We start from the raw sequence: 72,089 nt of genomic DNA on the forward strand, positions 1-72,089 counted from the left end.
ACGCTTCGTGCTACGCGCTAACAAAAGTAGCTACTTGGACATAAATGATGGACATTACCCGAACAAAACAAACATTTCTTGTGGGAGTCCTGGGAGTGCATTCCGATGAAGATCAGCAAAGGTAAGTGAAGATTTATAATGCTTTTTATGAGTTTTGCTGACTGCACAATTTGGCAGATAATTTGCAAAAATATTGCAATATCCCTTTAAGTACATAACCTACTGTATAGCTGGGGGTACTGGAGGAGAGTGTCACATTGTTATAAAGGAGACAGGAATGCGTAATAGGGTTTTTTTATTTTCCCAAATTACAGTGTGCCATGTAAAGGCACGGGGACAAAGACCAAGCAAACACATATACAAAACACAGGGCTGAAACCCATTCAAAGAGCGAGGAGTACCTCGAATAAATACACAGGAGGAGACCCGAAAACACAAGCACACAATGATACAACACGGGACGAGAGCCCTAATCATCTATGCACAATACAAGTGGCACGAAAGCCAAAACAACAAGGCACAGGTACTCACCGACCAACGGACATTGGAACATGGATGCTTCCCAAATGGCTTCTTATCCCCTATGTAGTGCACTACTTTGGACCAGGACCCACAGTGAACTAAATAGAGAATAGCTCATGGCCACAAAGGTAATATGGACCCTTGTCTAAAGTAGCTCACTACGTAGGGAATGGGAAGTCAGTTGGGACATAGACATGTATTAGATGAACAGATGTTGAAATCTCACCTTCTGAAGTCTTCAGTTGTAGCTTCACTTCTTCAAAGGTCTTCACTGAGTCTCTCTCTGTCCTGCCTGTGAGTTGAGTTCTACCTCTCTCTCAACTCCTTTTTAAGGACTTGTCCAGTCAGACCCCTCCCTCTATTTTGTCAAAATTTCTCTCCCTCTCTCTCTACCTCTCTCTCTCTTTCTCTCTACCTCTCTCTCTCTCTCTTTCTACCTCTCTCTACCTCTCGCTCTCTCTCTACCTCTCGCTAGCTCTCTCTCTACCTCTAGTCTCTCTACCTCTCTCTCTATACTCTCTCTCTACCTCTCCCTCTCTCTACCTCTCTACCTCTCGCTCTCTCTCTCTCTCGCTCTCTCTCTCTCTACCCTGTCTCCCTACCTCTCGCTCTCGCTCTCTCTCTAGACCTCTCTCTCGCTCTCTCTCTACCTTTTTTGTCTACCTCTCTCTCGCTCTCTCTCTCTACCTCTCTCCCGCTCTCTCTCTACCGCTCTCTCACTCTCTCTACCGCTCTCTCTCGCTCTCTCTCTACCGCTCTCTCTCGCTCTCTCTCTCTCTCTCTACCTCTCTACCACTCTCTCTCTCTCTCTACCTCTCTCTCTACCTCTCTCTCTACCTCTCTCTCTCTCGCTCTCTCTCTACCTCTCTCTCTCTCTCTCTCTCTCTCCCTCTCTCTACCGCTCTCTCTCTCTCTCTCTCTCTCTCTCATCCTTCAATTCTCCATACTTTTCCAGCCCAAACCCTGCTGGACCTGTCTGACATCTACCTATTTGACAGGGTTGGGGTCAATTCAAAGTGAAGGTATTCATCTTTTGTAACACATTCATGTGTTACAGAGGTCACAATATTGTTATGAAGAGACTTAATTCTACCTCATTGAAGCTGATGAAGATGTAGTCTGAAGTGCATTACAATGTCTTGGAAACACAATGCTATTTCAGAAGGAGATAAATAATGAGCTGGCAAACCTTTTGTCCTCATTGTGATGTCACCAGATAGACTTTAGATGCAGCATCAATTTAACTATAAGTTCTGGAATGTTAAATTCATTTGAATTAACTGCTGTCTGTCTAATTGATCTTTTGCCCCAGAATGTTGGGCAACTGATCGTAGCAACTGACGTAGCAACTGTCGTCAAGTCCAACACCTTGGACAAGCTCATGAAACATGAAATCCATTGAGAGGATTACATAAAAGGTAGAGTTTTCATTGAAAAACTAATAGTTTAAATTGCTAAATATTTTAAATATTTTTACAGTGCACCAGGGATACTTGCTACTGTGATTCCTGTGATTCCTCATTTTGTTATATTGCTTGCTGGCTCAGCTGGTTAGCGAGCTCTGTCTCATTGACATCCCAATGTTACTAATGGCCAGCTATCTATCCTGTTAATATAACTTGTTTTGTTAGCTAGGTAATGTTAGCTAGGTATGTTAGAAATGTTATGATCACAACTCTCATCTGTTGTCGACATAAGAATTCCATTTGGGAGCACTAGCTAGTTAGCTATGGTAATGTTAGCCATGTTATGAGCACCAGCTAGTTAAGCTAGGTAATGTTAGTCATGTTATGAGCCCAGCTAGTTAGTTAGGTAATGTTAGCCATGTTATGAGCACCAGCTAGTTAGCTAGGTAATGTTAGCCATGTTATGAGCACCAGCTAGTTAGCTAGGTAATGTTATCCATGTTATGAGCCCAGCTAGTTAGTTAGGTAATGTTAGCCATGTTATGAGCACCAGCTCGTTAGCTAGGTAATGTTAGCCATGTTATGACCACCAGCTAGTTAGCTAGGTAATGTTAGCCATGTTATGAGCACCAGCTAGTTAGCTAGGTAATGTTAGCCATGTTATGAGCACAAGCTTGTTAGCCAGGCAATGTTAGCCATGTTATGAGCACCAGCTAGTTAGCTAGGTAATAGCTAGGTATGTTAGCCATGTTATGAGCACCAGCTAGTTAGCTAGGTAATGTTAGCTAGGTATGTTAGCCATGTTATGAGCACCAGCTCAGCTAGGTAATGTTAGCTAGGTATGTTAGCCATGTTATGAGCACCAGCTCGTTAGCTAGGCAATGTTAGCCATGTTATGAGCACCATCTAGTTAGCTAGGTAATGTTAGCTAGGTATGTTAGCCATGTTATGAGCACCAGCTAGTTAGCTAGGTAATGTTAGCCATGTTATGAGCACCAGCTAGTTAGCCAGGTAATGTTAGCTAGGTATGTTAGCCATGTTATGAGCACCAACTCGTTAGCTAGGTAATGTTAGCTAGGTATGTTAGCCATGTTATGAGCACCAGCTCGTTAGCTAGGCAATGTTAGCCATGTTATGAGCACCAGCTAGTTAGCTCCAAAAGTGGTTGGTAACGTTTGGCTGCATGCCAGAGCCATTCATTTAAATAATCTACTTTCCTGGTCTTTGCATTAACAAGCTATTCATTTCCAGCATCTTTCAGACCATTGAAAATGCAAAAAAGAGGAGGACAGGCACAGCCTGCCCCACCGCTACCAATGATTCTCAGCTAGCGGCGGCCAGTGTTAGCAGAAGTTTGTAGTGGGTTTTACATAATCGTAGTGCAAAAGTATTGCACAAAAAATATCATAAACCACATCATCTCAGTGTGATTCAATTTAAAACAGGACAATGGAATAGATGGATGAGCTATGTCCCAAATAGAACCCTATTACTTACATAGTGGACTAGTTGTGACCCTATAGGCCCTGGTCAAAAGCAGTGTACTATGTTGGGAATGTCTTGAAATAGTTTTGTGTAAGATGGTTGTTATGGTACCCCTGTAGGAAAATATGTTGTCTTAAAAAGTTTATTTAACCCTCCCGTGGTCCTGGGGTCAGGGTGACCCAGGTCCTGTCCTCCCCTTTCTGTGCTCTGTGCTCGCGGGTCAGAGCGACCCAGGCCCTGTGTATCCAGGGCTCCCGCTCTGCGCTGGCGGGGTCAGAGTGACCGTGCCAGCCACTGGCGAGGTGTGTGCCTTTGAGCGTAGTAGAGTCTGCGAGTGTGGCGGCGTGTGCCCGGCTCCACGCTCTGCACTCTGGGCTCGCAGCTCTGCGCTCTTCGCTCTGCGCTCAGAGCGACCCTGTCAGCCACTGGCGAGGCGTGTGCCGCGGAGCGTAGTAGAGAGTCTGCGACTGTGGCGAGTGTGGCGAGTGTGACAAGGCTGTGCCCAGCTCCCCACTCTGCGCTCTGGGCTCGCAGCTCTGCGCTCTTGGGTCAGAGCACAGGTCCGGACGTGCCTCGCTGTGTGCTAGAGAGCAGCCGAGTGTTCTTGTTGTGCTCTGCGCTCGTGGTTCAGTGCGACCGAGTCCCTGTGTTTCCAGGGCTCTGCGCTCTGTGCTCGTGGGTCAGTGCAACCCAGGCCCTGTGTTTCCAGGGCTCTGAGCTCTGCGCTCGTGGGTCAGTGAAACCCAGGCCCTGTGTTTCAGGGCTCGCGCTCTGCGCTCGTGGGTCAGTGCGACCTATACCTCTCCTCTCTCCTATACCTCTCCTCTCTCATATACCTCTCTCCCCTCCTCCTCTCCTTTCTCCTATACCTCTCTCCCCTCCTCCTCTCCTCTCTCCTATACCTCTCTCCCCTCCTTCTCTCCTCTCCTATACCTCTCTCCCCTCCTTCTCTCCTCTCTCCTATACCTCTCTCCCGTATACCTCTCTCCCCTCCTCCTCTCCTCTCTCCCATACCTCTCCTCTCTCCCCTCCACCTCTCCTCTCTCCTATACCTCTCTCCCCTCCTCCTCTCCTCTCGCCTATACCTCTCGCCCCTCCTCCGCTCCTCTCGCCTATACCTCTCTCCCCTTCTCCTCTCCTCTCTCAGATACCTCTCCTCTCTCCTATACCTCTCTCCCCTAACCTCTCCTCTCTCCCCTCCTCCACTCCTCCCTCTTATACCCCTCTTCCCTACCCCTCTCCTCCCTAACCTCTCGACTCTCCCCTCCTCCTCTCCTCCCCTAACCTCTCCCCTAACCTCTCCTCTCTCCCTTCTCCCTCCTCCCTCCTATACCCCTCTTCCCTACCCCTCTCCTCCCCTAATCTCTCCCCTCCTCCTCTCGTCCCCTAACCTCTCCCCTCCTCTCATTTCTCCCATACCTCTCTCTCCTCCTCTTGTCCTAACACAAACCCTCTCCTCCTGACCTTCAGCTTTAATACAGTAACTATGTACCCATTAACTTGATTTTTTTGTTGTTGTCTCCATATAGAAAGTCTGCATAGGAAATAGATGTAACAATTGTCTGTTCCAGTGAGATTCCGTTGAACTGTTGTGTGTCGGTCAAAAACAACTGGACGTAAAAAAACTTTACCCTCAAAAAAAACTAACGTACTGCCATGGTATGCACCAAGGTATCATCATGGTCTGCACCAAAGGTATTATAATGGTTTGCACCAAGGTATCACCATGGTCTGCACCAAGGTATCACCGTGGTCTGCACCAAGGTATCATCATGGTCTGCACCAAGGTATCACCATGGTATGCACCAAGGTATCATCATGGTCTGCACCAAGGTATCACCATGGTCTGCACCAAGGTATCACCATGGTCTGCACCAAGGTATCACCATGGTCTGCACCAAGGTATCATCATGGTCTGCACCAAGGTATCACTGTGGTCTGCACCAAGGTATCACCATGGTCTGCACCAAGGTATCACCGTGGTCTGCACCAAGGTATCAGCATGGTCTGCACCAAGGTATCACCATGGTCTGCACCAAGGTATCACCATGGTCCGTGCCATGGTGGAACTGCATTGTATGTCTGAAATAATTGTGTAATAATCAGTGGGCATAATTGAACTCCCAATTACGTTCTGGACACGCCCCTTTCCTGCTAACTCACCACACCTGAACTCACTCTGCTCATCACCAATTCCTCTTCCATTCTTCTGGTATATAAGCAGCTTGTTCTACTTGGTTTGTTCAGCATTTGTGGTGTCCCAGTTCCTTTATTGTTCCTGTTGTTGATTGGCTAAAGTAAGTTCCTGCTATTGTAACTTTTCTAGGGTTTTAACTTCCTACATTGGGGTGTAATATCCTGTTCATCATGTGTATTGTTATGGTGCAGCTGGCCCAGTATTAGACCTTTAATTTAACTGTAAGGGAAGTGTTACAGCTAGTGAGATGAGACATGGTATAATGATGGTTCCTGCCTGCAGGATGTGTCTTACATCTATTAGACTGTTCTGATTGGTTACCTGTTGCACTGTGTCTCAGTGAACAAGAAACTATGAAATGGAGGAAACATGGATGTGCAAAGCCAGAACAAAACATTGGCAGCCATATTTAGCTGGGTAGTGTCTAAACATTGGCAGCCATATTTAGCTGGGTAGTGTCTAAACATTGGCAGCCATATTTAGCTGGGTAGTGTCTAAACATTGGCAGCCATATTTAGCTGGGTAGCGTCTAAACATTGGCAGCCATATTTAGCTGGGTAGCGTCTAAACATTGGCAGCCATATTTAGCTGGGTAGCGTCTAAACATTGGCAGCCATATTTAGCTGGGTAGCGTCTAAACATTGGCAGCCATATTTAGCTGGGTAGCGTCTAAACATTGGCAGCCATATTTAGCTGGGTAGCGTCTAAACATTGGCAGCCATATTTAGCTGGGTAGCGTCTAAACATTGGCAGCCATATTTAGCTGGGTAGCGTCTAAACATTGGCAGCCATATTTAGCTGGGTAGCGTCTAAACATTGGCAGCCATATTTAGCTGGGTAGCGTCTAAACATTGGCAGCCATATTTAGCTGGGTAGCGTCTAAACATTGGCAGCCATATTTAGCTGGGTAGCGTCTAAACATTGGCAGCCATATTTAGCTGGGTAGCGTCTAAACATTGGCAGCCATATATAGCTGGGTAGTGTCTAAACATTGGCAGCCATATTTAGCTGGGTAGTGTCAACTAGATTGTATTTACACTGAGGTTCTCACTGAATCTGGTTTTGATGGCTTCACTCTTTGTTTCTCTCAGACTCCATGACCATGTTGACCAGTCTTCTGCTTCTCAGTGCTGCCTTTGCTCTGGGAGATGCACGTAAGAGTCCACTTTTCTTGACTCGTTCTGTATTTTTCTCGTAGCAGACATGACTGATTGACCTACAAATAATATTGTAGCTGTGATTTGTAGCTCTCTCTCCACTAGCCTAAAGCCACATGTAACTCCTTACAGATTCACTTGTATAAGAAGACTTGTGTCCTTCCTGTTGGACCAAATATGGATCACGCTGTTTAATGTTTGTAAAGACTATGCGGAGCTGGCCTGAAGCAGAGTTATCATCCTTACATCTACTGTGAATTTGAAGGGGAAGTGTAGTTGTAATTAGCTCTTTGACATTACCTTAAAGGTGATACTTTCTTAAATGGCAACACATGACTGATGTGAAATACTAAACTTCCCTTTAAGATGGGAATTTTCTCAACATATTGAATTTGTTGTGCTTCCTGTATACTGGAACCCACAGGACATAGCTTAAGACTGAGAAACGAGTATCTTTAAGATAATGTTTTAAAAAGGAATTAGTTGTGACGGTCAATTTGGGTGAGAGTCCAGAAGACACATTCTCAGCAAGGCTGACTGACTAATACATGAAATGTCTTTGTTCCCATCTACTGCTTGGCTGTCATTGTAGATAAGAAAATCATTAACTGACTTGCCTTGTTAAATAAATACTTTCTTCTCTAGCGGTACTGTGTGTCCCTTGGTGATCAACCGGTGTCTGTACCCAACGTTGTGAAGTACCTTGGCGCAAACCTGGCATCTGTGCACAGCTCCGAGGAGGACCAGTTTCTACAGGCGTTGGTTTTGGTCAAGACTGTTGGTTTCCCTCCTACCTGGATTGGTGGATTTTATTCTGTTAAGGTGGGACCATTAACCCTACAGTGATATATAGAGCCATTATTGCAAGGAACTCCGTTCCATCTCATCTTGCTCAAGTGAACAGCAAACCTGGTTAAAAAAATAGTGTATTGTGGCATTTAATTTTCAACTTCCGTAGGATGCTTTTATACATATGTAAAATGGTTCTAGTTAAGTATAGATGTAATCTATTCCATACAGTCTGCTTGTAAACATGTGTATGGGGTTTCTAGCATCAAGTTGTAGACTAATTATGGTCTTTGACGTGTATTGGATGATTGCAAATGTGAGGAGTAGGCTTCATGTTCTTTACACAAGCAATAGTCCCAGTAGGAGGGGTTTTGGAGTAACTTTAACTGTTTCAGGTGTTAGAGGAAAGACTATACATTGAGTTTATTCTGACCCCCCTTCAGGGCAGGCTGTAGTTCTGGAGTGATGGCTCTGACTTTGATCACCAGAACTGGGCTAAAGGAAGGCCTGGTGCTGGTGCCAGAGACTTGTATTCATGTCAACTTTGGAGGTACAGTAAACCCAGTATCATTCACTGATCCAGTCATCAAATTAAACTTACTCCTAGTTAATTTAACAGTAACAAAGTATTTTGACGTTACCATGGTGATACCTTGGCATGGAACATGATACCTTGGTGCAGACCATGATATTACCTTGGCGCAGACCATGGTGATACCTTGGCGCGGACCATGGTGATACCTTGGCGCGGACCATGGTGATACCTTGGCGCGGACCATGGTGATACCTTGGCGCGGACCATGGTGATACCTTGGCGCGGACCATGGTGATACCTTGGCGCGGACCATGGTGATACCTTGGCGCGGACCGTGGTGATACCTTGGCGCGGACCATGGTGATACCTTGGCGCGGACCATGGTGATACCTTGGCGCGGACTATTTGTTTATTCTACACTGTAGGTACATTTTGTTTTTGTCGTGTTTGTTCTAAATGTCGACAAAAAAATGAAAGCTGAAGGTCTGGAGGAGAGGGAGTGAAAGTAGAACCAGGGTTTGTGTTGTTGGGAGAGAGGTATGGGACAGGGGAGACGTTTGGTGAGGAGATGAGCAAGGGAAAGATGAGGAGGTTAGAGGAAGACAGGATGAGTGGAAAGAGGAATATGAGAAAGGAGGAGGTATATGAGAGCGGAAAGGTTAGGTGAGGAGAAGAGGGAGGAAAGATGATGAATCAAGGTGTTAAAGGGATGTTGTGCGATTTTTGGCAATTTAGCCCTCTTTCATTAGTTTTGAAGGAAGTTTTGAAATGAACTAAAATAGCTTCAGCACATTGCTAACTATGAGAGCAGATCCAAAGACTTCCAGTCATTGCGCTGACGTGAGTTAGCGATCGCTGGAAAAACTACCTTTAAAGTCCTTCAAATGGCATGCAGAGACAAAACCTGACTCTGGGTAAGAAGAAAAGGGTTTTAATTTGCCAAAATATTGCAATATCCCTTTTTCAGTTCAACGTAATCATAAACTTTGCCAAGTACCAGGTCATTATAGTTTTTTTTTAAACTAGTTATCTCTGCTGACGTTGGCCGCAAGTGGATCTTCAAGCAAGACAAAAACCCAGAGCACACATCAAAATCCACAATGAAATGGTTACAAAAACAATATGTTGCAATGTCCATCTCAGTCTCCGGACAGAAAGGACGCCTGTATCTGTGTAGTGACTGGGTGTATTGATATCCAACATGTAATTAATACCATATCTCAAAGAGATATTCAATGTCTGCTTTGGTACATCTTTACCCATCTATCAATAGGTGGATGTCATAAGGTGAATGCACCAATTTGTAAGTCGCTCTGGATAAGAGCGTCTGCTAAATGACTTAAATGTAATGTAAATGTGCCCTTCGTTGCAAGACATTGGAAAGCTCCTGGTCTTTGTGGTTGAATCTGTGTTTGAAATGCATTGCTTGACTGAGGGACCTTACAGATAATTATATGTGTGGGGTACAGAGACGAGGTCATTCAAAAATAATGTCAAACATTATTATTGAACACAGTGAGTCCATGCAACTTATAATGTGACTTGATAAGAAAACCTTTACTCCTGATCTTGTTTAGGTTTTGCCTCAACATGGAGGTTGAATACTTATTGACTCAAGACTTTTCAGCTTTTCATTTTGCTTTTATTATCAAGCTGCAATTTTTTAGAGTGAATTATTTTCCCCAAATGAGAAACTCAAGCGCTGCAAATATATTCCAGTTTGCAGTTACAAAAAGAGGATTAATGTGCTTCATTTTTAAGAAGTTAATTGGACGCTTTAGTTGTAATACAAACCTTATCAAAACATATGGGGTGGTCGCCTAGTGGTTAGAGCGTTGGACTAGTAACCGAAAGGTTGCAAGATTGAATCCCGAGCCGACAAGGTACAAATCTGTCGTTCTGCCCCAGAACAAGGCAGTTAACCCACTGTTCCCAGGCCGTCATTGAAAATAAGAATTTGTTCTTAACTGACTTGTCTAGTTAAATAAAGGTCAAATAAAAAATACAGGCCTGCTAGGTGTGACACTATGATTTGAAAAAAGTAAACGTAGCCAAAGGTAGGTATGCACAGTTTCTTGAATTGCACTGGGCATCATTCACAACTGATGGGCTAATATTGTCACCCATCAGACTGTTCTTGATTTGATCTGGTCTTTAAATGTACTAAATGTGTGAAATTTGTTTTGATTTAGAATGGTCAATTATCATGCATCTGTCTGAAACAGGGGCCATAATGTATTATTCAGCTCAGGTGAATTTACATTTTGGCTAGATGGGAGCAGTGTATGTGCAAGTTTTACGCTGATCCAATGAACCATTTCCTTTCTGTTCAACATGTATCAACAGTGCCCAAATGTGCCTAATTTGTTTATTAATATACATTATCTGACTCTAGACGAGATTTACATTTTGGCTACCAGATGGCAGCAGTGTATGTGTAAAGTTTTGCATTTCTATTCAAAATGTTGTATCAACAGTGCCCAAATGTGCCTAATTGGTCAATATATACATTTTCAAGTAGATAACTGTACACTCTCCTCAAACAATCAATGGCATGTATCACTGTAACAGCTACTGTAAATTGGACAGTGCAGTTTGATTAACAAGAAGTTAAGCTTTCTGCCCGAATAAGACCTGGGAAATGTTCTTGTTACTTACAACCTCATGCTAATCACATGCTAATCACATTAGCGCACATTAGCTCAACCATCCCGCAGGGGATACACTGATCCCGAGGTTAACTACCCATAACCTCTCTGTTGGAGGAAATTATGGTTGAAATGACTAATTATGTATACATTCCAATCAGAACTGACTAGTCCCAATGCTATAATGTACTGTACATATGAATTTTCTCTCTTGCTCCCATTCCCAATTGTATATAATGTAGTCAGGAGTTTAGTAACGATGACGGTCTGTTCCTTGTACAAATGAATGTACTGTCTAGAATGCTGATTTATACTGACTGACCTTGACTTCAGGTGTGGAGCGACGGCTCGAACTATAGGGCCTCTCTACCGGTGAAAGAGAGAACGTTTAGAAAATGCTGACGTCATTTTCAGTTTATAACCTGTGGAAAAATGTGTATGTGGCAGTACTCTCTTGAATTAAACGCTGTTACCTGACTTTTAAGACTGGTCTTGATCTATTTCATGCATAATTCATGAATTTACAACTCATTAATGAAATAGAAAGAGTGTGAATTTGGTTTTTGGCTACAAAACATATAGGAATTTAGAATTCCACTAACACTCTCCTTTCTCATATACCTCCACTACTTGGCCCAATCTGATCCTACAGCAGACCGGCAGCCTGGGAGAACGGGACACTATCGTTCATCACACCTTGTAACACTTTTACAGTAATCATTTTAAATTCCTGACATTAAGCAAACCAGACGGCACCATTTAGGAATGTAGTGAGTGAAAGTTGTCAAACATTAATAGTAAAAAGTAAAGATGCCCCAAAACGACATGAGTAGTACTTTCAAATATTTTAACTTAGTACTTTACATCACTAACTAATGTCCGACATTGGGATCTCTCGTTGGATTAATGAGGCAACTAGTCACACCTGTGACAGGTCCTTCAACCTATGGGGGCGCTGTGTCATTATTGGATTTAAAAAACGTGCCTGTTTTAAGCGCAATATTTTGTCACGAAAAGATGTTTCAACTATGCATATAATTGGCAGCTTTGGAAAGAAAACACTGACGTTTTCAAAACTGCAAAGATATTATCTATGAGTGCCCCAGAACTGATGCTACAGGCAAAACCATTATGAAACCTCAAACAGGAAATGAGCTGAATTTTTGAGGCTCTGTTTTACCTATCGTCTCCTTATATGGCTGTGAATGTGCCGTGAACAGGCTTATGCTCTCTGCCGTTCGTCCAAGATGTCTGCAGCATTGTGACGTATTTGTAGGCATATCATTGGAAGATTGGCCATAAGAGACTACATTTGCCAGGGGACCGCCCGGTGTCCTTTGTCTAAGTTGGTGCGTAATTTTCTCATTTTACCATGCGATTCAGAGGAGAAGCACACTTCCAGGAACGATACATCATCAAAGACATATGTAGAAAAACACCTTGAGGATTGATTCTAAACAACGTTTGCCATGTTTCAGTCGATATTATGGAGTTATTTTGTAAAAAGATCGGCGTTTTTATAACTGAATTTCGTTTTTTTTGGTAGCCAAACATGACGCAGAAAACGGACCGATTTCTCCTGCACAAATAATCTTTCAGGAAAACTGAACATTTGCTATCTGAGAGTCTCCTCATTGAAAACATCCAAAGTTCTTAATTTATCTTTTATTTATTTGAATGTTTTTCTGGTTTTTGTGAAAATGTTGCATGCTAATGCTAAATGCTAATGCTAAATGCTAACGCTAAATGCTAAATGCTAGTTTGCTATGGTTGAGAAGCTTATTTTTGAAAATCTGAGATGACAATGATGTTAACAAAAGGCTAAGCTTGAGAGCTAGCATATTGATTTAATTTCATTTGCGATTTCATGAATAGTTAAACCTCTTAAGCCCACCAGACACGCATGCGTCCCATCTAGCCATCTGGAAATGCAAAAAAGCATAGCCGGCGCTACACAACGCAGAAATAAAATATAAAACATTCATTACCTTTGACAAGCTTCTTTGTTGGCACTCCTAGATGTCCCATAAACATCACTATTGGGTCTTTTTTTCGATTAAATCGGTCCATATATACCCTAAATATCGATCTATGAAAAGTGTGTAATCCAGGAAAAAACAGTTTTAAAACGCAACCTCATTTTTTAAAATGAAAAAAGTCGACGATAAACTTTCACAAAACACTTTGAAATACTTTTGTAATCCAACTTTAGGTATTAGTAAACGTTAATAATCAATCAAATTGATCACGGGGCGATGTGTATTCAATAGCTCCACGTCTTCAAATCATGGTCGAAAAATTATTTTCCAAAACATCTTGTCGGAGAGCGAAAGGAATGGGCTCTCTCTTACTCGTTTGACCAAGAAACAAAGCCCAGGCAATTGACAAGACTGGCGGCATCGTGTGGAAGCTGTAGGGCTTGCAATCTCAGCCCCTGTAATTTGCTTTCCCATAGACAATACATGCAAGTGGCGCATTGATATTTTTTCCAGTTTTCGGTGATCAGTTTTCTTGCGCTTTTCGATGAAACACACGTTATGTTATAGTCACAGCCGTGATTTAACCAGTTTTATAAACGTCAGTGTTTTCTATCCACATACTAATCATATGCATATACTATATTCCTGGCATGAGAAGCAGGACGCTGAAATGTTGCGCGATTTTTAACAAAATGTTTTAAAAAGTAAGGGGTAGGCTTAAGTGGATTTATTAACGTTGCGTTATGGTAATGAGCTTGAGGCTGTATTCACGATCCCAGATCCGGGATGGCTCGCCGCAAGAAGTTAAAAGGAGAGGTGGAAGAGGTAGACCATAACTTACAGACAACAGAGAGAGAGAGACACCCAGTGAATCCCTTGGAAGAGTGCAGAAGGTGAGAGTGCATCGTTTGGGAAGGATACATATTCCTGTGCGCTTCTTGGGGTCCTCAGGACTGGGTTTAGAAAATGCTGCTTTGGTAGTTGTGTAAGTTTTGTACCTAATAGTGGGTTTCCTTAACCTCTCATCTAGTACCCACAGCCATTCCAGATCCTTTAAAATGCTCAACTAATCTCTCTTTCTCTCTCTCAGGAGACTATCACCATGGCGATATTGACCATCATTCTGCTTGTCAGCACGGCTTTTTGCTCTGGGAGGTAAGCGTGACATACGTCACACCAACCCACCAACATCTTAATTAAACATACCACACCTACTTCACACATGTAGGTGTTAATACAGGTGTGATTTGGAAATGTGTTTCTATTCATTACCGGTTCTCCATGGGACACTCTGGAGAGGTCTGCCATTATCAACCTTGACACTGAGAAATTTACATTTACATTACATTTAAGTCATTTAGCAGACGCTCTTATCCAGAGCGACTTACAAATTGGTGCATTCACCTTATGACATCCAGTGGGACAGTCACTTAACAATAGTGCATCTAAAACTTAGGGGGGTGGGGTGAGAGGGATTACTTAACCTATCCTAGGTATTCCTTAAAGAGGTGGGGTTTCAGGTGTCTCCGGAAGGTGGTGATTGACTCCGCTGTCCTGGCGTCGTGAGGGAGTTTGTTCCACTGCATTGGGGGCCAGGGCAGCGAACAGTTTTGACTGGGCTGAGCGGGAGCTGTACTTCCTCAGTGGTAGGGAGGCGAGCAGGCCAGAGGTGGATGAACGCAGTGCCCTTGTTTGGGTGTAGGGCCTGATCAGAGCCTGGAGGTACTGGTGCCGTTCCCCTCACAGCTCCGTAGGCAAGCACCATGGTCTTGTAGCGGATGCGAGCTTCAACTGGAAGCCAGTGGAGAGAACGGAGGAGCGGGGTGACGTGAGAGAGAACTTGGGAAGGTTGAACACCAGACGGGCTGCGGCGTTCTGGATGAGTTGAAGGGGTTTAATGGCACAGGCAGGGAGCCCAGCCAGCAGCAGTTGCAGTAATCCAGACGGGAGATGACAAGTGCCTGGATTAGGACCTGCGCCGCTTCCTGTGTGAGGCAGGGTCGTACTCTGCGGATGTTGTAGAGCATGAACCTACAGGAACGGGCCACGCCTTGATGTTAGTTGAGAACGACAGGGTGTTGTTCAGGATCACGCCAAGGTTCTTGGCGCTCTGGGAGGAGGACACAATGGAGTTGTCGACCGTGATGGCGAGATCATGGAACGGGCAGTCCTTCCCGGGAGGAAGAGCAGCTCCGTCTTGCCGAGTTCAGCTTGAGGTGGTGATCCGTCATCCACACTGATATGTCTGCCAGACATGCAGAGATGCGATTCGCCACCTGGTCATCAGAAGGGGGAAAGGAGAAGATTAATTGTGTGTCGTCTGCATAGCAATGATAAGAGAGACCATGTGAGGTTATGACAGAGCCAAGTGACTTGGTGTATAGCGAGAATAGGAGAGGGGCCAAGAACAGAGCCCTGGGGGACACCAGTGGTGAGAGCGCGTGGTGAGAGACAGATTCTCGCCACGCCACCTGGTAGGAGCGACCTGTCAGGTAGGAGCGCAATCCAAGCGTGGGCCGCGCCGGGAGATGCCCAACCTCGGAGAGGGTGGAGAGGAGGATCTGATGGTTCAGTATCGAAGGCAGCCGATAGATCTAGAAGGATGAGAGCAGAGGAGAGAGAGAGTTAGCTTTAGCAGTGCGGAGCGCCTCCAAGTGATACAGAGGAGAGCAGTCTCAGTTGAATGACTAGTCTTGAAACCTGACTGATTTGGATCAGAAGGTCATTCAGAGAGAGATGGCAGGAGAGCTGGCCAAGGACGGCACGTTCAAGAGTTTTGGAGAGAAAAGAAAGAAGGGATACTGGTCTGTAATTGTTGACATCGGAGGGATCGAGTGTAGGTTTTTTCAGAAGGGGTGCAACTCTCGCTTCTCTTGAAGACGGAAGGGACGTAGCCAACGGTCAGGGATGAGTTGATGAGCGAGGTGAGGTAAGGGAGAAGGTCTCCGGAAATGGTCTGGAGAAGAGAGGAGGGGATAGGGGTCAAGCGGGCAGGTTGTTGGGCGGCCGGCCGTTACAAGACGCGAGATTTCATCTGGAGAGAGAGGGGAGAAAGAGGTCAGAGCACAGGGTAGGGCAGTGTGAGCAGAACCAGCGGTGTCGTTTGACTTAGCAAACGAGGATCGGATGTCGTCGACCTTCTTTTCAAAATGGTTGACGAAGTCATCTGCAGAGAGGGAGGAGGGGGAGGGGCGGAGGATTCAGGAGGGAGGAGAAGGTGGCAAAGAGCTTCCTAGGTTGAGGCAGATGCTTGGAATTTAGCGTGGTAGAAAGTGGCTTTAGCAGCAGAGACAGAGGAGGAAAATGTAGAGAGGAGGGAGTGAAAGGATGCCAGGTCCGCAGGCGAGTTTTCCTCCATTTCCGCTCGGCTGCCCGGAGCCCTGTTCTGTGAGCTCGCAATGAGTCATCGAGCCACGGAGCGGAGGGGAGGACCGAGCCGGCCTGGAGGATAGGGGACATAGAGAGTCAAGGGATGCAGAGAGGGAGGGAGAGAGGAGGAGGGTTGAGGAGGCAGAATCAGGAGATAGGTGGGAGAAGGTTTGAGCGGAGGGAAGAGATGATAGGATGGAGAGGAGAGAGTAGCGGGGGGAGAGAGAGCGAAGGTTGGGACGGGCGCGATACCATCCGAGTAGGGGCAGTGTGGAGGTGTTGGATGAGAGCGAGAGGGAAAAGGATACAAGGCAGTGGTCGGAGACTTGGGGGAGTTGCAGTGAGGTTAGTGGAAGAACAGCATCTAGTGAAGATGAGGTCGAGCGTATTGCCTGCCTTGTGAGTAGGGGGAAAGGTGAGAGGGGTGAGGTCAAAAGAGGAGAGGAGTGGAAAGAAGGAGGCAGAGAGGAAAAGAGTCAAAGGTAGGCGTGGGGAGGTTAATGTCGCCCAGAACTGTGAGAGGTGAGCCGTCCTCAGGAAAGGAGCTTATCAAGGCATCAAGCTCATTGATGAACTCTCCGAGGGAACCTGGAGGGCGATAAATGATAAGGATGTTAAGCTTGAAAGGGCTAGTAACTGTGACAGCATGGAATTCAAAGGAGGCGATAGACAGATGGGTAAGGGAGAAAGAGAGAATGACCACTTGGGAGAGATGAGGATCCCGGTGCCACCACCCGCTGACCAGACGCTCTCGGGGTGTGCGAGAACACGTGGGCGGACGAAGAGAGAGCAGTAGGAGTAGCAGTGTTGTCTGTGGTGATCCATGTTTCCGTCAGTGCCAAGAAGTCGAGGGACTGGAGGGAGGCATAGGCTGAGATGAACTCTGCCTTGTTGACCGCAGATTGGCAGTTCCAGAGGCTACCGGAGACCTGGAACTCCACGTGGGTCGTGCGCTGGGACCACCAGAGTAGGGTGGCGCGGCCACGCGGTGTGGAGGCGTTTGTATGGTCTGTGCAGAGAGGAGAGAACAGGGATAAACAGACACATAGTTGACAGGCTACAGAAGAGGCTACGCTAATGCAAAGGAGATTGGAATGACAAGTGGACTACACGTCTCGAATGTTCAGAAAGTTAAGCTACGTAGCAAGAATCTTATTGACTAAAATGATTAAAATGATACAGTACTGCTGAAGTAGGCCAGCTGGCAGTGGGTGCGTTGTTGACACTACACTAATCAAGTCGTTCCGTTGAGTGTAATAGTTTCTGCAGTGTTGCTATTCGGGGGCTGGCAGGCTAGCTAGCAGTGTTGTTTACGTTACGTTGCGTTAAAAGAACGACAATAGATGGCTAGCGAACCTAGAAAATCGCTCTAGACTACCCAATTATCTTTGATACAAAGACGGCTATGTAGCTAGCTAAGTAGCTAGCTACGATCAAACAAATCAAACCGTTGTACTGTAATGAAATGAAGTGAAAAAGTGATACAACCTGTGAATGCGACCGGGAAGTTGAGTTCTATACAGAAGACGTTGGCTAGCGTTGGCTAGCTGTTGGCTAGCTAGCAGAGTTGGCTAGCTAGCAGAGTCACCTACGTTAAGGACGACAAATAGCTGGCTAGCTAACCTCGGTAAATTAAGATAATCACTCTAAGACTACACACTCTAAACCTAAACAACACAATTATCTTGGATACGATGATACGAAGACAGCAAAGACAGCTATGTAGGTAGCTAACACTAAACTAATCAAGTCGTTCAGTTGAGTGTAATAGTAATAGTTTCTCAGTGCAGCTAATCAGTGGACGTTAGCTAGCTGGCTAGTGAAGACTACGTTAGGGACGGCGAAATACGATAATTACGCAATTATCTTTGATACAAAGACGGCTATGTAGCTAGCTGAGAAGAAATTGCTAAGATAAGACAAATCAAACCGTTGTGATATAATGAAATGTAATGAAAAAGTTATACTACCCGTTGGAGCGACGTGCAGATGCGACCACTCGCTCCAACTGAACCGGAAACCGGAAACCGGAAATGAAGGTTGTGCCTTGCTTAAGGGCACATAGATGGATATATCAACTTGTCAGCTCACTGATTTGAGCTACTGGCCCAACTCTCTAACTGCAGGCTACCTGCCCTCCTCTAGTACCAGAGATGTATATTGGTGTCTAGATGCTGGACTGGTATTCTGATATGAATGGTTTGATCATTCAACTGGATGTATCATTGGATTGTCTAGCAAATATCAGGAAATAACACTGATACAATTTCCAGTCTTAGTTTCGGTTCTCCATGGGACACCCTCTGAGGTGTCATCGCCTGACACGACTTAGCATAATGCAACGGACATAAATATTCCTGTTCACGGAAATCACAAGTGAAATATATTGGAACACAGCTTAGCCTTTTGTTAATCACCCTGTCGTCTCAGATTTTCAAAATATGCTTTACAGCCAACGCTAGACAAGCATTTGTGTAAGTTTATCATAGCCCAGCATAGCATTATGCCTTGCTAGCAGCAGGCATAATGGAGGAAAAGGGGGGTGAGGTGTAACGGATGTGAAACAGCTAGCTTAGTTAGCGGTGCGCTAAACAGCGTTTCAATCGGTGATGTCACTTGCTCTGAGACCTTGAAGTAGTAGTTCCCCGCGGCTTTTGTGGAGCGATGGGTAACTATACTTCGAGGGTGACTGTTGTTGATGTGCAGAGGTTCCTGGTTCGCGCCGGGTATGGGCGAGGGACGGTCTAAAGTTATACTGTTACATTAGGGTTACACCAGCTTGACAGCCAAAGTTCATTTTCTCCCAAAATATTATTTTTGTAGGCGAAATAGCTCCGTTAGTTCTTGACGTTTGGCTGAGAAATCGCCTCGGAAATTGCAGTCACCACAACGCTGAAAAATATTCCAAATTAGCTCCATAATATCGATAGAAACATGGCAAATGTTGTTTATAATCAATCCTCAAGGTGTTTCTCTAATATCTATTCAATAATATATCCGTCGGGACAATTAATTTTCAGGAGGACCGATTGGAGTAATGGCTACCTCTGTATTTTACTTTCGAATCTCTCTCGGAGCCACCATGTGACTACTTACTCAATGTGGCCGCCTACGGATTTTCTTCAACAGAAATGCGAAAAACTACGTCACAGTGCTGTAGACATCTTGGGGAATATGTAGAAAGCGTAAGCTCGTTGATGGTACATTCACAGCTGAGTAGGGAGTCATTGAACGCAGCACTTTCAAAACCTGGGGCACTTCCGGATTGGAATTTTCTCAGGCTTTCACCTGCAATATCAGTTCTGTTATACTCACAGACAATATTTTTACAGTTTTGGAAACGTTAGAGTGTTTTCTATCCTAAGCTGTCATCTTGTCCTGACAAAATATCCCGTTTATTACGGGAACATTATTTTCAAAATTAAAATACTGCCCCCTAGTCACAAAGGTTAAACCATAATAAAGCATATAACACGAAGTTACTATCTAGCTGCGGGTCCAGTTCTGACATTATGTGTAGGCCTAGCTGAGGTGACCTCGAATCCCAAGTTTCGGCTCAATAGGTAATTTGGAGCCCGAGCAACGACCTTAATTGGTGCTGATAATCCACATTTTCCGGGAGTTGCTACGGGGTCCCTGAATGAGCTATCGGACACAAACGTTGGGGTCCGTCTTTATGGGCCGAGGCGGTTTTAATGCACCTAGTCTTGTGACTCTGGGGCTTTTCTAAATGTCGTCATTTTTCGTAATGGTCAAAATGATTTGAAGTTATTGCAAATGTAGGAGGCTGTTTCTCAATCTGAGAACGTTCTAGAGTCTCATAACACACCATGCACTATCGACTTGAGCTCTATAACAGGTTTCTACATTTTCAGAGCTCTAGGTGTGACTGTTCTTTGATAGTATGAACAAAGGTAACTATTGCAGGCTCTGTGTGTCTCTGAGCCCCACACTGTGACACTCCATCCTTGCTGTGTGTGTGTGTGAGTTTTCCTGGAAATCTGATGGGATGAATGACTGATTTACAGTTCATGATGGTTGCATAATCAGACATTTGAAGTTTTGGAAAGATCAGGCATTTTTAACATTCGAAACAGCCCCCTTTGACCCCAATTATGGAACTTCCGGTTGGCACAGGAAGCTAAAAGTAAACCCATATCCTCATTGGGGTATGCTTTTCCAGAATCCAGAGTTTTAAGTCTTTACATTAAAAACTGACTGAATTACACGGGTTTGCAATATTTCTACTTAAACTGCAGGTTGGGTATGGCAAAAAAAAATGAGGGCGATTTTTAACCACTTCCGGTTGCTTCAGGAAGCTTAGAATCAACTCAAGGAGACGTCATAGTGGCCTGAAGGATTGTCATTGAAGAAAGGTTCATAAAGCATTCATAACCCACATAGGCTTCAGGTTGAATTGAGAAGAAAAGGCAATGTATTCCTATGGGAGAGATGTTAATGTAAACTGTGAGATTAAAAAAAAAATGTTTTCACTGTTAAGGGTTAATGCCACATGATCAAGATTAGGCTTGCACAGTTCGGCAATTGTGCTTCTAACACTAACGATTCTCTCGCTACTTTTTTTTCACGGTCGCTGCGCTCAGACCGAGCGAGCTACGGTCTAGCGGGGCATCTCGTTGAACTCGGCACAGCCTAGAGATTATGGTAATGCCATTGCCGGCTCTGTGTGTCTTTAAAGCACCGCACTGTGTCACTCCATCCTTGCTGTGTGTGTGTGTGTGTGTGTGTACGTGAGAGCTTTTCTTTGACATCTGTTTGGAGAAATGCCAGGAGAATGCGACCTGCCCAAATGCATAGTGCCAAATAAAGTTTGGTGGAGGAGGGATAATGGTCTGGTGCAGTTGTTAATGGTTCGGGCCCCTTAATTCCAGTGAAGGCAAATCTTAATGCTACTGCATAAAATGACATTGTTGACGATTCTGTGCTTCCAACTTTGAGTTTGGGAAGGCCGTTTCCTGTTTCAGCATGACAATCCCCCGTGCAGGTTTATACATAAATTGTTTTTTGAGATTGGTGTGGAAGAACTTGACTGGCCTGCACAGTGCCTGACCTCAACCCCATCAAATTATTTGGGAGGAATTGGAACTTCAACTACGAGCCAGGCCTAATCGCCCAAAATCAGTGCCCGTCCTCACTAATGCTGTTGTGGCTGAATGGAAGCACATCCCCCACAGCAATGTTCTGACATCTACTGCAAGGCCTTCCCAGAAGACTTGAGGCAGTTATAACAAGGGGGACCAACTCCATGATTTTGGAAAGAGATGTTTGTGAGCAGGTGACCATTCACTTTGTCATGTGGTGTGTTTTAGTTATAAAATTACAGGCTGAACATTTACTTACCCCACTAAAGTTATTAATTTCACTTCTTTGATGTCCTGTTCACACAGAGCAATGATGTGAATCACCCACACATTCTAGCTCGCTAATACTGTACTGAACATGTTCATTTTCTGGCAAGCTTCCTCCAAACATTGGCATGAACATGAAGTTCCCTAACCATTAATAGATCAGTCTGGCCCTAAATGATCAGATGGCATCAACATGTAACAAAACCAGGGAACATGAATCATCTTTCATCCTACAAGTTCTAATACAACATTTACTCGTGTAAAGATGAAGAGCATGTACTTTATTTTACAGGGTGATATAATGCATGAAGCAAACAAGGGAATGATTTAGTGAAATGTGACGATGTAGAATCAGTCAAGGGATCTTTCATCCCTCTGTGGTCTGGAACAATTCTTCAGACTCAGAGTAGCATGGTTCTGATTCTGGACTCTGCTGAACTCCTGTATATATTGGAATGACATGTCGATGTCTATGGAGGACCACAGCTGTCATAATTAGAATTACATTAGAAGAGATGAAGAGATGTCATTACAGAGGGACACAGGAAGAAGGGAGATCATGACACTGAAATCATTGGAGCATCTTGTAAAGAAAGCATAAAGAGGTCCAAGGTAGGAAGCAAGGTAGGAAGCAAGGTAGGAAGCAAGAGTAGTGATGTGTCGGACTATATAGTGGGGCCTCCTTTACCACCACAGGGCCTCATTTAGACTTAGTGGAACAGTTGATTCTAGCAGTGCCTGGTGGAGTGTCAGTACCCTGGATCTTCTGTCCAGAACTGTTCACACACCAACAGTAACCTACCAGAAAGAGACATGTTAGTAACCTGTTACATAATACAATATTTACACAAATATACATTTTACTGTAACACATTGAATTGTCACGTACAACTGCATTGGAGCATTTATTGTGTGTGTGTGTGTGTGTGTGTGTGTGTGTGTGTGTGTGTGTGTGTGTGTGTGTGTGTGTGTGTGTGTGTGTGTGTGTGTGTGTGTGTGTGTGTGTGTGTGTTTTAACCTGTAGAGCCCCAACATTGCTCAGGGGTGTATTGTCCAGCGTGCGTCACACATGGGGATGTAGGCTCCAACTTGGCCATGTGGCACGGCAGCATTTCTAGCATCCTCACATGGGGTCTTGGGTCGTATCGCACCATCTGGACACACAGGCAACATACATTGTAATGTGGACATAACATAAAAATTATGGATATACATTCTGGAATCATGGACTGTGTTCTATATGGGACCCTGTTCCCCTTTGGGCCCTGGTCAGGAGACTGCATCCTATATGGGACCCTGTTCCCCTTTGGGCACTGGTCAGGAGACTGCATCCTATATGGGACCCTGTTCCCGAAGGGCCCTGGTCAGGAGAAGTGCCCTATACAGAATAGGAAGCCATTTCAGATGTACATTTCTGAAATATTCAGTTGTTGCTTCACTACTTCAGAGATCTTCACTGGGTCTCTCCTCTGTCCTGCCTGTGAGTTAAATTCTCCTCCTCTCCTTTTAAGGACCCGTCCAGTCAGAACCCTCCCTCTGGAACCCCGCCCGGAGAGTTGGATGTCCAAAATGGCGGAGAGTAGTGAAGAAAAAAATGCAGGAAATTAAGAAGTAATTGTTTTGGCAACAGCTGTGCTGAGAACAATATGGCTGTCAGTTCTGATGGTATGTAGCAAGAGGATGAGGGTTAAGGACCTGAATGGTCGGTAGTGGAAAGACCCAGGAAGAAGAGAGATCATGACACAGGAAGAAGAGATCATGATACAGAAAGACAGGAAGAAGAGAGATCATGACACAGAAAGACAGGAAGAAGAGAGATCATGACACAGAAAGACAGGAAGAAGAGAGATCATGACACAGAAAGACAGGAAGAAGAGAGATCATGACACAGGAAGAAGAGAGATCATGACACAGAAAGACAGGAAGAAGAGAGATCATGACACAGGAAGAAGAGATCATGATACAGAAAGACAGGAAGAAGAGAGATCATGACACAGGAAGAAGAGAGATCATGACACAGGAAGAAGAGAGATCATGACACAGAAAGACAGGAAGAAGAGAGATCATGACACAGGAAGAAGAGAGATCATGATACAGAAAGACAGGAAGAAGAGAGATCATGACACAGAAAGACAGGAAGAAGAGAGATCATGACACAGGAAGAAGAGAGATCATGACACAGGAAGAAGAGATCATGACACAGGAAGAAGAGAGATCATGATACAGAAAGACAGGAAGAAGAGAGATCATGACACAGAAAGACAGGAAGAAGAGAGATCATGACACAGGAAGAAGAGAGATCATGACACAGGAAAAAAGAAAGATCATGATACAGAAATCAGTTTAGCATCTTGTAAAGAAAGCATAAAGAGGTCCAAGGTAGGAATCAAGAGTAGTGATGTGTTGGAGTTTAAAGTGGTGATGGTGTTGGATGAGACCACAGGGCCTCACTTACTCTGGGTGGAACAGATGATTCTAGCAGTGCCTGGTGGAGTGTCAGTACCCTGGATCTTCTGTCCAGAACTGTTCACACACCAACAGTAACCTACCAGAAATGGACATGTTAATAACCTGTTAAATATATAATATTTACACATTTTACTGTAACATATTGAATTGTCATGTTCAACTGAATTGGAGCATTTATAGTGTGTGTGTGTGTGTGTGTTTTAACCTGTAGAGCCCCAACATTGCTCAGGGGTGTATTGTCCAGCGGCGTCACACGTGGGGATGTAGGCTCCAACTTGGCCATGTGGCACGGAATCTCTAGCATCCTCACATGGGGGCTTAGGTAGTATCATAGTATCTGGAAACAGGTAACATGAACTGTAATGTGGACATAATATTGCAGGACAATATACATTTCTGGACATACATTCTGGAATCTTGGGGTGCGTCCCATATGGGTCCTATTCAGAAGTAGTTTTTACGGAATAGGGTTCCATTTCAGATGATACCTAGGTACTTCCTGGATAAATATTAATTCTGCTACTTGTTTAAAACGCCTGTGGAGTCAAATTCCAGTTTCGTATAACAGCTGATGAAACTAAGACTGAAAATTGTATCAGTGTTATTTCCTGATAGTTGCTAGACAATCCAATGATACATCCAGTTGAATGATCAAACCATTCATATCAGAATACCTCAGTCCAGCATCTAGACACCAATATACATCTCTGGTACTAGAGGAGTGGCAGGTAGCCTGCAGTTAGGGTTGGGCCAGTAGTTCAAATCAGTGAGCTGACAAGTTGATATATCCATCTATGTGCCCTTAAGCAAGGCACAACCTTCATTTCTCCAGTGTCAATGTTGATAATGGCAGACCCCTTAGAGGGTGTCCCATGGAGAACCGGTAATGAATAGACACACATTTCCTAATCACACCTGTGTATTAACACCTACATGTGTGAAGTAGGTGTGGTATGTTTAATTAAGATGTTGGTGGGTAGGTGTGACGTCTGTCACGCTTACCTCCAGAGCAAAAGCCGTGCTGACAAGCAGAATGATGGTCAATATCGCCATGGTGATAGTCTCCTGAGAGAGAGAAAAGAGAGATTAGTTGAGCATTTTAAAGGATCTGGAATGGCTGTGGGTACTAGAGGAGAGGTTAAGGAAATCCACTATTGGGTACAAAACCGAAATAACAGCCAAAGCAGCATTTTCTAAACCCAGTCCTGAGGACCCCAAGAAGAAGTATGGGAAACACGGTGCTACTAGTCTTCTGATGTAACCCAGTCCTGAGGACCCCAAGAAGAAGTATGGGCAACACGGTGCTACTAGTCTTCTGATGTAACCCAGTCCCTGAGGACCCCAAGAAGAAGTATGGGCAACACGGTGCTACTAGTCTTCTGATGTAACCCAGTCCTGAGGACCCCAAGAAGAAGTATGGGCAACACGGTGCTACTAGTCTTCTGATGTAACCCAGTCCTGAGGACCCCAAGAAGAAGTATGGGCAACAGGTGCTACTATTCTTCTGATGTAACCCAGTCTAGGGACCCCAAGAAGAAGTATGGGCAACACGGTGCTACTAGTCTTCTGATGTAACTCAGTCCTGAGGACCCCAAGAAGAAGTATGGGCAACACGGTGCTACTAGTCTTCTGATGTAACTCCAGTCCTGAGGACCCCAAGAAGAAGTATGGGCAACACGGTGCTACTAGTCTTCTGAGTAACTCAGTCCTGAGGACCCCAAGAAGAAGTATGGGCAACACGGTGCTACTAGTCTTCTGATGTCCTGAGGACCCCAAGAAGAAGTATGGGCAACACGGTGCTACTAGTCTTCTGATGTAACCCAGTCCTGAGGACCCCAAGAAGAAGTATGGGCAACACGGTGCTAATAGTCTTCTGATGTAACCCAGTCCTGAGGACCCCAAGAAGAAGTATGGGCAACACGGTGCTACTAGTCTTCTGATGTAACCCAGTCCTGAGGACCCCAAGAAGAAGTATGGGCAACACGGTGCTACTAGTCTTCTGATGTAACCCAGTCCTGAGGACCCCAAGAAGAAGTATGGGCAACACGGTGCTACTAGTCTTCTGATGTAACCCAGTCCTGAGGACCCCAAGAAGAAGTATGGGCAACACGGTGCTACTAGTCTTCTGATGTAACCCAGTCCTGAGGACCCCAAGAAGAAGTATGGGCAACACGGTGCTACTAGTCTTCTGATGTAACCCAGTCCTGAGGACCCCAAGAAGAAGTATGGGAAACACGGTGCTACTAGTCTTCTGATGTAACCCAGTCCTGAGGACCCCAAGAAGAAGTATGGGCAACACGGTGCTACTAGTCTTCTGATGTAACCCAGTCCTGAGGACCCCAAGAAGAAGTATGGGCAACACGGTGCTACTAGTCTTCTGATGTAACCCAGTCCTGAGGACCCCAAGAAGAAGTATGGGCAACACGGTGCTACTAGTCTTCTGATGTAACCCAGTCCTGAGGACCCCAAGAAGAAGTATGGGCAACACGGTGCTACTAGTCTTCTGATGTAACTCTGGTATCACTTCTTCAACCACATACAATAGATTAGCCTGGCACACAGGAATATGTATCCTTCCACATGGCTCCTTACTCCTTGTGTAGTGGACTACCTTTGACAAGGGCCTACAATGCACTACATAGGGAATGGGAAGCATTATAGATAGTCAGACTACCCATTTACTGCAAAGGTAACTAGTAGTCTACGCCTAAATTCAGGGGTCACTCCACAAAAAATGGTACTGGGAGACACCCAGTGAATCCCTTGGAAGAGTGCAGAAGGTCAGAGGGCATCATTATTTAATAGACTATCTGCATCTCCAATGTTACCTAAATGTTATATGCCCTTGTCAAATGTAGTGCACTATGTAGTTGTGCCATTTTTGTGGAGTGGCCCCCTGAATTTAAGAGCGTAGACTACTAGTTACCTTTGCAGTAAATGGGTAGTCTCTGACTATCTATAATGCTTCCCATTCCCTATGTAGTGCATTGTAGGCCCTTGTCAAAGGTAGTTAACTACACAAGGAGTGAGGAGCCATTTGGGAAGGATACATATTCCTGTGAAGTGAAGTGAGTTTTAATATTAATAATTAATACACAGGTGTGATTTGGAAATGTTTTCTATTCATTACCGGTTCTCCATGGGACACCCTCTGAGAGGTCTGCCATTATCAACCTGGACACTGGAGAAATGAAGGTTGTGCCTTGCTTAAGGGCACATAGATGGATATATCAACTTGTCAGCTCACTGATTTGAGCTACTGGCCCAACTCTCTAACTGCAGGCTACCTGCCACTCCTCTAGTACCAGAGATGTATATTGGTGTCTAGATGCTGGACTGAGGATATAATATAATATTATAATATAATATATGCCATTTAGCAGACGCTTTTATCCAAAGCGACTTACAGTCATGTGTGCATACATTCTACGTATGGGTGGTCCCGGGGATCGAACCCACTACCCTGGCGTTACAAGCGCCATGCTCTACCAACCGAGCTAGAGAAGGACCATGGTTTGATCATTCAACTGGATGTATCATTGGATTGTCTAGCAAATATCAGGAAATAACACTGATACAATTTACCCTCAGTCTTCAGTCTTAGTTTCATCAGCTCTTCTACAAAACACAGAACCAGAATTGACTGACCAGGGCTTTTAAACAACTTCAATATTTAGCCGGGAAGCTCTGATTTGAACTACTGGCCCAACTCTCAAACAGCGTCCAGAAATGTATATTGTCCTGAAATGCTATGTCCACATTACAATGCATGTGACCTGTGTCCAGATGCTATGATATGACCGAAGACCCCATGTGAGGATGCTAGAGATGGCACTTTAAATGGCTCAATTGAGCCTACAATCCCCACGTGTGACGACAATGGACAATACACCCCCGAGCAATGTTGGGGCTCTACAGGTTAACACGGATGCACATGCAGACACTAAATCCTCCAATTCAGTTGAATGTGACAATTCAATGTGTATATGCAACATGTCTATTTCTGGTAGGTTACTGTTGGTGTGTGACCACTACTGGACAGAAGATCCAGGGGACTGAGACTCCACCAGGCACTGCTATCACCTGCTAGCAACTGTTCCACCAAGGTGTGTGTGTACATACTCATTCACTAAATGTTATTTCTTTGCGGCTGATTCTTGATGTGTATTTTTCTTGTTTTCTAATTGTAGATGAAAGGCGTTGGAGGTAAGATGTAGAAGACTGACAGTTGTCTTTACTGTACTACAGGAAGGGATTCACATCCCATACAAATAAATACATGAAGGAATGCAGAGATTAAAGTGTTGATTTACTTACGTTATTGTTGGTGTGATTTTTCTGAACCAGTCCAATTCTGGGAAATGGAGGAAGGACGAGGACCTTTATGGTGACTGTATTACCACACCCACCGGAATTTACAGAACATGAAGGCAGTCAAATGCCACGTGACCATGTAGTAGTTAGGCTTCTCCAAACTCTGATGCTGGTGATGGTCATTAGTAGTCTACCACACCTGCTAACTGCCGGGTACTCAGCACTCTATTGTCCCTCTAATCACTCTGACATCAACTCTGACCTCATCTTAAATAAACATCTTAAATAAACATAACACACCTACTTCACACACACGTATATTTCCATTAAATTTACAATGGCAAAGACAATATAGGGAAGAGAGATGGGGAAGAAAAAATTCTGAACAGTTAGTCCTCGGGGTTTTGCCTGCTACATAAGTTCTGTTATACTCACAGACATGATTCAAACAGATTTAGAAACGTCAGAGGGTTTTCTATCCAAATCTATGAATAATATGCTATATCTTATATTCTTGGCACGAGTAGCAGGAAGTTGAAAATGGGCATGCTATTTATCCAAAAGTGAAAATGCTGCCCCTAGCTTTAAAATCAAATCAAATCAAATCAAATTTTATTTGTCACATACACATGGTTAGCAGATGTTAATGCGAGTGTAGCGAAATGCTTGTGCTTCTAGTTCCGACAATGCAGTGATAACCAACAAGTAATCTAACTAACAATTCCAAAACTACTGTCTTATACACAGTGTAAGGGGATAAGGAACATGTACATAAGGATATATGAATGAGTGATGGTACAGAGCAGCATACAGTAGATGGTATCGAGTACAGTATATACATATGAGATGAGTGTGTAGACAAGAGGTTATTAATATGCAGGTGTGATTTGGAAATGTGTTTCTATTCATAACTCGTTCTCCATGGGACACCCTCTGCGAGGTCAGCCATTATCAACGTTGACACTGGAGAAATGAAGGTTGTGCCTTGCTTAAGGGCACATAGATGGATATATCAACTTGTCAGCTCACTGATTTGAACTAATTTGTAAGTCGCTCTGGATAAGAGCGTCTGCTAAATGACTTAAATGTAAATGTACTGGCCCAACTCTCTAACTGCAGGCTACCTGCCACTCCTCTAGTACCAGAGATGTATATTGGTGTCTAGATGCTGGACTGAGGTATTCTGATATGAATGGTTTGATCATTCAACTGGATGTATCATTGGATTGTCTAGCAACTATCAGGAAATAACACTGATACAATTTACCCTCACTTTCAGTCTTAGTTTCATCAGCTTTTATACAAAAGACAGAAACTGTATTTTGACTGCACAGGGCTTTTAAACAAGCAGTGGCATTTGAATATTTATCCAGGAAGTTGCATATTAATCCAGGAAGTACCTAGGTATCATCTGAAATGGAACCCTATTCCGTATAGACTACTTCTGAATAGGGCCCATAAGGGGACATAACCCAAGATTCCAGAATGTATGTCCAGAAATGTATATTGTCCTGCAATGTTATGTCCACATTACAATGAATGTTACCTGTTTCCAGATACTATGATACGACCCAAGACCCCATGTGAGGATGCTAGAGACACCACTATAACTGGCTCAATTGGAGCCTACATCCCCTACGTGTGACGACAATGGACAATACAGGTTAATACAGGTTGTTGGGGCTCTACAGGTTAACACTGACGCACAAAATTCTCAATTCAGTTGAATTTGACAGTTCAATGTGTATTGATTGTACATGCAACATGTCTATTTCTGGAAGGTTACTGTTGTTTTTTTTTGACCAATACTGGACATAAGATCCAGGGTACTGAGACTCCACCAGGCACTGCTAGCAACTGTTCCACCAAGGTGTGTGTATATACATACTCATTCACTAAATGTTACTACTTTTCAGCTGATTCTTGATGTGTATATTTTGTTGTTGTCTGTAATTGTAGATGAAAGGAGTTGGAAGTAAGATGTAGAAGACAGCCAGTTGTCTTTTCTGTACTACAGGAACGGATTCACATCCCATACAAATAAATACATGAAGGAATCCAGAGATTAAAGTGTTGATTTACTTACGTTATTGTTGGTGTGATATGTTGAACAATGTATCTGAACCGGTTCATTTCTGGGAAATGGAGAAAGGAGTAGGACTGTTATGGTGACTGTTACAGGAAATGAAGACAGTCAAATGCCACGTGACCATGTTAGGCTTCTCCAAGCTCTGATGCTGGTCATTAGTAGTCTACCACGCTTGCTAACTGCTTGGTACTCAACACTATTGTCCCTCTAATCACTCTGACAGCAGCAGCTTTCCAATCTTTGGGAATCTCAGACGATACGAAAGAGAGGTTGAACAGGCTAGTAATAGGGGTTGCAACAATTTCAGCAGATAATTTTACAAAGATAGGGTCCAGATTGTCTAGCCCGGCTGATTTGTAGGGGTCCAGATTTTGCAGCTCTTTCAGAACATCAGCTATCTGGATTTGGGTACAGGAGAAATGGTGGGGGCTTGGTGGGTTGCTGTGGAGGGTGCCGGGCAGTTGACCAGGGTAGGGGTAGCAAGGTGGAAAGCATGGCCAGCCGTAGAGAAATGCTTATTGAAATTCTTAATTATAGTGGATGTATCAGTGGTGACAGTGTTTCCTAGCCTCAGAGCAGTGGGCAGCTGGGAGGAGGTGCTGTTATTCTCCATGGACTTTACAGTGTCCCAGAACTTGCCTTAGCTTTTCTAACTGCCTGTGTATATTTGTTCTTATCTTCCCTGAAAAGTTGCATATCAAGGGGGCTATTCGATGCTAATGCAGAACGCAACAGGATATTTTTGTGCTGGTCAACGGCAGACAGGTCTGGAGTGAACCAAGGACTATATCTGTGCCTAGTTCAACATTTTGAGAGGGCATACTTATCTAAGATGGTGCGGAAGGCACTTTTTAAAGAATAGCCAGGCATCATCTACTGACGGGATGAGGTCAAATGTCATGAATATTACCGAAGGTGACTCCCTTCTTGTTCGGGTGGCGCTCGGCGGTCGTCGTCGCCCGGTCTACTAGCTATCGCCGATCCGTTGTTCTGTGTTCGTTTCGTTTTGTCTAATTGATAGCACCTGTTTCTAGTTTGGTTGTTAGGATAGGGTTATATATAGTCTGTTCAGCCCGCTTCTGTTTCGTGCGGGCTTGTTCTCCTGTTTCCTTGTTTGAGTGTATTTTTGTTGGCATTTTGGGTTTCACACTGTCCGTTTTATATTTCTGTTCATTTGTGTTTCCACTTTTGTTCATGTTATGTTTCCAGGACATTTAAGCGTGTTGTTTTTCCCACATCCTTTGCTCTCTGCGCCTGACTCCACACCTCTTCACTCATTTACTCCTAACATCAATGTCATTCCAGGATACCCCGGCCAGGTGGATTAGAAAGGCCAGTCCGCAGAAATGTTTCAGGTAGCGTTTGACAGTGATGAGGGGTGGTCGTTTGGTCGCAGACCCATTACGGATGCAGGCAATGAGGCAGTGATTGCTGAGATCTTGATTGAAAACAGCAGAGGGTTATTTGGAGGGCGAGTTAGGTTGACATCTATGAGGGTCCCCGAGGGCACAGCTGGGGACAGAGGAAGGTCTATAGCAAGCGGCAACAGTGAGAGACTTGTTTCTGGAAAGGTGCATTTTTAGAAGTCTAAACTCAAATTGTTTGGGTACAGACTTATTCTGCAGAGTTCTGTATTACTATCTATCTTTGCAGTAGATTGAAACACCGCCCCCTTTGGCAGTTCTATCTTGGCGGAAAATGTTATAGTTGGCGATGGAGATTTCAGGGTTTTGGTGGTTTTCCTGAGCCAGGATTCAGACACTGCTAAGACATCTGGGTTGGCAGAGTTTGCTAACGCAGCGAGTAAAACACACTTAGTGAGTAGCCTTCTAATTTTAACATGAATGAAACCAAGGCTTTTATGGTTACAGAAGTGAACAAATGTGAGCACCTGGGGAATGAGAGTGGAGCTAGGCACTGCAGGACCTGGATTAACCTCCACATCACCAGAGGAACAGAGGAGAAGTAGGATAAGGGTACGGCTAAAGGCTATACGAACTGGCCGTCTAGCACGTTCGGAACAGAGTAAAAGGAGCAAGTTTCTGGGCACGATAGCATAGATTCAAGGCATGGTGTATGGTACAAAGGTAAGGTAGGATGAGAGTACATTGGAGGTAAATCTAGGCATTGAATAGTGATGAGAGAGATGTCTAAACCAGGTGATGTCATCACATATGTAGGAGGTGGAACAACATGGTTGGTTAAGGCATATTGAGCAGGGCTAGAGGCTCTACAGTGAAATAGACAGTAATCACTAACCAGGATTGTAATGAATAAGGCATATTGATATTAGAGAGAGGCATGCGTAGCCAAGTGAACATATGGATCCAGTGAGTGGTTGGGCTGACTGGGGACACAGCGATTCAGACAGTTAGCAGGCCGATGCTAACAAGCTAACAGTTAGTAGGCCGGGGCTAAACAAGCTAGCAGTTAGCAAGCCGGGTTAGCAAGCAAGCAAGCAGTTAGCAGGGGCTAGCAGTTACAGACCGGGCAGGCAAGCTAGCACTTAGCAGGCCGGGGTCTGGAAGCTAGCAGTTAGTCGACAGGGGCAAGCTAGCAGTTCGCAAGCCGGGTTAGCAAGCAGTTAGCAGACTGGGTTAGCTAGCAGTTAGCAGGGGCTAGCAGTTAACAGACCGGGCAAGCTAGCAGTTAGCAGACTGGGGCCGGCAAGCTAGCAATTAGCAGACCGGGTTAGCCAGCAAGCAGATAGCAGGGGCTAGCAAGTTAGCCTTTGGGGGACGTCGCGATGGGGGTAAGTCTGTTTTAGCCTCTTCGTGCAGTGACGTCGATAGACCAGTCGTGGAATTACTTGGGTTCCAAGTAGCTCTAGGTAGTTAGCTGGTTAGCAGAATGGGCCTTCAGCGGGCGTCGCACCTGAGGGGCCTGTTGGAGTCCTCGGGCAGATTATGTCGATATTCAAGTCGTAGTGGATCTGCGGGGTTCCGTGCCCGCATACCGGCTGTAGAAGGGGTCCGGATATTGTAGCCCAGGAGTATACTTCGGTGGTAGCACAGGATCCCTGACCGGGCTAGCTTCAAGCTAATTGGTGCTTGGTCTGGGATGGAAATGCAAGCTAGGAGTAGTGATCCGGGACTGCAGATGGCTAGTTGTGAAGATCCAGATGAAAATGTTCAGTTTGTTGTAGGAATCAGGGGATAAAAGTTATAGGTGCGTTATGCTCTGGTTAGTCACGTTGTTGGAACTGGAGAGAGCTTTCCGAGCTGAAGGTTAGCTGATGTCCGCTGACAATGGTTTGCTGACTGATAGCTGGTAGTTAGCTGGCTTGCTTCAGTTGAAGTATTCCAGATCCGAAGTAAATATAAATACATTAGAAAAAAAAAAGCAGATCCACGCCTCATTGGATGAGGCGGGTTGCAGGAGAGAATTTAGAAGTTGAGGTTTAGCAAATTATTTTAAATGATAGATATGCGGAAAAAAAAAAGATGTAAACGATATATGCAAGAGACACAACAGGACGAAGACATCAGACTGCTACGCCATCTTGGATTCAAAGGGTCTGAGCCGTATCTCTCTATAACAGGGTCTGAGCCATATCTCTATATAACAGGGTCTGAGCCATATCTCTCTATAACAGGGTCTGAGCCATATCTCTATATAACAGTGTCTAAGCCATATCTCTATATAACAGGGTCTGAGCCATATCTCTATATAACAGGGTCTGAGCCATATCTCTCTATAACAGGGTCTGAGCCATATCTCTATATAACAGGGTCTGAGCCATGTCTCTTTATAACAGGGTCTGAGCCATATCTCTACATAACAGGGTCTGAGCCATATCTCTATATAACAGGGTCTGAGACATATCTCTACATAACAGGGTCTGAGCCATATCTCTATATAACAGGGTCTGAGCCATATCTCTACATAACAGGGTCTGAGCCATATCTCTATATAACAGGGTCTGAGCCATATCTCTGTATAACAGGGTCTGAGCCATATCTCTATATAACAGGGTCTGAGCCATATCTCTTTATAACAGGGTCTGAGCCATATCTCTTTATAACAGGGTCTGAGCCATATCTCTTTATAACAGGGTCTGAGCCATATCTCTACATAACAGGGTCTGAGCCATATCTCTACATAACAGGGTCTGAGCCATATCTCTATATAACAGAGTCTGAGCCATATCTCTATATAACAGGGTCTGAGCCATATCTCTGTATAACAGGGTCTGAGCCGTATCTCTCTATAACAGGGTCTGAGCCATATCTCTATATAACAGGGTCTGAGCCATATCTCTATATAACAGGGTCTGAGCCATGTCTCTATATAACAGGGTCTGAGCCATATCTCTACATAACAGGGTCTGAGCCATATCTCTATATAACAGGGTCTGAGCCATATCTCTACATAACAGGGTCTGAGCCATATCTCTATATAACAGGGTCTGAGCCATATCTCTATATAACAGGGTCTGAGCCATATACATTTACATTACATTTAAGTCATTTAGCAGACGCTCTTATCCAGAGCGACTTACAAATTGGTGCATTCACCTTATGACATCCAGTGGAACAGCCACTTTACAATAGTGCATCTACATATTTTAAGGGGGGTGAGAAGGATTACTTTATCCTATCCTAGGTATTCCTTAAAGAGGTGGGGTTTCAGGTGTCTCCGGAAGGTGGTGATTGACTCCGCTGTCCTGGCGTCGTGAGGGAGTTTGTTCCACCATTGGGGAGCCAGAGCAGCGAACAGTTTTGACTGGGCTGAGCGGGAACTGTACTTCCTCAGTGGTAGGGAGGCGAGCAGGCCAGAGGTGGATGAACGCAGTGCCCTTATTTGGGTGTAGGGCCTGATCAGAGCCTGGAGGTACTGAGGTGCCGTTCCCCTCACAGCTCCGTAGGCAAGCACCATGGTCTTGTAGCGGATGCGAGCTTCAACTGGAAGCCAGTGGAGAGAGCGGAGGAGCGGGGTGACGTGAGAGAACTTGGGAAGGTTGAACACCAGACGGGCTGCGGCGTTCTGGATGAGTTGTAGGGGTTTAATGGCACAGGCAGGGAGCCCAGCCAACAGCGAGTTGCAGTAATCCAGACGGGAGATGACAAGTGCCTGGATTAGGACCTGTGCCGCTTCCTGTGTGAGGCAGGGTCGTACTCTGCGGATGTTGTAGAGCATGAACCTACAGGAACGGGCCACCGCCTTGATGTTAGTTGAGAACGACAGGGTGTTGTCCAGGATCACGCCAAGGTTCTTAGCGCTCTGGGAGGAGGACACAATGGAGTTGTCAACCGTGATGGCGAGATCATGGAACGGGCAGTCCTTCCCGGGAGGAAGAGCAGCTCCGTCTTGCCGAAGTTCAGCTTGAGGTGGTGATCCGTCATCCACACTGATATGCCTGCCAGACATGCAGAGATGCGATTCGCCACCTGGTCATCAGAAGGGGGAAAGGAGAAGATTAATTGTGTGTCGTCTGCATAGCAATGATAGGAGAGACCATGTGAGGTTATGACAGAGCCAAGTGACTTGGTGTATAGCGAGAATAGGAGAGGGCCTAGAACAGAGCCCTGGGGACACCAGTGGTGAGAGCGCATGGTGAGGAGACAGATTCGCGCCACGCCACCTGGTAGGAGCGACCTGTCAGGTAGGACGCAATCCAAGCGTGGGCCACGCCGGAGATGCCCAACTCGGAGAGGGTGGAGAGGAGTATCTGATGGTTCACAGTATCGAAGGCAGCCGATAGGTCTAGAAGGATGAGAGCAGAGGAGAGAGAGTTAGCTTTAGCGGTGTGGAGCGCCTCCGTGATACAGAGAAGAGCAGTCTCAGTTGAATGACTAGTCTTGAAACCTGACTGATTTGGATCAAGAAGGTCATTCTGAGAGAGATAGCGGGAGAGCTGACCAAGGACGGCACGTTCAAGAGTTTTGGAGAGAAAAGAAAGAAGGGATACTGGTCTGTAGTTGTTGACATCGGAGGGATCGAGTGTAGGTTTTTTCAGAAGGGGTGCAACTCTCGCTCTCTTGAAGACGGAAGGGATGTAGCCAGCGGTCAGGGATAAGTTGATGAGCGAGGTGAGGTAAGGGAGAAGGTCTCCGGAAATGGTCTGGAGAAGAGAGGAGGGATAGGGTCAAGCGGGCAGGTTGTTGGGCGGCCGGCCGTCACAAGACGCGAGATTTCATCTGGAGAGAGAGGGGAGAAAGAGGTCAGAGCACAGGGTAGGGCACTGTGAGCAGAACCAGCGGTGTCGTTTGACTTAGCAACGAGGATCGGATGTCGTCGACCTTCTTTTCAAAATGGTTGACGAAGTCATCTGCAGAGAGGGAGGAGGGGGGGGAGGGGGAGGAGGATTCAGGAGGGAGGAGAAGGTGGCAAAGAGCTTCCTAGGGTTAGAGGCAGATGCTTGGAATTTAGAGTGGTAGAAAGTGGCTTTAGCAGCAGAGACAGAGGAGGAAAATGTAGAGAGGAGGGAGTGAAAGGATGCCAGGTCCGCAAGGAGGCGAGTTTTCCTCCATTTCCGCTCGGCTGCCCGGAGCCCTGTTCTGTGAGCTCGCAATGAGTCGTCAAGCCACGGAGCGGGAGGGGAGGACCGAGCCGGCCTGGAAGATAGGGGACATAGAGAGTCAAAGGATGCAGAAAGGGAAGAGGGGAGGGTTGAGGAGGCAGAATCAGGAGATAGGTTGGAGAAGGTTTGAGCAGAGGGAAGAGATGATAGGATGGAAGAGGAGAGAGTAGGGGGGAGAGAGAGCGAAGGTTGGGACGGCGCGATACCATCCGAGTAGGGGCAGTGTGGGAAGTGTTGGATGAGAGCGAGAGGGAAAAGGATACAAGGTAGTGGTCGGAGACTTGGAGGGAGTTGCAATGAGGTTAGTGGAAAAACAGCATCTAGTAAAGATGAGGTCGAGCGTATTGCCTGCCTTGTGAGTAGGGGGGAAGGTGAGAGGGTGAGGTCAAAAGAGGAGAGGAGTGGAAAGAAGGAGGCAGAGAGGAATGAGTCAAGGTAGACGTGGGGAGGTTAAAGTCGCCCAGAACTGTGAGAGGTGAGCCATCCTCAGGAAAGGAGCTTATCAAGGCATCAAGCTCATTGATGAACTCTCCGAGGGGACCTGGAGGGCGATAAATGATAAGGATGTTAAGCTTGAAAGGGCTGGTAACTGTGACAGCATGAAATTCAAAGGAGGCGATAGACAGATGGGTAAGGGGAGAAAGAGAGAATGACCACTTGGGAGAGATAAGGATCCCGATGCCACCACCCCGCTGACCAGAAGCTCTCGGGGTGTGCGAGAACACGTGGGCGGACGAAGAGAGAGCAGTAGGAGTAGCAGTGTTATCTGTGGTGATCCATGTTTCTGTCAGTGCCAAGAAGTCGAGGGACTGGAGGGAGGCATAGGCTGAGATGAACTCTGCCTTGTTGGCTGCAGATCGGCAGTTCCAGAGGCTACCGGAGGCCTGGAACTCCACGTGGGTCGTGCGCGCTGGGATCACCAGATTAGGGTGGCAGCGGCCACGCGGTGTGGAGCGTTTGTATGGTCTGTGCAGAGAGGAGAGAACAGGGATAGACAGACACATAGTTGACAGGCTACAGAAGAGGCTACGCTAATGCAAGGAGATTGAATGACAAGTGGACTACACGTCTCAAATGTTCAGAAAGTTGCTTTACGTAGCAAGAATCTTATTGACTAAAATGATTAAAATGATACAGTACTGCTGAAGTAGGCTAGCTGGCAGTGGCTGCGTTGTTGACTTTGTAGGCTAGCTGGCAGTGGCTGCGTTGTTGACACTACACTAATCAAGTTGTTCCGTTGAGTGTAATAGTTTCTACAGTGCTTTATTCGGGGCCAGCTGGCTAGCTAGCAGTGTTGATTACGTTACGCATGCTAAAAGAACGACAACAATTATCTTTGATACACAGACTGGCTATGTAGCTAGCTATGTAGCTAGCTACGATCAAACAAATCAAACCGTTGTGCTGTAATGAAATGAAATGAAAAATGTGATACTACCTGTGGAGCGGCGGAATGCGACCGGGTTGTTGAGTGCGGAAGTTCTATTCAGTAGACGTTGGCTAGCTGTTGGCTAGCTAGCAGTGTCTCATTTCCTTGCACAGAGTTCCGATGTGCTGACTTTCTGAGCTGCCTCGCATCTGCGAGAGACTGAGTTCTTCCTGGAATTTGGAATTCTGCTGTTTCAATGCCTCGAGCTGGAAGATGATCCACGGATGGATGGAAAGATGAAAGGAAGGAAAGAGACAGACAAAAGAGAGAGATTTAGACACGCAGTAAACAGTAAACAGAAAAATCTGTATCTTCTTCACGCCTCTCTAACAGTCTTAGTCACGGACATTAACACGGCCACAGTGCTGCGTTACGCTGCTCCACTGGAACAGCCGCTTCCTCTGTATACAAAGATTAACATATCTCTACATAACAGGGTCTGAGCCATATCTCTATATAACAGGGTCTGAGCCATATCTCTATATAACAGGGTCTGAGCCATATCTCTCTATAACAGGGTCTGAACCATATCTCTATATAACAGGGTCTGAGCCATATCTCTGTATAACAGGGTCTGAGCCATATCTCTTTATAACAGGGTCTGAGCCATGTCTCTATATAACAGGGTCTGAGCCATATCTCTACATAACAGGGTCTGAGCCATATCTCTATATAACAGGGTCTGAGCCATATCTCTTTATAACAGGGTCTGAGCCATGTCTCTATATAACAGGGTCTGAGCCATATCTCTACATAACAGGGTCTGAGCCATATCTCTATATAACAGGGTCTGAGCCATATCTCTACATAACAGGGTCTGAGCCATATCTCTATATAACAGGGTCTGAGCCATATCTCTACATAACAGGGTCTGAGCCATATCTCTGTATAACAGGGTCTGAGCCATATCTCTTTATAACAGGGTCTGAGCCATGTCTCTATATAACAGGGTCTGAGCCATATCTCTACATAACAGGGTCTGAGCCATATCTCTATATAACAGGGTCTGAGCCATATCTCTACATAACAGGGTCTGAGCCATATCTCTATATAACAGGGTCTGAGCCATATCTCTACATAACAGGGTCTGAGCCATATCTCTACATAACAGGGTCTGAGCCATATCTCTATATAACAGGGTCTGAGCCATATCTCTACATAACAGGGTCTGAGCCATATCTCTATATAACAGGGTCTGAGCCATATCTCTATATAACAGGGTCTGAGCCATATCTCTACATAACAGGGTCTGAGCCATATCTCTTTATAACAGGGTCTGAGCCATATCTCTATCTAACAGGGTCTGAGCCATATCTCTTTATAACAGGGTCTGAGCCATATCTCTTATAACAGGGTCTGAGCCATATCTCTATATAACAGGGTCTGAGCCATATCTCTACATAACAGGGTCTGAGCCATATCTCTATATAACAGGGTCTGAGCCATATCTCTGTATAACAGGGTCTGAGCCATATCTCTGTATAACAGGGTCTGAGCCATATCTCTGTATAACAGGGTCTGAGCCATATCTCTATATAACAGGGTCTGAGCCATATCTCTGTATAACAGGGTCTGAGCCATATCTCTATATAACAGGGTCTGAGCCATATCTCTATATAACAGGGTCTGAGCCATATCTCTTTATAACAGGGTCTGAGCCATATCTCTATATAACAGGGTCTGAGCCATATCTCTTTATAACAGGGTCTGAGCCATATCTCTATTATAACAGGGTCTGAGCCATATCTCTATATAACAGGGTCTGAGCCATATCTCTGTATAACAGGGTCTGAGCCATATCTCTATATAACAGGGTCTGAGCCATATCTCTGTATAACAGGGTCTGAGCCATATCTCTATATAACAGGGTCTGAGCCATATCTCTATATAACAGGGTCTGAGCCATATCTCTCTGTATAACAGGGTCTGAGCCATATCTCTGTATAACAGGGTCTGAGCCATATCTCTATATAACAGGGTCTGAGCCATATCTCTATATAACAGGGTCTGAGCCATATCTCTGTATAACAGGGTCTGAGCCATATCTCTGTATAACAGGGTCTGAGCCATATCTCTATATAACAGGGTCTGAGCCATATCTCTACTATAACAGGGTCTGAGCCATTTTTACCTTGTCAGCATATTCAATCTGAGCCATATCTCTTATAACAGGGTCTGAGCCATATCTCTATATAACAGGGTCTGAGCCATATCTCTATATAACAGGGTCTGAGCCATATCTCTTTATAACAGGGTCTGAGCCATATCTCTGGTCACATAACAGGGTCGATCAACATTGAGCCATATCTCTATACTTGGACAGGGTCTGAGCCATATCTCTACATAACAGGGTCTGAGCCATATCTCTAATATGACCCAGGGTCTGAGCCATATAACTATAACAGGGTCTGATATGAGCCATATCTCTATATAACAGGGTCTGAGCCATATCATCAATATACACTGATATGATCCCATATCAATACACTGATATAACCAGGGTCTGAGCCATATCTCTATATAATAGGGTCTGAGCCATATCTCTACATAACAGGGTCTGAGCCATATCTCTAATATATAACAGGGTCTGAGCCATATCTCTGTATAACAGGGTCTGAGCCATGATCTCTATCAACAGGATTTTTACCTTAATACACAGGGTCTGACCATCAATAGAACACTAAATTCTTAATAACTAATATGACCCCACCATCAATACACAATGACGGCCATATCTCCATCAATAACAGGATCTGACCCCAGTTGATATGTCACCATAACACTGATATGACCCCACCATCAATACACTGATTCATGACCCCACCATCAATTGATATGACCCCACCATCAATACACACTAATATGACCCCACCATCAATACACTAATATGACCCCACCATCAAACATATGAGCCCCATCATCAATACACTAATATGACCCCACCATCAATACCTAGACCCCACCAGTGATATGACCCCACCATCTATACACACTAATATACCATCAATACACTGATATGACCACACCTTGTTTGATAGAACCACCATTTTACCTTGTCACCAAGAGATTCAATCTGGCAACCATTTTGATATGACCCCACCTCTAGCCACTGATAGGCCTGCCACCCATATATATCAGGGTCTGAGCCATGTCTCTGTGTAACAGGGTCTGCCAAAATCAAATACAATTGTATTGGTCAATACACTGGTTAACCCCACCAGTCAATCAACATTGTAACCACCTATACAAATATCCTTATCAAAAAATACAGCCAGGAAAACACAATTTCGGCATGAGTTGATATGACCCCACCATCAATACACACTGATGACCCCACCATCAAAACATGAAATGACCCCACCATCATCGGCATCACAAATATAACCCCATGCATTTTTGACACAGGCTGCCCACCGTTTAAATGCAAAATACCAAAGAAAGATCTAGAATTAAAACTAATATAACCCCACCATCAATACACTAATATGACCCCACCATCAATACACTGATATGACCCCACCATCAATACACACTGATATGACCCCACCATCAATACACACTGATATGACCCCACCATCAACACACTGATATGACCCCACCATCAATATACACTGATATGATCCCACCATCAATACACTGATATGACCCCACCATCAATACACTGATATGACCCCACCATCAATACACACTAATATGACCCCACCATCAATACACTAATATGACCCCACCATCAATACACTAATATGACCCCACCATCAACACACTGATATGACCCCACCATCAATATACACTGATATGATCCCACCATCAATACACTGATATGACCCCACCATCAATACACACTGATATGACCCCACCATCAATACACACTAATATGACCCCACCATCAATACACTAATATGACCCCACCATCAATACACTAATATGACCCCACCATCAATACACACCGATATGACCCCACCTTCAATACACTGATATGACCCCACCATCAATACACTGATATGACCCCACCATCAATACACTGATATGACCCCACCATCAATACACACTGATATGACCCCACCATCAATACACACTAATATGACCCCACCATCAATACACTAATATGACCCCACCATCAATACACTAATATGACCCCACCATCAATACACTAATATGACCCCACCATCAATACACACTGATATGACCCCACCATCAATACACTGATATGACCCCACCATCTATACACACTAATATGACCCCACCATCAATACACTGATATGACCACACCATCAATACACACTGATATGACCCCACCATCAATACACTAATATGACCCCACCATCAATACACACTGATATGACCCCACCATCAATACACACTGATATGACCCCACCATCAATACACACTGATATGACCCCACCATCAATACACTAATATGACCCCACCATCAATACACACTAATATGACCCCACCATCAATACACACTGATATGACCCCACCATCAATACACACTGATATGACCCCACCATCAATACACTAATATGACCCCACCATCAATACACACTAATATGACCCCACCATCAATACACACTGATATGACCCCACCATCAATACACTAATATGACCCCACCATCAACACACAAATATGACCCCACCATCAACACACAAATATGACCCCACCATCAATACACACTGATATGACCCCACCATCAATACACTGATATGACCGCACCATCAACACACTAATATGACCCCACCATCAATACACACTGATATGACCCCACCATCAATACACACTGATATGACCCCACCATCAATACACTGATATGACCCCACCATCAATACACTGATATGACCCCACCATCAATACACACTGATATGACCCCACCATCAATACACACTAATATGACCCCACCATCAATACACACTGATATGACCCCACCATCAATACACACTGATATGACCCCACCATCAATACACACTAATATGACCCCACCATCAATACACACTGATATGACCCCACCATCAATACACACTGATATGACCCCACCATCAATACACTGATATGACCCCACCATCAATACACACTGATATGACCCCACCATCAATACACACTGATATGACCCCACCATCAACACACACTGATATGACCCCACCATCAATACACTAATATGACCCACCATCAATACACACTGATATGACCCCACCATCAATACACACTGATATGACCCCACCATCAATACACACTGATATGACCCCACCATCAATACACACTGATATGACCCCACCATCAATATACACTGATATGACCCCACCATCAATACACTAATATGACCCCACCATCAAAACACTGAAATGACCCCACCATCAAAACACTGATATGACCCCACCATCAATATACACTGATATGACCCCACCATCAATATACACTGATATGACCCCACCATCAATATACACTAATATGACCCCACCATCAATACACTGATATGACCCCACCATCAATACACACTGATGACCCCACCATCAAAACACTGAAATGACCCCACCATCAAAACACTGATATGACCCCACCATCAATACACTGATATGACCCCACCATCAATACACTAATATGACCCCACCATCAATACACTGATATGACCCCACCATCAATACACTGATATGACCCCACCATCAATACACACTGATATGACCCCACCATCAATACACACTGATATGACCCCACCATCAATACACTAATATGACCCCACCATCAATACACTAATATGACCCCACCATCAATACACTAATATGACCCCACCATCAATACACACTGATATGACCCCACCATCAATACACACTAATATGACCCCACCATCAATACACTAATATGACCCCACCATCAATACACACTGATATGACCCCGCCATCAATACACACTAATATGACCCCACCATCAATACACTAATATGACCCCACCATCAATACACTAATATTACCCCACCATCAATACACACTGATATGACCCCACCATCAATACACACTAATATAACCCCACCATCAATACACACTGATATGACCCCACCATCAATACACTAATATGACCCCACCATCAATATACACTGATATGACCCCACCATCAAGACCCTAATTTGACCCCAACATCAATAGACTTTACGCCTGTATTTCTTTTCACACAAGACTCGTCTGAAGGTAGACCAGTTTGAAAAATGAATAGATGTATACAGTTTATTAGATTCACCCATCTAGTTCTGGGTTGGACCCTCCCATTGCCACCAGAAAAGCCTGAATTCTTCAGGTCTTGGAAACATTCCTCAATTGGTATCAAGGGACTTAACGTGTTCCTGGGAAACATCATTACACCTCCTCCACCAGCCTGTACTTTGACACCAGGCAGGATGTGGCCGTGGACTGATGCAGCTTCCACCAAATCTTGACTCTACCATCAGCATGATGCAACAGGAACCGGGATTGATCAGGCCAGGCGATGTTTTCCACTCAATTGTCCAGCTCGCATGACATCTGCCATTCTGTTTTGACCTTTCATCAACGAGCTGTTTTCACCCTAAAGACCTGCCACAGAATGGAAGATTTTTGCTTGTCACACCATTCCCCAGCCATGCAATCTCCATAGACAAACATTGGCCGTAGAATTGCCTTACACAAGAGCTCAGTGACCTTCAATGTGGCACCGTCATAGGAAACCACCTTTTCAACAAGTCAGTTTGTAAAAAGTCTTCCAGGAGAACGTTAACTGCTCGAATGCATAGTGCCAACTAAAGTTTGGTGGAGGGATAATGGTCTGGGGCGGTTCATGGTTCGGGCCCTTAGTTTCAGTGAAGGAAAATCTTAATGCTACTGCGTACATTGTAGACAATTCTGTGCTTCCAATTTTGTGGAATCAGTTTGGGGAGGGCCCTTTCCAGTTTCAGCATGATGATCCCCCGTGCAGGTTTATACATAAATGGTTTGAGATTGGTGTGGAAGAACTTGACTGGCCTGCACCGAGCCCTGACCTCAACTCAAATCGAATACTTTGGATTAATTGAAACACCAACTACGAACCAGGCCTAATCGCCTTAAATCAGTGCCAGACCCCACTAATGCTGTTGTGGCTGAATGGAAGCACGTCCCCCACAGCAATGTTCCAACATCTAGTGTAAAGCCTTCCCAGAAGAGTAGAGGCTGTTATAGCAAAGGTGTAAGGGTTTTCTGGTGAAAGAGAAGCGGACCAAAAAGCAGCATGGTGGTTATTCATGTTCTTTCATTTATAAAGAAACTACACATGAGATAACTAACAAAAACAACAAACGTGAGAAAACCTAAACCAGTCCTATCTGGTACAAACACAAAGACAGAAACAATCACCCACAAACACACAGTGAAACCCAGGCTACCTAAGTATGATTCTCAATCAGAGACAACTAATGACACCTGCCTCTGATTGAGAACCATACTAGGCCAAAACATAGAAATCCCCAAAACCTAGAAAAACAAACATAGACTGCCCACCCAACTCACGCCCTGACCATACTAACTAAATACAAAACACAGGAAATAAAGGTCAGAACGTGACAACAGGGGGAGGGGGACCAACTCCATGATTTTGTTAATGAGATGTTTGACAAGCAGGTGTTCACATACTGTGTCATGTGGTGTGTGTTTTAATTATAAAATTACAGGCTGAACATTTACTTACCCCACTAAAGTTATTAATTTCACTTCTTTGATGTCCTGTTCACACAGAGCAATGATGTGAATCACCCACACATTCTAGCTCGCTAATACTGTACTGAACATGTTCATTTTCTGGCAAGCTTCCTCCAAACATTGGCATGAACATGAAGTTCCCTAACCATTAATAGATCAGTCTGGCCCTAAATGATCAGATGGCATCAACATGTAACAAAACCAGGGAACATGAATCATCTTTCATCCTACAAGTTCTAATACAACATTTACTCGTGTAAAGATGAAGAGCATGTACTTTATTTTACAGGGTGATATAATGCATGAAGCAAACAAGGGAATGATTTAGTGAAATGTGACGATGTAGAATCAGTCAAGGGATCTTTCATCCCTCTGTGGTCTGGAACAATTCTTCAGACTCAGAGTAGCATGGTTCTGATTCTGGACTCTGCTGAACTCCTGTATATATTGGAATGACATGTCGATGTCTATGGAGGACCACAGCTGTCATAATTGGTATATAAAGAGGAATCCACACAAAGGAAATACTGACAAATTTGATTCCAGAGTCCAAGTCCTGCAATCAGAGTTAGGATGCTAATATTTTGTAAACTCTTTCAGTTGTGTTCTGTGGTTGTCACTGAGTAGGCTGATGCCCCACATCATGGACCCAAGAGCCCTAAGCATTAAAAAGGCCTTGCTTGTGCACATGACACAACCCCCTTCTGAGCTGTCCATCTTTCTGATTTCCACCAATCAGAGTTGATGTCAGAGTGATTAGAGGGACAATAGAGTGCTGAGTACCAGGCAGTTAGCAGGTGTGGTAGACTACTAATGACCATCACCAGCATCAGAGCTTGGAGAAGCCTAACTACTACATGGTCACGTGGCATTTGACTGTCTTCATTTCCTGTAACAGTCACCATAACAGTCCTACTCCTTCCTCCATTTCCCAGAAATGAACCGGTTCAGATACATTGTTCAACATATCACACCAACAATAAAGTAATAATAATAATAATAATAATAATAATAATAATAATAATAATAATAATAATAATAATAATAATAATAATAAATGCCATTTAGCAGACGCTTTTATCCAAAGCGACTTACAGTCATGTGTGCATACATTCTACGTATGGGTGGTCCCGGGGATCAAACCCACTACCCTGGCGTTACAAGCGCCATGCTCTACCAACTGAGCTACATAGGACCAAATCAACACTTTAATCTCTGGATTCCTTCATGTATTTATTTGTATGGGATGTGAATCCGTTCCTGTAGTTCAGTAAAGACAACTGGCTGTCTTCTATATCTTACTTCCAACGCCTTTCATCTACAATTAGAAAACAAAATATATATCATCAAGAATCAGCTGCAAAGAAGTAACATTTAGTGAATGAATATATATACACTGCTCAAAAAAAGGGAACACTAAAATAACATCCTAGATCTGAATGAATGAAATATTCTTATGAAATACTTTTTTCTTTACATAGTTGAATGTGCTGATAACAAAATCACACAAAAATTATCAATGGAAATCAAATTTATCAACCCATGGAGGTCTGGATTTGGAGTCACACTCAAAATTAAAGTCGAAAACCACACTACAGGCTGATCCAACTTTGATGTAATGTCCTTAAAACAAGTCAAAATGAGGCTAAGTAGTGTGTGTGGCCTCCACGTGCCTGTGTGACCTCCCTACAATGCCTGGGCATGCTCCTGATGAGGTGGCGGATGGTCTCCTGAGGGATCTCCCCACAGACCTGGACTAAAGCAACCGCCAACTCCTGGACAGTCTGTGGTGCAACGTGGCGTTGGTGGATGGAGCGAGACATAATGTCCCAGATGTGCTCAACTGGATTCAGGTCTGGGGAACAGGCGGGCCAGTCCATAGCATCAATGCCTTCCTCTGCTGACACACTCCAGCCACATGAGGTCTAGCATTGTCTTGCATTAGTAGGAACCCAGGGCCAACCGCACCAGCAGTGTTGCCCCCCAAAGAAATGCCACCCCACACCATGACTGCCTCACCGCCAAACCGGTCATGCTGGAGGATGTTGCAGGCAGCAGAACGTTCTCCACGGCGTCTCCAGACTCTGTCACATCTGTCACATGTGCTCAGTGTGAACTTGCTTTCATCTGTGAAGAGCACAGGGCACCAGTGGCCAATCTGGGTGTTCTCTGGCAAATGCCAAACGTCCTGCATGGTGTTGGGCTGTAAGCACAACCCCCACCTGTGGATGTCGGGCCCTCATACCACCCTCACGGAGTCTGTTTCTGACCGTTTGAGCAGACACATGCACATTTTTGGCCTGCTGGAGATCATTTTCCAGGGCTCTGGCAGTGCTCCTCCTGCTCCTCCTTGCACAAAGGCGGAGGTAGCGGTCCTGCTGCTGGGTTGTTGCCCTCCTACGGCCTCCTCCACATCTCCTGATGTACTGGCCTGTCTCCTGGTAGCGCCTCCATGCTCTGGAAACTACGCTGACAGACACAGCAAACCTTCTTGCCACAGCTCGCATTGATGTTCCATCCTGGATGAGCTGCACTACCTGAGCCACTTGTGTGGGTGGTTGACTCCGTCTCATGCTACCACTAGAGTGAAAGCACTGCCAATATTCAAAAGTGACCAAAACATCAGCCTGGAAGCAAAGGAACAGAGAAGTGGTCTGTGGTCACCACCTGCAGAACCACTCCTTAATTGGGGGTGTCTTGTTAATTGCCTATAATTTCCACCTGTTGTCTATTCCATTTGCACAACAGCATGTGAAATGTATTGTCAATCAGTGTTGCTTCCTAAGTGGACCGTTTGATTTCACAGAAGTGTGATTGACTTGGAGTTACATTGTGTTGTTAAAGTGTTCTCTTTATTTTTTTGACTAGTGTATATATATATATATATATATATATATATATATATATATATATATATATATATACACTCACCTACCTTGGTGGAACAGTTGCTCGCAGAGTCTCAGTCCCCTGGATCTTCTGTCCAGTAGTGGTCACACACCAACAGTAACCTACCAGAAATAGACATGTTGCATATACACATTGAATTGTCACATTCAACTGAATTGGAGGATTTAGTGTCTGCATGTGCATCCGTGTTAACCTGTAGAGCCCCAACATTGCTCGGGGGTGTATTGTCCATTGTCGTCACACGTGGGGGATTGTAGGCTCCAATTGAGCCATTTAAAGTGGCATCTCTAGCATCCTCACATGGGGTCTTTGGTCATATCATAGCATCTGGACACATGTCATGTTTTGTCTTAGATTGTCTTGTCATTATGTTTTCCCTTCTGTTCATTTTCCCCCTGCTGGTCTTTTTAGGTTCGTTCCCCTTTTTCTCTCTCCCTTCCTCTCTCTCTTCTCTCTATCGTTCCGTTCCTGCTCCCAGCTGTTCCTATTCCCCTAATCAATCATTTAGTCTTCCCACACCTGTTCCTTATCTTTTCCCCTGATTAGAGTCCCTATTTCTTCCCTTGTTTTCCGTTCCTGTCCTGTCGGATCTTTGTCTATTGTTCACCGTGCTGTGTCTGTGTATCGCCCTGTCGTGTCGTGTTTCCCTCAGATGCTGCGTGGAGAGCAGGTGTCCGAGTCTGCTAGGTTCAAGTGCCTTCCCGAGGCAACCTGCAGTTCTTGATCGAGTCTCCAGTCTGTTCTCGTCATTACGAGTGGAATTATGTCTTATGTTTGTAGAATTACTTTACTGGATTAAAGACTCTGTTTTCGCCAAGTCGCTTTTGGGTCCTCATTCACCTGCATGACAGAAGGATCCGACCAAAGAATGGACCCAGCGACTACAGACGTTCGTAACACTGCCGTCGAGATCCAAGGAGCCATGCTCGGCAGACACGAGCAGGAATTGTCTGCTGCTCGCCATGCCGTGGAGAACCTGTCCGCTCAGGTTTCGGACTCTCTGGACAGTTCCAGAGTCTTCGTCTCGTGCCACCTGTTACTTCCTGGCCTGCCGAGCCTCCGGAACCTAGGGTTAATAACCCACCTTGCTACTCCGGGCAGCCCACGGAGTGCCGCTCCTTTCTCACCCAGTGTGATATTGTGTTCTCTCTCCAACCCAACACATACTCTAGCGAGAGAGCTCGGGTTGCTTACGTCATTTCACTCCTTACTGGCCGGGCTCGAGAGTGGGGCACAGCTATCTGGGAGGCAAGGGCTGATTGTTCAAACAATTACCAGAACTTTAAAGAGGAGATGATTCGGGTTTTTGACCGTTCAGTTTTTGGTAGGGAGGCTTCTAGGGCCCTGGCTTCCCTATGCCAAGGTGATCGATCCATAACGGATTACTCTATAGAGTTTCGCACTCTTGCTGCCTCTAGTGACTGGAACGAGCCGGCGCTGCTCGCTCGTTTTCTGGAGGGACTCCACGCAGTGGTCAAAGATGAGATTCTCTCTCGGGAGGTTCCCTCCAGTGTGGACTCTTTGATTGCTCTCGCCATCCGCATAGAACGACGGGTAGATCTTCGTCACCAAGCTCGTGGAAGAGAGCTCGCGTCAACGGTGTTTCCCTGCTCCGCATCGCAACCATCTCCCTCCTCTGGCTCAGAGACTGAGCCCATGCAGCTGGGAGGTATTTGCATCTCGACTAAGGAGAGGGAACGGAGGATCACCAACCGCCTGTGCCTCTATTGCGGATTTGATGGACATTTTGTCAATTCATGTCCAGTAAAGGCCAGAGCTCATCAGTAAGCGGAGGGCTACTGGTGAGCGCTACTACTCAGGTCTCTTCATCTAGATCCTGTACTACTATGTCGGTCCATCTACGCTGGACCGGTTCGGGTGCTACATGCAGTGCCTTGATTGACTCGGGGGCTGAGGGTTGTTTCATGGACGAAGCATGGGCTCGGAAACATGACATTCCTTTCAGACAGTTAGACAAGCCTACGCCCATGTTTGCCTTAGATGGTAGTCATCTTCCCAGTATCAGATTTGAGACACTACCTTTAACTCTCACAGTATCTGGTAACCACAGTGAGACTATTTCTTTTTTGATTTTTCGTTCACCTTTTACACCTGTTGTTTTGGGTCATCCCTGGCTAGTATGTCATAATCCTTCTATTAATTGGTCTAGTAATTCTATCCTATCCTGGAACGTTTCTTGTCATGTGAAGTGTTTAATGTCTGCCATCCCTCCCATTTCTTCTGTCCCCACTTCTCAGGAGGAACCTGGCGATTTGACAGGAGTGCCGGAGGAATATCATGATCTGCGCACGGTCTTCAGTCGGTCCCGAGCCAACTCCCTTCCTCCTCACCGGTCGTATGATTGTAGTATTGATCTCCTTCCGGGGACCACTCCCCCTCGGGGTAGACTATACTCTCTGTCGGCTCCCGAACGTAAGGCTCTCGAGGATTATTTATCTGTGTCTCTTGACGCCGGTACCATAGTGCCTTCTTCCTCTCCGGCCGGGGCGGGGTTCTTTTGTTAAGAAGAAGGACGGTACTCTGCGCCCCTGCGTGGATTATCGAGGGCTGAATGACATAACGGTTAAGAATCGTTATCCGCTTCCCCTTATGTCATCAGCCTTCGAGATTCTGCAGGAGCCAGGTGCTTTACTAAGTTGGACCTTCGTAACGCTTACCATCTCGTGCGCATCAGAGAGGGGGACGAGTGGAAAACGGCGTTTAACACTCCGTTAGGGCATTTTGAGTACCGGGTTCTGCCGTTTGGTCTCGCCAATGCGCCAGCTGTTTTTCAGGCATTAGTTAATGATGTTCTGAGAGACATGCTGAACATCTTTGTTTTTGTCTATCTTGACGATATCCTGATTTTTTCACCGTCACTCGAGATTCATGTTCAGCACGTTCGACGTGTTCTACAGCGCCTTTTAGAGAATTGTCTCTACGTGAAGGCTGAGAAGTGCTCTTTTCATGTCTCCTCCGTTACTTTTCTCGGTTCCGTTATTTCCGCTGAAGGCATTCAGATGGATTCCGCTAAGGTCCAAGCTGTCAGTGATTGGCCCGTTCCAAGGTCACGTGTCGAGTTGCAGCGCTTTTAGGTTTCGCTAATTTCTATCGCCGTTTCATTCGTAATTTCGGTCAAGTTGCTGCCCCTCTCACAGCTCTTACTTCTGTCAAGACGTGTTTTAAGTGGTCCGGTTCCGCCCAGGGAGCTTTTGATCTTCTAAAAGAACGTTTTACGTCCGCTCCTATCCTCGTTACTCCTGACGTCACTAGACAATTCATTGTCGAGGTTGACGCTTCAGAGGTAGGCGTGGGAGCCATTCTATCCCAGCGCTTCCAGTCTGACGATAAGGTTCATCCTTGCGCTTATTTTTCTCATCGCCTGTCGCCATCTGAACGCAACTATGATGTGGGTAACCGCGAACTGCTCGCCATCCGCTTAGCCCTAGGCGAATGGCGACAGTGGTTGGAGGGGCGACCGTTCCTTTGTCGTTTGGACAGACCATAAGAACCTTGAGTACATCCGTTCTGCCAAACGACTTAATGCCCGTCAAGCTCGTTGGGCGTCGTTTTTCGCTCGTTTCGAGTTTGTGATTTCTTACCGTCCGGGTAGCAAAAACACCAAGCCTGATGCCTTATCCCGTCTGTTTAGTTCTTCTGTGGCTTCTACTGATCCCGAGGGGATTCTTCCTTATGGGCGTGTTGTCGGGTTGACAGTCTGGGGAATTGAAAGACAGGTTAAGCAAGCACTCACGCACACTGCGTCGCCGCGCGCTTGTCCTAGTAACCTCCTTTTCGTTCCTGTTTCCACTCGTCTGGCTGTTCTTCAGTGGGCTCACTCTGCCAAGTTAGCTGGTCATCCCGGTGTTCGAGGCACTCTTGCGTCTATTCGCCAGCGCTTTTGGTGGCCGACTCAGGAGCGTGACACGCGCCGTTTCGTGGCTGCTTGTTCGGACTGCGCGCAGACTAAGTCGGGTAACTCTCCTCCTGCCGGTCGTCTCAGACCGCTCCCCATTCCTTCTCGACCATGGTCTCACATCGCCCTAGACTTCATTACCGGTCTGCCTTTGTCTGCGGGGAAGACTGTGATTCTTACGGTTGTCGATAGGTTCTCTAAGGCGGCACATTTCATTCCCCTCGCTAAACTTCCTTCCGCTAAGGAGACGGCACAAATCATCATCGAGAATGTGTTCAGAATTCATGGCCTCCCGTTAGACGCCGTTTCAGACAGAGGCCCGCAATTCACGTCACAGTTTTGGAGGGAGTTCTGTCGTTTGATTGGTGCGTCCGTCAGTCTCTCTTCCGGGTTTCATCCCCAGTCTAACGGTCAAGCAGAGAGGGCCAATCAGACGATTGGTCGCATACTACGCAGCCTTTCTTTCAGAAACCCTGCGTCTTGGGCAGAACAGCTCCCCTGGGCAGAATACGCTCACAACTCGCTTCCTTCGTCTGCTACCGGGTTATCTCCGTTTCAGAGTAGTCTGGGTTACCAGCCTCCTCTGTTCTCATCCCAGCTTGCCGAGTCCAGCGTTCCCTCCGCTCAAGCGTTTGTCCAACGTTGTGAGCGCACCTGGAGGAGGGTGAGGTCTGCACTTTGCCGTTACAGGGCACAGACTGTGAGAGCCGCCAATAAACGCAGGATTAAGAGTCCTAGGTATTGTTGCGGCCAGAGAGTGTGGCTTTCCACTCGCAACCTTCCTCTTACGACAGCTTCTCGTAAGTTGACTCCGTGGTTCATTGGTCCGTTCCGTGTCTCCCAGGTCGTCAATCCTGTCGCTGTGCGACTGCTTATTCCGCGACATCTTCGTCGCGTCCATCCTGTCTTCCATGTCTCCTGTGTCAAGCCCTTTCTTCGCACCCCGTTCGTCTTCCCTCCCCCTCCCGTCCTTGTCGAGAGCGCACCTATTTACAAGGTACGTAGGATCATGGACATGCGTTCTCGGGGACGGGGTCACCAATACTTAGTGGATTGGGAGGGTTACGGTCCTGAGGAGAGGAGTTGGGTTCCGTCTCGGGACGTGCTGGACCGTTCACTCATTGATGATTTCCTCCGTTGCCGCCAGGATTCCTCCTCGAGTGCGCCAGGAGGCGCTCGGTGAGTGGGGGGGTACTGTCATGTTTTGTCTTAGATTGTCTTGTCATTATGCTTTCCCTTCTGTTCATTTTCCCCCTGCTGGTCTTTTTAGGTTCGTTCCCCTTTTTCTCTCTCCCTTCCTCTCTCTCTTCTCTCTATCGTTCCGTTCCTGCTCCCAGCTGTTCCTATTCCCCTAATCAATCATTTAGTCTTCCCACACCTGTTCCTTATCTTTTCCCCTGATTAGAGTCCCTATTTCTTCCCTTGTTTTCCGTTCCTGTCCTGTCGGATCCTTGTCTATTGTTCACCGTGCTGTGTCTGTGTATCGCCCTGTCGTGTCGTGTTTCCCTCAGATGCTGCGTGGAGAGCAGGTGTCTGAGTCTGCTAGGTTCAAGTGCCTTCCCGAGGCAACCTGCAGTTCTTGATCGAGTCTCCAGTCTGTTCTCGTCATTACGAGTGGAATTATGTCTTATGTTTGTAGAATTACTTTACTGGATTAAAGACTCTGTTTTCGCCAAGTCGCTTTTGGGTCCTCATTCACCTGCATGACAACACAGGTCACATGCATTGTAATGTGGACATAACATTTCAGGACAATATACATTTCTGGACGCTGTTTGAGAGTTGGGCCAGTAGTTCAAATCAGAGCTTCCTGGCTAAATATTGAAGTTGTTTAAAAGCCCTGTGCAGTCAATTCTGGTTCTGTGTTTTGTAGAAGTGTTATTTCCTGATAGTTGCTAGACAACCCAATCATACATCCAGTTTAATGATCAAACCATTCATATCAGAATACCTCAGTCCAGCATCTAGACACCAATATACATCTCTGGAACTAAAGGAGTGGCAGGTAGCCTGCTGATTGAGAGTTGGACCAGAAGCTCAAAGCAGTGAGCTGACAAGTTGATATATCCATCTATCAACCAGTGTCAAGGTTGACATTGGCTGACCTCGCAGAGGGTGTCCCATGGAGAACCGGTTATGAATAGAAACACATTTCCAAATCACACCTGCGTATTAATTATTAATATTAAATCTCACTTCACTTCACAGGAATATGTATCCTTCCCAAATGGCTCCTCACTCCTTGTGTAGTGAACTACCTTTGACAAGGGCCTACAATGCACTACATAGGGAATGGGAAGCATTATAGATAGTCAGAGACAACCCATTTACTGCAAAGGTAACTAGTAGTCAACTTTTGGGTCAATTTAACCACTTCCGGTTGCTCCAGGAAGCTTAGAATCGACACAGGTAGACCTCATAGGGGCCTGATGGACTGTCATCGAAGACAGGTTCATACGATATTCATAACCCACATAGGCTTCAGGTTGAATTTAGGGGTGCAGGCAATGTATTCCTATGGGGAGAGAAGTCAATGCAAACTCTTTGAAGTAAACACCTTCTTTTACCTATTAAGGGTTAATGCCACACGGTCAAGGTTAGTCTTGCATTGATCGAGAGAACCTCAGGTACGTTCCTGAGGTCGAATTGTGCTTCTCACCTTAACGGTTCTCTCACTGTCACCCAAAAGCAAATGACATTGAGGGCCAGCCTTCATTTTGGGCCTACTTTTCTAATGGTCGCTGTGCTTAGACCGAGCGAGCTACGGTCAAGCGGGGCATCTTGTTGAACTCGGCACGGCCTAGAGAATATGGACATGCCATTGTAGGCTTTCTGTGTCTTTAAGCACCGCACTTTGTCACTCCATCCTTGCTGTGTGTGTTTCTGTGTGTGTGAGAGAGAGCTTTTCTTTGACATCTGTTGGGAGAAATGACTGACTTACAGTTTATGGGGGTTGCCTAATCACAGTTTTGAAAAGATCTGACCTTTTTAACCCTTGGAAACTGCCACCGTGACACCATTTAAGGCACTTCCGGTTGGCACAGGAAGCTATAAATAAACTCATATCCTGATTGGGGTATGCCTTTACAGAATCCTGAGTTTTGTCTTTACGTTAAGAACTGAGTTATTTACGGAGGGTTTAGTGAGTGTGTGTTATTTCAGAAAATCATAGAAAATCACAGAAATCTCGCAGAGCTCCGCAGCACACTTTAGAAAGATTCGTAAGAACACCCTGCAACTGGATCTGTAACCGTTGAAAAATAAACACCTATCCGTGAACATCACCAATCTGTCATTGTACGATTTCTCTTAAATGACGATAGATAAATGGCTGGTTCTTTTTTTATTGACACCGGAGGCTCCTTGACTTTGACGTGAAGTGGAAAAATAATTTCTCTATTTTCATTTTGGACCTTTAATCCCAGATAAATGGCCATAACTCAAAAACCATTGAGGCCTAGACGCCATCTTGTTCAGGGCCAACTGCCCATTATGCCGAACCTACGCTCACAGAGTTTCGGCTTCGAAATATTTTCCGTTTCGAGATAAGACCCCGTCGTGAATCGTGATGTTTTGTCCAATAGCAATATGATTGCTTATGCCCTCTTGTGGGAATTTCCGGGACAGCGGAAAAATGACCAAAACTTGATTATTTTTGTAAAACGGAAAACGAATGTCTGACAAAGTTCATTTGATGACTTCCCGGTAGGTCCGGCCCTGCCGCTCGGCCCAACGCCGCCAATGAATTTTACAAACGATTTCGGACGTCTAGTAAGGGACCGTACATTTGCAATATGGACTTTCTCACTAACCATACAGCAACTGCTGAAATGTTCCCTTAAGGTATGAAAGGACAGTAGCAGCTGCTTAACTTCTTAAGGGGCAGTGAGTTGCTTGGATGAAAGATGCACAGAGGTGCCCATATTAAACTGCCTGCTTCTCAGTCCCAGTTGCTAATATATGCATATGATTATTCACATTGTATAGAAAACACTTTGAAGTTTCTAAAACCGTTTGAATGATGTCTGTGAGTATAACATAACTCATATGACAGGCAAAAACCTGAGAAGATTTTTAACCAAGATCCTATTGGAATCACAGCGAGATATGGATGTGTGCACTTCCTACTGCTTCCACTGGATACCAACAGTCTGTAGAACTTTGTCTGATGCCTCTACTGTAAAGGGGGGCCAAATGAAAGGAGAATCAGTCAGGTCTGCCATGACCTGACAATGCGCGTTCACATGAGGGAAGTCCATGTAATTCTTCGATTGGAACTTAATTTGAGATTTATGTTAAAAACATTCTAAAGATTGTTTCAATACATCGTTTGAATGTTTCTACTGACTGTTACGGAACTTTTGGACATTGTCAGCCTTTAGTGAACGCGCTTCGTGCTAACGCGCTAACAAAAGTAGCTACTTGGACATAAATGGACATTACCAAACAAAAAACATTTCTTGTGAGAGTCCTGGGAGTGCATTCCGACGAAGATCTGCAAAGGTAAGTGAAGATTTATGCTTTTGAGTTTTGTTGACTGTTCAATTTGGCAGTGAACTGTATGGCTTCCTTGTGGCTGAACCCTGTTTTCAGATGATTGAATATTGTGTTTTGCTGTAAAGCTTTTTGAAATCTGACAAAGCGGTTGCATTGAGAACAAGTGTATCTTTAGTTATGTAAAACATCTTTCATCAAAGTTCATGACTATTTGTTATTTGACTTGGTTCTCTGCAATTTCTATGGATACGTGAGGCATTTCTGAACATGGTGCCAATGTAAACTGAGGTTTTTGTATATAAATATTAACTTTATTGAACAAAACATGTATTGTGTAACATGAAGTCCTATGAGTGCCATCTGATGAACAAAGGTTAGTGATTAATTTGATCCCTTTCTGCTTTTTGTGACTGATTTTGCAGTGACCTAAATAGTTTCTGGGGATTTCGCTGAAAAGCCTATTTGAAATCGCACACTTTAGTGGGATTAACAAGATTACCTTTAAAATGGTATGAGACACATGTATGAGGAATTTTAATTGTGATGTTTGAATTTGGCGCCCTGCACTTTCACTGGCTGTTATATCGATCCAGTTACCGGAATTTCAGCCATAAGACATTTAACTTACATGGAAAGATCAAGGTGAGGTTTGTCCTTTGGATGATCTAAATATTGTTTGATATCTATTTTCACAATCTTAACAGAAAATATTCACATATGAGTTCTGTTATACTCAGACATCATTCAAACAGATTTAGAATCAGAGTGTTTCCAATTCATATTCTAGCTTTAAGGACTGAGTAGCAGGTAGTTTACTCTTGGCACATTTTTATCCAAGCTATTCAATACTGCCCCCCTGTCCTGATGAAGTTAAACATACTGCATCATGTCACAGGTGTGCATCTACCAAAAGTTAAGCACGATGACAGTCGTGGTCCTGGTGGCCCATGTAACATTAGGGTTGTGGGTTTGAGACCCAGAGGACCAGTGAGAAAAAGTACTAACTACAACATTCAATAACAGACAAAATAGTGTCCACATTTTATTGGCTGCAAACAAATCCTCAATATTTGTGTAGTAACTGAGACTTCATTTAACAGCAACAAAGCTTCCCATGAAGTATTAAGGACAAAGACACTACGGAATAGCATTGCTGCTTTTAATGGATACTCTGGCGAAGCGGCAGGAGCCTCAGGGAGCACACAGAGGGCAAGCTCCTTTCACATAATGCATTGTCCCAGCGCTGTTGACCTGAAGACAAAACCAGAATATTCAGCTGTACACACAGAAGGAAAGTTAAATTAACTAGGAATAAGTTGAATTTGATGACTGATACTGAGTTTACTGTACCTCCAAAGTTGATATGAACACAAGACTCTCTGGCACCAGCACCAGGCCTTCCTTTAGCCCAGTTCTGGTGATCAAAGTCGGAGCCATCACTCCAGAACCACCGCCTGTCCTGAGGGGGGGAAAGTGGGGTTTGAGAATAAAGACTAAATGTAGTCCTTCCTCTACCACCTGAAACCAAACAGTTTAAGCTACCACTACTTCAAAACCCACCGACTGGGACTGTTGCTTGTGTAGAGAAGCTACAGCCTACTCCTCACATTTGCAATCATCCCAACGCATTTCAAAGACTAAAACAAGTCTACAACTTTTGAAGCTAGAATCCCCATACACGTGGTTACAACACTGAATGGAAGAGATTACTTTGATCAAATGTATACTTACCTAGAAACATTTTACATGAGTATAAAGGCCTCCTGAAGTTGACAGTAAAATAATTTAGCAAACTCATCTAGAATGACCTACAGGGTCAATTAGGATTAAGGGCGTTGCTCAAGGGCACATCAGATTTCACGGAGTGAGCTCTGGGATTCAAACAAGCCTTTATTGGCCAACGGCGAGGCTACCTGTCGCATGGCAACTCTTGATATATTATATGGAAACCATTACAATAGCTGTTAAAAAGCAGCAGCTCCTCTTCCTGGGGTCCACAGAAAATGACATTAGAACTACTCAGACAGAACTACATAATCAAATTACAGGTAGCCTACATGCCACATGTCCCGTTTTTAACCAGGTTTGCTGTTCACTTGAGCAATAAGAAATGGAACGGCGTTCCTTGCAATAATGGCTCTATATATCACTGTAGGCTTAATGGTCCCACCTTAACCGAATAAAATCCGCCAATCCAGGTAGGAGGGAAACCAACAGTCTTGACCAAGACCAACGCCTGTAGAAACTGGTCCTCCTCGGAGCTGTGCACAGATGCCAGGTTTGCGCCAAGGTACTTCACAACGTTGGGTACAGACACCAGTTGATCCTCAAGGGACACACAGTACCGCTAGAGAAGAAAGTATTAGTTTAACTAGGCATGTCAGTTAATGATTTTCTTATCTACAATGACAGCCAGGCAGTAGATGGGAACAAAGACATTTCATGTATTAGTCAGTCAGCTTTGCTGAGAATTTGTCTTCTGCACTCTAAACCAAATATCGACCATAGCAACTAAATCGTTTTTAAAAATCTTAAAGATACTAGGTTCTCAGTCTTAAGCCGTGTCCGGTGGGTTCCAGTATACAGGAGGCACGACTCCACATTAAATATTCAAAATGTATAGAAAATTCCCATCTTTTAAAGGAAATTTCAGTATTTCACATCAGTCATGTGTTGCAGTTTAAGAAAGTATCACCTTTAAGGTAATGTCAAAGACCTAATTTCAACTACACTTCCCCTTCAAATTCACAGAAGATGGTAAGGGTGATACCTCTGCTTCAGGCCAGCTCCTTGTAGTGTTTACAAACATTAAACAGCGTGATCCATATTTGGTCCAACCGGAAGGACACAAGTCTTCTTCTACAAGTGAATCTGTAAGGAGAAGTTAGCGGTGGCTTTAAAGGCTATTGGAGAAAGATCTACAAACCAGAGCTACAATAGTATTTGTTGATCAGTCAGTCACCTCTGCTACAACAAATATACAGAACGAGTCAAGAAAAGTAGACTCTTACTTGCATCTCCCAGAGCAAAGGCAGCACTGAGAAGCAGAAGACTGGTCAACATGGTCATGGAGTCTCCTGAGAGAAACAAAGAGTGAAGCCATCAAAACCAGATTCAACTCCACATACAGTAGATTAGAACAGGAATATGTCTGCTTTCCTAAATGCCAACCTATTCTCTAAACAGGGTTGAGGAGAATTTCTGGGCAGGTATTTCTCTCCACTCAGACAGAAGTAATAAAGTTATAATTCCCAAATGTAGAAATGTCACTCATGTTTGGTTATGGCCAAATCTGTCAGAAGACAAGCATTATGATTGAACAAAATTCAATTCTGCTTCTTTTACTTTCCAACAAAAATAAAAGCAAAGTATAAAATGCTGGCAGGTCAGGCTCAGTGGCTTGTAACACCAGTAGGTAAGGCTTAGTGGCTTGTAACACCAGTAGTTAAGGCTTAGTGGCTTGTAACACCAGTAGGTAAGGCTCAGTGACTTGTAACACCAGTAGGTAAGGTGAAATGGCCACCAGGAAAGGCTGTGATAACATGTGGTGCTGGAGGGAATACACCACAGCCCAATATTAGACCCATTTATTAATAATATAATATATGCCATTTAGCAGACGCTTTTATCCAAAGCGACTTAGTCATGTGTGCATACATTCTACGTATGGGTGGTTCCGGGACATTCCATTTAAGGGTGAAGGTAAAAACAGCATTTCATAGTTTCTTGTTCACGGAGACGCAGTGCAACCAATCAGAACAGTCTACAGGATTATAGATGTAAGACACATTCTGCTAGCAGGAACCATCATTATACCATGTCTCATCTCACTAGCTGTAACACTTCCCTTACAGTTAAATTAAAGGTCTAATACTGGGCCAGCTGCACCATAACAATACACATGATGAACAGGATATTACACCCCAATGCAGGAAGTTAAAACCCTGGAAAAGTTACAATAGCAGGAACTTACTTTAGCCAATCAACAACAGGAACAATAAAGGAACTGGGACACCACAAATGCTGAACAAACCAAGCAGAACAAGCTGCTTATATACCAGAAGAATGGAAGAGGAATTGGTGATGAGCAGAGTGAGTTCAGGTGTGGTGAGTTAGCAGGAAAGGGGCGTGTCCAGAACGTAACTGAGTTTGTGGTCCTGGGTGTTGATAGCTAAGTCTGGCTCACACTAGCTCTGGTCATGTGTGTTGATAGGGTCTGGTTCACACTAGCTCTGGTCCTGGGTGTAGTTAGGGTCTAGCTCACACTAGCTCTGGTCCTGGGTGTAGCTAGTGTCTGGCTCACACTAGCTCTGGTCCCGGGGGTAGCTAGGTCTGATAATGATTTGCTCCGACAGTGCATGATGTCAACGTTGTTTTCTGTTAATTATTTGTCTGTGTTAGTAATTTCATTGTATTTCCAGGCCACAATAGTCAACACTTCACAAAACAGTATATTGTTATTCTGAAAGCCGTCATTATAAATACGAATTGGTTCTTAAACTGACTTGCCCAGATAAATAAAGCTTAAATAAAATACATGAATAAAATATGTCGATATATACTCGACACCAAGTCAATACCAGTTTTAACCAGGGGGGGGGGCATGACATCATCTTGGAATGTATTCTCTCCATTATGACAATATAATAATAATAGAACATAATATAGTATAATATTATATTTTGATGGACTTCATAAAGTTACATAGTACCCTATACACTTCCAACTATAATATGATACTACAATATCGTACCCTCCACTCTAACAAGGATTTTGTGTATCAAGAAAGACCATCTACTTTGGGGCGGGGGGGTGAACAACTGTCACTATTTACAAATGGAGTCAATCGATCAATCAGTCAATCGATATCAAGTCTGATGAGCATTATAGATATTTCTGTCAATCTGTCAATGTCATTGGTGTGAAAATACAGGGCCCTCCAGCAGAGGGCAGGGCCCTGTTCCATTCTAATGTTCTGATCCAGGTTGACCCATAGAGTTCCATTCTAATGTTCTGATTCTAATGTTCTGATCCAGGTTGACCCATAGAGTTCCATTCTAATGTTCTGATTCTAATGTTCTGATCCAGGTTGACCCATAGAGTTCCATTCTAATGTTCTGATCCAGGTTGACCCATAGAGTTCTATTCTAATGTTCTGATCCAGGTTGACCCATAGAGTTCTATTCTAATGTTCTGATCCAGGTTGACCCATAGAGTTCTATTCTAATGTTCTGATCCAGGTTGACTCATAGAGTTCTATTCTAATGTTCTGATCCAGGTTGACCCATAGAGTTCCATTCTAATGTTCTGATTCTAATGTTCTGATCCAGGTTGACCCATAGAGTTCCATTCTAATGTTCGGATCCAGGTTGACCGATAGAGTTCTATTCTAATGTTCTGATCCAGGTTGACCCATAGAGTTCTATTCTAATGTTCTGATTCTAATATTCTGATCCAGGTTGACCCATAGAGTTCTATTATAATGTTCTGATTCTAATGTTCTGATCCAGGTTGACCCATAGAGTTCTATTCTAATGTTCTGATTCTAATGTTCTGATCCAGGTTGACCCATAGAGTTCCATTCTAATGTTCTGATCCAGGTTGACCCATGGAGTTTCATTCTAATGTTCTGATTCTAATGTTCTGATCATTTTTGACCCATTGAGTTCCATTCTAATGTTGTGATCCAGGTTGACCCATATAGTTCTATTCTAATGTTCTGATCCAGGTTGACCCATAGAGTTCCATTCTAATGTTCTGATTCTAATGTTCTGATCCAGGTTGATCCATAGAGTTCTATTCTAATGTTCTGATTCTAATTTTCTAATCCAGGTTGACCCATAGAGTTCTATTCTAATGTTCTGATCCAGGTTGACCCATAGACTTCTATTCTAATGTTCTGATTCTAATATTCTGATCCAGGTTGACCCATAGAGTTCTATTATAATGTTCTGATTCTAATGTTCTGATCCAGGTTGACCCATAGAGTTCTATTCTAATGTTCTGATTATAATGTTCTGATCCAGGATGACCCATAGAGTTCCATTCTAATGTTCTGATCCAGGTTGACCCATATAGTTCTATTCTAATGTTCTGATCCAGGTTGACCCATAGAGTTCTATTCTAATGTTCTGATCCAGGTTGACCCATAGAGTTCTATTCTAATGTTCTGATCCAGGTTGACCCATAGAGTTCCATTCTAATGTTCTGATCCAGGTTGAAACATAGAGTTCTATTCTAATGTTCTGATCCAGGTTGACCCATAGAGTTCTATGCTAATGTTCTGATCCAGGTTGACCCATAGAGTTCTATTCTAATGTTCTGATCCAGGTTGACCCATAGAGTTCCATTCTAATGTTCTGATCCAGGTTGACCCATAGAGTTCCATTCTAATGTTCTGATTCTAATGTTCTGATCCAGGTTGACCCATAGAGTTCCATTCTAATGTTCTGATCCAGGTTGACCCATGGAGTTTCATTCTAATGTTCTGATTCTAATGTTCTGATCCAGGTTGACCCATAGAGTTCCATTCTAAAGTTGTGATCCAGGTTGTCCCATAGAGTTCTATTCTAATGTTCGGATCCAGGTTGACCGATAGAGTTCCATTCTAATGTTCTGATCCAGGTTGACCCATAGAGTTCCATTCAAATGTTCTGATTCTAATGTTCTGATCCAACTTGACCCATAGAGTTCCATTCTAATGTTCTGATTCTAATGTTCTGATCCAGGTTGACCCATAGAGTTCTATTCTAATGTTCTGATTCTAATGTTCTGATCCAGGTTGACCCATAGAGTTCTATTATAATGTTCTGATTCTAATGTTCTGATCCAGGTTGACCCATAGAGTTCTATTCTAATGTTCTGATTCTAATGTTCTGATCCAGGTTGACCCATAGAGTTCCATTCTAATGTTCTGATCCAGGTTGACCCATGGAGTTTCATTCTAATGTTCTGATTCTAATGTTCTGATCCAGGTTGACCCATAGAGTACCATTCTAATGTTGTGATCCAGGTTGACCCATATAGTTCTATTCTAATGTTCTGATCCAGGTTGACCCATAGAGTTCCATTCTAATGTTCTGATTCTAATGTTCTGATCCAGGTTGATCCATAGAGTTCTATTCTAATGTTCTGATTCTAATTTTCTAATCCAGGTTGACCCATAGAGTTCTATTCTAATGTTCTGATCCAGGTTGACCCATAGACTTCTATTCTAATGTTCTGATTCTAATATTCTGATCCAGGTTGACCATAGAGTTCTATTATAATGTTCTGATTCTAATGTTCTGATCCAGGTTGACCCATAGAGTTCTATTCTAATGTTCTGATTATAATGTTCTGATCCAGGTTGACCCATAGAGTTCCATTCTAATGTTCTGATCCAGGTTGACCCATATAGTTCTATTCTAATGTTCTGATCCAGGTTGACCCATAGAGTTCTATTCTAATGTTCTGATCCAGGTTGACCCATAGAGTTCTATTCTAATGTTCTGATCCAGGTTGACCCATAGAGTTCCATTCTAATGTTCTGATCCAGGTTGACCCATAGAGTTCTATTCTAATGTTCTGATCCAGGTTGACCCATAGAGTTCTATTCTAATGTTCTGATCCAGGTTGACCCATAGAGTTCCATTCTAATGTTCTGATCCAGGTTGACCCATGGAGTTTCATTCTAATGTTCTGATTCTAATGTTCTGATCCAGGTTGACCCATAGAGTTCCATTCTAATGTTCTGATTCTAATGTTCTGATCCAGGTTGACCCATAGAGTTCCATTCTAATGTTCTGATTCTAATGTTCTGATCCAGGTTGATCCATAGAGTTCTATTCTAATGTTCTGATTCTAATGTTCTGATCCAGGTTGACCCATAGAGTTCTATTCTAATGTTCTGATCCAGGTTGACCCATATACTTCTATTCTAATGTTCTGATTCTAATATTCTGATCCAGGTTGACCCATAGAGTTCTATTATAATGTTCTGATTCTAATGTTCTGATCCAGGTTGACCCATAGAGTTCTATTCTAATGTTCTAATCCAGGTTGACCCATAGAGTTCCATTCTAATGTTCTGATCCAGGTTGACCCATAGAGTTCTATTCTAATGTTCTGATCCAGGTTGACCCATAGAGTTCTATTCTAATGTTCTGATCGAGGTTGACCCATAGAGTTCCATTCTAATGTTCTGATCCAGGTTGACCCATAGAGTTCCATTCTAATGTTCTGATCCAGGTTGACCCATAGAGTTCCATTCTAATGTTCTGATCCAGGTTGACCCATAGAGTTCCATTCTAATGTTCTGATTCTAATGTTCTGATCCAGGTTGACCCATAGAGTTCTATTCTAATGTTCTGATCCAGGTAGACCCATATAATTCCATTCTAATGTTCTGATTATAATGTTCTGATCCAACTTGACCCATAGAGTTCCATTCTAATGTTCTGATTCTAATGTTCTGATCCAGGTTGACCCATAGAGTTCCATTCTAATGTTCTGATCCAGGTTGACCCATAGAGTTCCATTCTAATGCTCTGATTCTAATGTTCTGATCCAGGTTGACCCATAGAGTTCCATTCTAATGTTCTGATTCTAATGTTCTGATCCAGGTTGACCCATAGAGTTCCATTCTAATGTTCTGATCCAGGTTGACCCATAGAGTTCCATTCTAATGTTCTGATTCTAATGTTCTGATCCAGGTTGATCCATAGAGTTCTATTCTAATGTTCTGATTCTAATTTTCTAATCCAGGTTGACCCATAGAGTTCTATTCTAATGTTCTGATCCAGGTTGACCCATAGACTTCTATTCTAATGTTCTGATTCTAATATTCTGATCCAGGTTGACCATAGAGTTCTATTATAATGTTCTGATTCTAATGTTCTGATCCAGGTTGACCCATAGAGTTCTATTCTAATGTTCTGATTATAATGTTCTGATCCAGGTTGACCCATAGAGTTCCATTCTAATGTTCTGATCCAGGTTGACCCATATAGTTCTATTCTAATGTTCTGATCCAGGTTGACCCATAGAGTTCTATTCTAATGTTCTGATCCAGGTTGACCCATAGAGTTCTATTCTAATGTTCTGATCCAGGTTGACCCATAGAGTTCCATTCTAATGTTCTGATCCAGGTTGACCCATAGAGTTCTATTCTAATGTTCTGATCCAGGTTGACCCATAGAGTTCTATTCTAATGTTCTGATCCAGGTTGACCCATAGAGTTCCATTCTAATGTTCTGATCCAGGTTGACCCATGGAGTTTCATTCTAATGTTCTGATTCTAATGTTCTGATCCAGGTTGACCCATAGAGTTCCATTCTAATGTTCTGATTCTAATGTTCTGATCCAGGTTGACCCATAGAGTTCCATTCTAATGTTCTGATTCTAATGTTCTGATCCAGGTTGATCCATAGAGTTCTATTCTAATGTTCTGATTCTAATGTTCTGATCCAGGTTGACCCATAGAGTTCTATTCTAATGTTCTGATCCAGGTTGACCCATATACTTCTATTCTAATGTTCTGATTCTAATATTCTGATCCAGGTTGACCCATAGAGTTCTATTATAATGTTCTGATTCTAATGTTCTGATCCAGGTTGACCCATAGAGTTCTATTCTAATGTTCTAATCCAGGTTGACCCATAGAGTTCCATTCTAATGTTCTGATCCAGGTTGACCCATAGAGTTCTATTCTAATGTTCTGATCCAGGTTGACCCATAGAGTTCTATTCTAATGTTCTGATCGAGGTTGACCCATAGAGTTCCATTCTAATGTTCTGATCCAGGTTGACCCATAGAGTTCCATTCTAATGTTCTGATCCAGGTTGACCCATAGAGTTCCATTCTAATGTTCTGATCCAGGTTGACCCATAGAGTTCCATTCTAATGTTCTGATTCTAATGTTCTGATCCAGGTTGACCCATAGAGTTCTATTCTAATGTTCTGATCCAGGTAGACCCATATAATTCCATTCTAATGTTCTGATTATAATGTTCTGATCCAACTTGACCCATAGAGTTCCATTCTAATGTTCTGATTCTAATGTTCTGATCCAGGTTGACCCATAGAGTTCCATTCTAATGTTCTGATCCAGGTTGACCCATAGAGTTCCATTCTAATGCTCTGATTCTAATGTTCTGATCCAGGTTGACCCATAGAGTTCCATTCTAATGTTCTGATTCTAATGTTCTGATCCAGGTTGACCCATAGAGTTCTATTCTAATGTTCTGATTCTAATGTTCTGATCCAGGTTGACCCATAGAGTTCTATTCTAATGTTCTGATTCTAATATTCTGATCCAGGTTGACCCATAGAGTTCTATTATAATGTTTTTATTCTAATGTTCTGATCCATGTTGACCCATAGAGTTCTATTCTAATGTTTTGATTCTAATGTTCTGATCCAGGTTGACCCATAGAGTTCCAATTAAAGGCACTTCCGGTTGGCACAGGAAGCTATAAGCACACATATCTTGCTTGGGGTATTCTCTTACAGAATCCTGAGTTTTAAGTCTTTAAGTTAAGAATTGACTGATCTACGATCTACACAGGGTTGAATGTAGTCATTTTCACCTTTGAAGGTTATGTACATCAAAACACCTTTTGGGTCAATTTAACCACTTCCGGTTGCTCCAGGAAGCTTAGAATCGACACAGGTAGACCTCATAGTGGTCTGATGGACTGTCATCGAAGACAGGTCATACGATATTCATAACCCACATAGGCTTCAGGTTGAATTTAGGGGTGCAGGCAATGTATTCCTATGGGGAGAGAAGTCAATGCAAACTCTTTGAAGTAAACACCTTCTTTTACCTATTAAGGGTTAATGCTACACGGTCAAGGTTAGTCTTGCATTGATCGGGAGAACCTCAGGTAGGTTCCTGAGGTCGAATTGTGCTTCTCACCTTAACGGTTCTCTCACTGTCACCCAAAAGCAAATGACATTGAGGGCCAGCCTTCATTTTGGGCCTACTTTTCTAATGGTCGCTGTGCTTAGACCGAGCGAGCTACGGTCAAGCGGGGCATCTTGTTGAACTCGGCACGGCCTAGAGAATATGGAAATGCCATTGTAGGCTTTGTGTGTCTTTAAGCACCGCACTTTGTCACTCCATCCTTGCTGTGTGTGTGTTTCTGTGTGTGTGAGAGAGAGCTTTTCTTTGACATCTGTTGGGAGAAATGACTGACTTACAGTTTATGGGGGTTGCCTAATCACACATATGAAGTTTTGAAAAGATCTGACCTTTTTAACCCTTGGAAACTGCCACCGTGACACCATTTAAGGCACTTCCGGTTGGCACAGGAAGCTATAAATAAACTCATATCCTGATTGGGGTATGCCTTTACAGAATCCTGAGTTTTAAGTCTTTACGTTAAGAACTGAGTTATTTACGGAGGGTTTAGTGAGTGTGTGTTATTTCAGAAAATCATAGAAAATCACAGAAATCTCGCAGAGCTCCGCAGCACACTTTAGAAAGATTCGTAAGAACACCCTGCAACTGGATCTGTAACCGTTGAAAAATAAACACCTATCCGTGAACATCACCAATCTGTCATTGTACGATTTCTCTTAAATGACGATAGATAAATGGCTGGTTCTTTTTTTATTGACACCGGAGGCTCCTTGACTTTGACGTGAAGTGGAAAAATAATTTCTCTATTTTCATTTTGGACCTTTAATCCCAGATAAATGGCCATAACTCAAAAACCATTGAGGCCTAGACGCCATCTTGTTCAGGGCCAACTGCCCATTATGCCGAACCTACGCTCACAGAGTTTCGGCTTCGAAATATTTTCCGTTTTCGAGATAAGACCCCGTCGTGAATCGTGATGTTTTGTCCAATAGCAATATGATTGCTTATGCCCTCTTGTGGGAATTTCCGGGACAGCGGAAAAATGACCAAAACTTGATTATTTTTGTAAAACGGAAAACGAATGTCTGACAAAGTTCATTTGATGACTTCCCGGTAGGTCCGGCCCTGCCGCTCGGCCCAACGCCGCCAATGAATTTTACAAACGATTTCGGACGTCTAGTAAGGGACCGTACATTTGCAATATGGACTTTCTCACTAACCATACAGCAACTGCTGAAATGTTCCCTTAAGGTATGAAAGGACAGTAGCAGCTGCTTAACTTCTTAAGGGGCAGTGAGTTGCTTGGATGAAAGATGCACAGAGGTGCCCATATTAAACTGCCTGCTTCTCAGTCCCAGTTGCTAATATATGCATATGATTATTCACATTGTATAGAAAACACTTTGAAGTTTCTAAAACCGTTTGAATGATGTCTGTGAGTATAACATAACTCATATGACAGGCAAAAACCTGAGAAGATTTTTAACCAAGATCCTATTGGAATCACAGCGAGATATGGATGTGTGCACTTCCTACTGCTTCCACTGGATACCAACAGTCTGTAGAACTTTGTCTGATGCCTCTACTGTAAAGGGGGGCCAAATGAAAGGAGAATCAGTCAGGTCTGCCATGACCTGACAATGCGCGTTCACATGAGGGAAGTCCATGTAATTCTTCGATTGGAACTTAATTTGAGATTTATGTTAAAAACATTCTAAAGATTGTTTCAATACATCGTTTGAATGTTTCTACTGACTGTTACGGAACTTTTGGACATTGTCAGCCTTTAGTGAACGCGCTTCGTGCTAACGCGCTAACAAAAGTAGCTACTTGGACATAAATGGACATTACCAAACAAAAAACATTTCTTGTGAGAGTCCTGGGAGTGCATTCCGACGAAGATCTGCAAAGGTAAGTGAAGATTTATGCTTTTGAGTTTTGTTGACTGTTCAATTTGGCAGTGAACTGTATGGCTTCCTTGTGGCTGAACCCTGTTTTCAGATGATTGAATATTGTGTTTTGCTGTAAAGCTTTTTGAAATCTGACAAAGCGGTTGCATTGAGAACAAGTGTATCTTTAGTTATGTAAAACATCTTTCATCAAAGTTCATGACTATTTGTTATTTGACTTGGTTCTCTGCAATTTCTATGGATACGTGAGGCATTTCTGAACATGGTGCCAATGTAAACTGAGGTTTTTGTATATAAATATTAACTTTATTGAACAAAACATGTATTGTGTAACATGAAGTCCTATGAGTGCCATCTGATGAACAAAGGTTAGTGATTAATTTGATCCCTTTCTGCTTTTTGTGACTGATTTTGCAGTGACCTAAATAGTTTCTGGGGATTTCGCTGAAAAGCCTATTTGAAATCGCACACTTTAGTGGGATTAACAAGATTACCTTTAAAATGGTATGAGACACATGTATGAGGAATTTTAATTGTGATGTTTGAATTTGGCGCCCTGCACTTTCACTGGCTGTTATATCGATCCAGTTACCGGAATTTCAGCCATAAGACATTTAACTTACATGGAAAGATCAAGGTGAGGTTTGTCCTTTGGATGATCTAAATATTGTTTGATATCTATTTTCACAATCTTAACAGAAAATATTCACATATGAGTTCTGTTATACTCAGACATCATTCAAACAGATTTAGAATCAGAGTGTTTCCAATTCATATTCTAGCTTTAAGGACTGAGTAGCAGGTAGTTTACTCTTGGCACATTTTTATCCAAGCTATTCAATACTGCCCCCCTGTCCTGATGAAGTTAAACATACTGCATCATGTCACAGGTGTGCATCTACCAAAAGTTAAGCACGATGACAGTCGTGGTCCTGGTGGCCCATGTAACATTAGGGTTGTGGGTTTGAGACCCAGAGGACCAGTGAGAAAAAGTACTAACTACAACATTCAATAACAGACAAAATAGTGTCCACATTTTATTGGCTGCAAACAAATCCTCAATATTTGTGTAGTAACTGAGACTTCATTTAACAGCAACAAAGCTTCCCATGAAGTATTAAGGACAAAGACACTACGGAATAGCATTGCTGCTTTTAATGGATACTCTGGCGAAGCGGCAGGAGCCTCAGGGAGCACACAGAGGGCAAGCTCCTTTCACATAATGCATTGTCCCAGCGCTGTTGACCTGAAGACAAAACCAGAATATTCAGCTGTACACACAGAAGGAAAGTTAAATTAACTAGGAATAAGTTGAATTTGATGACTGATACTGAGTTTACTGTACCTCCAAAGTTGATATGAACACAAGACTCTCTGGCACCAGCACCAGGCCTTCCTTTAGCCCAGTTCTGGTGATCAAAGTCGGAGCCATCACTCCAGAACCACCGCCTGTCCTGAGGGGGAAAGTGGGGTTTGAGAATAAAGACTAAATGTAGTCCTTCCTCTACCACCTGAAACCAAACAGTTTAAGCTACCACTACTTCAAAACCCACCGACTGGGACTGTTGCTTGTGTAGAGAAGCTACAGCCTACTCCTCACATTTGCAATCATCCCAACGCATTTCAAAGACTAAAACAAGTCTACAACTTTTGAAGCTAGAATCCCCATACACGTGGTTACAACACTGAATGGAAGAGATTACTTTGATCAAATGTATACTTACCTAGAAACATTTTACATGAGTATAAAGGCCTCCTGAAGTTGACAGTAAAATAATTTAGCAAACTCATCTAGAATGACCTACAGGGTCAATTAGGATTAAGGGCGTTGCTCAAGGGCACATCAGATTTCACGGAGTGAGCTCTGGGATTCAAACAAGCCTTTATTGGCCAACGGCGAGGCTACCTGTCGCATGGCAACTCTTGATATATTATATGGAAACCATTACAATAGCTGTTAAAAAGCAGCAGCTCCTCTTCCTGGGGTCCACAGAAAATGACATTAGAACTACTCAGACAGAACTACATAATCAAATTA

General features: G+C 44.1%; 3 protein-coding genes, 1 long non-coding RNA gene and 1 pseudogene across 4 annotated transcripts in view; 2 read left to right on the forward strand and 3 right to left on the reverse strand.

Moving 5' to 3' along the window:
• The first annotated feature begins 5,677 nt into the window (after positions 1-5,677).
• Positions 5,678-7,382, forward strand: LOC124017331. Its single transcript, XR_006835490.1, has 3 exons — positions 5,678-5,710; positions 6,702-6,764; positions 6,900-7,382. It is a non-coding gene; the product is annotated as an uncharacterized LOC124017331 (long non-coding RNA).
• A 14,703-nt stretch (positions 7,383-22,085) lies between these two features.
• On the reverse strand, positions 22,086-24,258 carry LOC124017334 (saxiphilin-like). Its single transcript, XM_046332588.1, is given in 5 exon segments — positions 22,086-22,254; positions 22,475-22,517; positions 22,519-22,610; positions 23,912-24,001; positions 24,131-24,258. Coding segments are annotated over 5 exon segments (450 nt in total). The 5' UTR covers position 24,258; the 3' UTR covers positions 22,086-22,156.
• A 3,458-nt stretch (positions 24,259-27,716) lies between these two features.
• On the forward strand, positions 27,717-30,225 carry LOC124017335 (annotated as a pseudogene).
• Positions 30,226-58,440: 28,215 nt separating this feature from the next.
• On the reverse strand, positions 58,441-61,340 carry LOC124017332 (ladderlectin-like). The gene is made up of 6 exons (XM_046332586.1): positions 61,269-61,340; positions 60,307-60,372; positions 60,066-60,166; positions 59,466-59,642; positions 58,646-58,754; positions 58,441-58,546 (listed from the first exon to the last, which is right to left on the reverse strand). The coding sequence occupies exons 2-6, from the start codon at positions 60,362-60,364 to the stop codon at positions 58,455-58,457; spliced, it is 537 nt and encodes a 178-aa protein (XP_046188542.1). The 5' UTR covers positions 60,365-60,372; positions 61,269-61,340; the 3' UTR covers positions 58,441-58,454.
• A 9,851-nt stretch (positions 61,341-71,191) lies between these two features.
• The window catches only part of LOC124017333 (ladderlectin-like), a 3,540-nt gene continuing 2,642 nt past the window's right edge, over positions 71,192-72,089 (reverse strand). Inside the window, exons 5-6 of the mRNA XM_046332587.1 lie at positions 71,397-71,505; positions 71,192-71,297 (exon numbers count right to left, since the gene is read on the reverse strand). Of these exons, the coding sequence (XP_046188543.1) occupies positions 71,206-71,297; positions 71,397-71,505 (201 nt within the window). The 3' untranslated portion in view covers positions 71,192-71,205. The remainder of the gene's footprint in view (positions 71,298-71,396; positions 71,506-72,089) is intronic.

Source organism: Oncorhynchus gorbuscha, unplaced genomic scaffold (genome assembly GCF_021184085.1).
Source record: "Oncorhynchus gorbuscha isolate QuinsamMale2020 ecotype Even-year unplaced genomic scaffold, OgorEven_v1.0 Un_scaffold_1875, whole genome shotgun sequence".
NCBI lineage: Eukaryota > Metazoa > Chordata > Actinopteri > Salmoniformes > Salmonidae > Oncorhynchus > Oncorhynchus gorbuscha.

Excerpts from the sequence above, each read along its gene's own strand:
- LOC124017332 (XM_046332586.1), bottom strand. The coding sequence starts at position 60,364 with ATGACCATGTTGACCAGTCTTCTGCTTCTCAGTGCTGCCTTTGCTCTG. Across the intron at positions 60,167-60,306 it reads CTTTGCTCTGGGAGATGCAA|ATTCACTTGTAGAAGAAGAC; the intron begins GTAAGAGTCTAC and ends TTCTCCTTACAG. Across the intron at positions 58,547-58,645 it reads TGTTCATATCAACTTTGGAG|GTCAACAGCGCTGGGACAAT; the intron begins GTACAGTAAACT and ends TTTTGTCTTCAG.